This window comes from Staurois parvus, unplaced genomic scaffold (genome assembly GCF_062004578.1).
Source record: "Staurois parvus isolate SC_StPar_1 unplaced genomic scaffold, SC_StPar_1.0 ptg000087l, whole genome shotgun sequence".
NCBI classification, from domain to species: Eukaryota; Metazoa; Chordata; class Amphibia; order Anura; family Ranidae; genus Staurois; species Staurois parvus.
Window position 1 is genome coordinate 893252 of NW_028317883.1, and position 72089 is coordinate 965340.

The 72089-nt window shown below is 43.1% G+C and overlaps 1 protein-coding gene across 1 annotated transcript; it reads right to left on the minus strand.

Moving 5' to 3' along the window:
• Nucleotides 1–16608: 16608 nt before the first annotated feature.
• PAFAH1B2 (platelet activating factor acetylhydrolase 1b catalytic subunit 2) lies at nucleotides 16609–52324 on the minus strand. The gene is made up of 6 exons (XM_089670145.1): nucleotides 52170–52324; nucleotides 48680–48776; nucleotides 46256–46345; nucleotides 25857–25973; nucleotides 25636–25758; nucleotides 16609–18038 (listed from the first exon to the last, which is right to left on the minus strand). The coding sequence occupies exons 2-6, from the start codon at nucleotides 48758–48760 to the stop codon at nucleotides 17760–17762; spliced, it is 690 nt and encodes a 229-aa protein (XP_089526271.1). The 5' UTR covers nucleotides 48761–48776; nucleotides 52170–52324; the 3' UTR covers nucleotides 16609–17759.
• Between the last annotated feature and the right edge of the window lie 19765 nt (nucleotides 52325–72089).

A 72089-nucleotide genomic window follows, 5' to 3' on the forward strand; every position in this document is an offset into this window, starting at 1 on the left:
TATTAAACATATCTGATCCTGGAAGGAGGGATGGAACTTCTTCTGTGAAACTCTGGCAAGTAAATGGTAAAACCCTGAATGAAAGTTTAGAAGGGATACAAGATAATGTGGGGAAAACTATGTTTGGAAAACTTCTTTTTTATTTTACACTTGTTGTCACCCCTGAATTTCATTCTGCAATACAAAAATTGCCGATCTCCTTGGGAAACAATACCTATATCTGTTGTGGTAAGATCTGTTACCCTTGGATACCGAGTAATGTCCAGGGCTGGTGCTATGTAGTCCAATTAGTGCCAATTATGGCAGCTATAGACCAAAAGGAACACCAGGTAAAAGCCAGTACATACCCAAAATACCAACTAACTCTGAGACAGAGAAGGGAAACCAAACAAGAAAAGGTAGATCTATTCTCTACAGGGGATAAGGTTTGGTCATGGTTTCCTACTTACACTGGATGGGGAATAACACTTATGAACAAAATAAATAATTACACAAACATTATTGATGACATACTGGAGAGGAACTCTAAGGACATAGGGTTGCTAAATACTGAGACCAGAGCTATTAGAAAACAGCTGGAGATGCAAGAATTAGCTATTGAAAGTATGAGTGCTGCTCTAACAGGTTTGTGTGAGATGACAGAGGATTATGAATGTTGTACTTGGATATATAATACCACAATGACTGTTCCAGATTATTATGAAATAATAAAGCAACACAGGGAACAGGTAGATGGTTTGATGGAAGAAGCTAGAGCTATAGGAAAAGATGGATGGACTCCTTTTGATTGGTTAGGATCAGGATTTGGTTCCATCTTTTCATGGATAAAAGGTATCGCTGTAAGCATAGTCATGATATTGTTTTTTGTTTTATCTTTATATCTATGTTTTAAATGCTCATTTTATTGCATTGCTAGAGCTACCAAGCCGCAGAATACAAATGAAGGTTATCTAGCTATGTACAGAAAGATGAATGAAGTAAAGAATTGAGATCATGTTCATGATCTTAGAGGGGATTGAAAGGATCTAGATAACTTCCATTTTGTATTATGTACGCCATTTTAAGTATTAAGTATTAAGTTAGCTTTTTGTAGAGATATTAGAAGTTTAATGAAACTGTTTTCAGTTGTTCAAGGATGTATCAACAGAAGCTAACACGACCCTGACAATGTCTTTGTCTGGCTGTTTTCCCAGAAAGTTAGCCAAAATAATTTGTACCAAGAAATGTATATGTTATGAGCATGTAGTTAGCTCATGATGGAAAGTTACAAGTTACAGTTTTGAAACTCGCTCCCCCCCTCCCTTATGATTATCTGTAGTCTATATAATCTTATTAATGTCTAATAAACTTTGAACATCTCTGAACATTAGCTGTCGTGATTTCCGTGTTCAAGGGGTGTTCCCAGAATTCTGCTGATAAACCAGGAATCTCTCCACAGACCGGGGGTCTCTGAGGAGGAAAGAAAATCATTCCTTTCAGGGCCCACCTCCCACTCCTCGTTGCTGGCTCTGATTGATAGCAGTGGGAGCCAGTGGCTCCAGCTGTTGTATCTGAGCCAATGGAGAGCCGAGAGAGCCTTGGCTCTCATGCACATTGCTGCATTGGGATCGGGCTCAAGTATATAGTTACGGGTGCTGCAGGGGAAGCTTCTCACAAACCCTCCTCTCCTTTTCAGCCAAGAAAGCTGCCTTCTTAGCCTCTGAACTACAGCTGCCATGGTGCAGCATATGTGATCAGTTATGACTTCAGCCATTTGATGGTTTGACAGTTGAATTGACAGCACAAGCAAATGTGACACTCAGGTCCCTTTCATACAGGGTGGACACGTCAGGAGTCCACTTGTTCAACAAGAGATCTGTCCGCTGATCCCTGCTGAGCAAGCAGATGGCTGGTCCGTGTCCGCTCCCCTTATGCACAGCAGACATAGACACAGCTTGCTCTCCTCTATGAGCAGTTGGATGTAAACAGGCCACCTATTTATTAACACCTGACTGCCATCCGATCACTAGATGGAAGGGAAATGGATCCCCATCTGTCTGTTTTTAGCGGATTGGATTGGAAGTAGGTGGGTGTAAAGAGGCACATGTACGCTTACACCCGCCGCTCCATAGACGGCAATGGAGAGTCTAATCGGGTCTGCCTGAAAAATGGACAGGTGGACCTGATCAGTCTGCTCATGTAAAAGGGGCCTTACATTCCCGGATCATGTCAGGAATGTAACTGTTTTCTGAAAATGTTAAATGGATTTTGATCCACTTTAATGGTTTAAAAAAAACAGTCACATTCCCAGAATGCCAGGAAGCTAACTGTCACATTTCCTTGTGCTCTTAACCTGTCAAACCATCAAATGGCTGGAGTCATAACTGATCACATGTGCATCATCATGGCAGTTGCAGCTCAAAGGCTAAAATGGAAGCTTCCTTGGCTGAAAAGGATAGGAAGGTTTAGTTCTGCTTTAACCCCCCTCCCCCCCCCCCCACAAACAAAAAAAATACATATTTTCTGAAAGCAGACACCCTAGAGAATAAAATAGCAATAGTTCTAATTTTTAATGTCTCACAATATTAGCGCTACAGTTTATGAAACACTGAATTTCAGTAAAAAATACACTAAAGCTAATTTTAGGGCACACAAACGCAATATATTATCTATATTGGTAAAATATAAAAGATGAGGTTGCGCCAAGTAAACAGATTTCCAGCATGTCAAGATTTAAAATTGTGTGAATCTTTGAAACAGCGACAAACTTCATTACCCTCCATTGGGAAACACTTCTACTACAGGTCATCAGTTTAGAGTTAAACGGATTCTAAAGGCTTGTCTTCTATTTAAGTATTTAAGAAAAAAAAAACAATCATGTTATACTTACCTGCTGTGTGCTGTGGTTATGAACAGAACAGCCTGGATCCTCCTCTTCATGGGACCCCACTGATGCTCCTGGCCCCTCACTCCTGTCAGGTGCCCCCACAGCAAGCAGCTGGCTATGGGGACACCACCTGCTCCCTGTGTCCATTCAACACACTGAGCCGCGGCTCAGCCCCGCCCCCTCTACTCACTGGCTCACTGGCTGTGATTGACAGTAGTGGGAGCAAATGGCCCCTGCTTCTGTCTCAATCAATGAGGAGAGGGAGTCCTGGGATAGCTGAGACTCCAATGCACATTGCTGGATCGAAAGGAGGCTTACGTGAGTATTAGGGGGGCTGCTGCACACAGAAGGTTTTTTTACCTCCATGTATAGAATGCATGAAGGTAAAAAATCTTGAGCCTTTACAACCACTTTAACAGTAAATGATGGACCTAAAATTGTTTATCTCACTCTGTTGTGCATGATGACATGTAATGTGTAGCGCAATCATCGTTTTCACATGTAGGCACCCCTGACGTGTTTACATTTGTACATATTTGGGGGTGGGGATGGATTTTAAGTGCTTAGGCGTTTTACACTTTTTACTTTTTTTCTACTAAACTAAGCAAAAAGCCCCCTATGCCATGCATTTTATGGTGACAGGTTCTCTTTAGTCTAAAAGACCATTGATGTCTCCCCTGCCCTCCAATGAAGCTAATTAAGTGCAGATTGCATTCCACTAGCTTTTTCCTCAGTCTATATGTGACACCAGGACCCAGAAGTGACGTTTCACACGGTGCTTCAAGGTCAGTAACAGGAAGGTGAAAACAGCAAGTAGGTACTCGTTGATCTCCATTCTCTCCACCTGGTGGCACCTAACATGGTGATCTCAGGTCAGCCGATGGGCACACAGAGCCCATGAAAAATGATTGGGGAGTGCCCGCAGGGTGGATTATTGGTTACCGTGATGTGCGGAAGCAATCTAGCAGCTGCACAGCCACCAGATCACTTCCATCTGACACTCGACAGTCAGCTTTTCAGGTTTACACACAATCCCAGCAGAATGTATGTAAACCCCCCAAAATCACCACGGTAGTATTTACAGCAGTGGAAGTAAAAGGTTTAAACAATATTTTTTTTATTTTTACATGTTTAACTTTCTGCAACCCCCCCAGGTAAGGATGATGTATGCAGTCTGATCTTGTGCATGCGCAAACATGCCATAGAATTTATAAGACCTGACAGAGCCGCAAAGCATGTTTGTGGATGTGTGGAATCACATGGAGAGTCCAATCAAGGTCAGAAAGCGGAAGGTCTACCAATCTATAGGAACTGGCAGAGCGCAGTGGTGTGTTCATACAATCTCATGTATATGCAGACACACCATGAGGTTCTGCCAGTCCCATAGGCCTGACAGAGACCCTCTGCATGTCTGCAAATACATGAGATCTCAGGCTAAGATAATGGCAGAGGAGCACATAACAAAGAACTACATTGGGCTGGAAAGAGGACAGCGCTGGATTCCATGGTCTAGTAAGTATGTATTTGTATTTAACCTTGGTTCACACTGATGCGATTTCTGTTGCGTACGAGAACACATGGAATCACATGACAAGTGAAATAACTAGGCCATTCACATATATGCAGGGCAAATCCAATATGATTTTAAAAAGGGTCCTATGCAGTGCGATTTGTAGCTACATAGATTTGAATAGAAAACGCGTATTTGTCATAACACAATTCCAGTAGGTTTTCTGCAAGTCTTTGCTTTGTTTCTTATCTCCCATCCCTGGTTTATGTTAGGACAGAGGGGAGAGACTGATGGGCTGTGTCCAAATTGCATCAAAAACTTATTAGAATCACTTCTGAACCACATCAACTCGCAATGAAGCTGTTCCTTGAAATCACACTGCAAAACGAATTTAACTTGCATCGGTGTGAGCATAGGCTTACATATAGGAGCAATTACCGGGAATTAAAAACTAACTAGGCAGGGTGAAGATCCTCTTTGATACACTTCACCACCAGTCCTGCACCCACAAACCAGCCAAGCCTGAGTAGCAGAAACCAAGCCTCCATCTGAATATTGACAATCAAGCCTCCATCTGAATATTGACAATCAAGCCTCCATCTGAATATTGACAACCAAGCCTCCATCTGAATATTGACAATCAAGCCTCCATCTGAATATTGACAACCAAGCCTTCATCTGAATATTGACAATCAAGCCTCCATCTGAATAATGGTAACCAAGTTGTCATCTAAATAATACAAACTAAGCCTCTACCTGAATAATACAAACCAAGCCTCAATCTGAAGATCAGAACCCAGGCCTCCATCTGGAGAGCAGAAGCTAAGCCTCCATCCGAGCATCACTCACCAAGCTCTATACTGCACTTATATGGAAGCACATATGTCAACCTGGGAATAGTCCACCTTTTGCAATCATGTAATAAATGCACTCACATGAATATAGTAAAAATATTAATTTAGTACATTTTTGCATTGAAGCCTACAGAGCATTGTAACGGCAATTAGTGCGTCATGGGTGTGATGCACAGGTTTCTGCATTGTTTAGCCCCAGCCCCAGGACTGTATGGCAGTATGGACCTTCTGTATGGGGCTGGAAGAAGTAATGGACTACAATTGAGACAAAAAATATGTGTGTGTAACTTTTGAGCCACTAAAATATTCCTCTGGATCGCTAACATTTATCACATACTCAAACTGTGTAAAAAAGACCATATAACTGAAAAATGTTGCGCTCCCAATCTCTAACAAACTTATAAGTTAGTGACTTCAAATTATATATCCATGAAAAAAAAACAATATACCATACATAAATAAATGAATATCAAGTTAAATGTGATGTGAATCAAATAAAATAAAAAAGCAGTCCCATTACTCAAATAATAGTCCAAAAAAAGGGATTTGTGATGACGTGATCCAAACACACCAATTGTGACTTTTCGTGAATCCTTAAATCATTAAAGATGTGCGCTCACCTCCTTACAAGCCTAACAGATAGGCCTAATACACTTTTTGTTCACATACATGGAACCTGCTAGAATTTGCTGCAGCATGGAATGGATGTTGGATACCTCCTATGTTCTCCACAATGCTTCTCTCCGTATACACTCATTATCCCTGCAGGGATCTCTCCCTCCTTCAGCTGCTCAGGATGCCCTGCTCACTCCTCTTAGATGTTCCTCAGTGTCATGAAGCAAAAAAGAAATGTGGACATAGTGCTTTATCCTTATAAGACTTGCCTTTATTTAAATGCTCAATATATGCACTCACATTAATAAAATCAATAAAATTAAAAAGCGCTTTGGTATTAAAAAATCCTTTGCCTGTGTGTGCTCCGCACATCGTGTATACTCGCCGTATGCTCTCTGGTGCCGAGTGACGTTGTAGCTGCAACCCCCTGATGAAGCCACGTGACCTATAGCATAACATGTGGGGGTGGGGCTACAATGTCACTCGGCACCAGAGAGTATACGGCGAATATACGCGCTGTGGGGGGGCACACAGAGGCAAAGGATTTTTTATACTATTATTTGAGTAATGGAACAGTTTTTTTATTTGATTTGATTCACATCACATTTAACTTGATATTCATTTATTTATGTATGGTATATTGTTTGTTTTTCATGGATATACAATTTGAAGTCACTAATTTATAAGTTTATTAGTGATTGGGAGTGCAACATTTTTTAGTTATATGGACTACAATTGAGGTTATATGATCTGTGAGTCCCTCTGCTGAGGTGGCAGATGGTACTTGTAGTCTTTCCATTCACAGATTCCTGTGAATGGATAATGTCGCTGTGAGAGCAGAGCCACACACAGCCGTGCTAAATTCAAAAATCACCAGGATGCTCCAGGGAGAAGCACCATGCAATTCATGGAAGTGAGGAGTTGGGAAAAGTGACCTTGTTTCCTGCTACACCCTAAATAGAGATGTAACATGAACCATGGTTGGAAGGGTGAAATAAACATTTATAGAGTGTGGCTGAACACAAAACAAAAAGGGGGCTTATCAAAATGCACAATAAAAAGGATTTTGGGCAGAAGCCAGCAGGTGTGCAGAGCACTTACCAAACATGAATAGACCAAATTCAGTTCCAGGATGCAAGAGAAGTGGTAGAATGCATTGTGCATGCAAACCTAATAACATAAGGGAGAGGAAAGATAGAGTACCGATGCGGACTAACGTACCTGTATGTCAGCCGCATCGGAGGCTCCCACAAGGCTCACAGAGCACACACCCAGTGATCTGCTGTGTCCAGGTGATCACATGGTGCTCAGTCACATCAATCACAAAGTAAACAACGGAAAGTGAAAGCAAGCGTGGGTTCTTTCTGCTCTCACTGTGAGAGCGGAGAGAAGCAATGCTGAAGCCTGTCAGGCTGCATGTACATTCACAGATTGCTGTGACAACCAGCCCCAGTGTCCCTGATCACTGCCCCAGCGTAGTCATATTAAATAATGCAGCCAGCACCTGTCACCTTTCCTAGTGCTCACAATAACACCGGTGCCATACACCGTACCAATGTACTGATCACCACCATACCATCTTACTGATCACAGACATACCCCATACCAATGTACTGATCACCACCATACCATCTTACTGATCACTGACATACCCCATACCAATACCAATGTACTGATCACCACCATACCATCTTACTGATCACAGACATACCCCATACCAATACCAATGTACTGATCACCACCATACCATCTTACTGATCACAGACATACCCCATACCAATGTACTGATCACCACCATACCATCTTACTGATCACTGACATACCCCATACCAATACCAATGTACTGATCACCACCATACCATCTTACTGATCACAGACATACCCCATACCAATGTACTGATCACCACCATACCATCTTACTGATCACAGACATACCCCATACCAATACCAATGTACTGATCACCACCATACCATCTTACTGATCACAGCCATACCCCATACCAATGTACTGATCACCACCATACCATCTTACTGATCACAGCCATACCCCATACCAATGCCCTGATCACCGCCATACGTTATACCAGCGCCCTGATCACCGCCACATGCCATACCTGCGCCCTCATCTCTGTCATACACCATACCAGCGCTCCGATCACAGCCATACCCCATACCAGCATCCTGATCACAGCCATACCCCATACCAGCATCCTGATCACTGCCATACCCCACACCAACGTTCTGATCACACCATATGCCATACCAGCATCCTGATCACCACCATACCAGCATCCTGATCACCGCCATATACCATACCAGCATCCTGATCACTACCATACCCCACACCAATGTACTGATCACACCATATGCCATACCAGCATCCTGATCACTACCATACACCAGCCCAGCATCCTGATCACCACCATACCCCATACTAGCATCCTGATCACTGCCATACCAGCATTCGGTATTTAAGGGTCTCAACTGATCAATTTTTAAATATATATTCCAATTTTGGAGATTCTATAACTTTCACACAGACTAAATAATATACACTGCTTTGGGTTATTTTTACCTAAAAAACATGTAGCAGAATACATTTTGGCCTAAATTTATGAAGAATGATTATTTATTTGCAAAATGTTATAACAAAACCGAAACAAATATTAAAAAAAAAGTTTGGTACATTTTCATGTATATAGCTAAAAATAAAAACCCAGTGGCCATTAAATACCACCAAATTAAAACTTTACCTGTCTCAAGAAAATGATAAATATTTCATATGGGTATAGTGTTACATGACTAATTGTCACTCAAAGTGTTATAGTGCTGAAAGCTGAAAATTGGCCTGGACTGGAAAGGTGTGAAAGTGTCCAGACTTGAAGTAGTTAAGGATTGTTCCAATAAGCCCTTCCATTTCCTCTTCATAACCTCAAAACCTCAACCTCATTGTTATCTTGACACACTTCACTTCTGTTCCCTGCTTCCCCAATTTCTTTCTCAAGTCCCCTATGTTATATATAGATCCCTAATTAAAAATTACTCCCATCTTTTTTTAAATTGTATTCATTTGTTTACTATGATCCTCTTTTCTTCTTCATTCTTACTCCTATTTACTCTCATTGCCAAATCTCTAAGGACCTTTCTCGGTGGGATTTGCATTTGTATTGATGACATCAGTTTGACGTCAATTTTAGACGCTTCTGAGATCATTCAGAATTTATTTATTATAGCGCTGTCAATTTATGCAGCACTTTACATATACAGTGCCAAAAATAATTATTTGATCCCCTGCAAATTTTGTAAGTTTGCCCACTTACAAAGAGATGAAGGGTCTATGATTTTTATCATAGGTGTATTTTATATGATAGAGACAGAATATCAACCAAAACTCCAGAAAAAAGAAAATACATATGTTATAAATTGAATTGCAGTTCAGTGAGTAAAATAAGTATTTGATCCCCTACCAACCAACAATAATTCTTTCTCCCACAAACTGGCTACTGTATGTGTTCATGTTGGACACAGATTAGTCCTGTCAATTTAAAAAGGGGCTCCTAACAATTTGTTATGTGTATAAAAGACACCTGTCCACAGAATCTCTTTCTTCCATTCAAACCTCACCACCATGGGCAAGACGAAAGAGCTGTCAAAGGACGTCAGAGACAAGATTGTATACCTGCACAAGGCTGAAATGGGCTGCAAGACCATCAGCAAGAAGCTTGGTGAGAAAGAGACAACTGTTGGAGTGATTATCTAGAAATGGAAGAAATACAAAATAACCATCAATCACCTTTCGTCTGGAGCTCCATGCAAGATTTCACCTCATCAGGTAAGGATAATCATGAGAAAAGTGAGGGATCAGCCCAGAACTACACGGAAGGAGCTTGTGAATGATCTCAAGGCAGTTGGAACCACAGTCACCAAACAAACCATTGGTAACACAATATGCCGCCATGGATTGAAATCCTGCAGCGCCTGCAAGGTCCCCCTCCTCAAGGAGGCACATATACAGGCCCATCATTTGCCAATGAACATCTAAATGATTCAGAGGATTGTGAGAAAGTGCTGTGGTCAGATAAGACTAAATTTGAGCTCTTTGGCATTACCTCGACTTGTGTTTTAAAGAAGAAAAATGCTGGCTATAACCCTAAGAACACTATCTCTACAATCAAGCACAGAGGTGGAATCATAATGCTTTGGGGCTGTTTCTCTGCTAAAGGTACAGGCTGATTTTGCAGCATTGAGGGGCCAGGGACGGGGCCATGTATTTTAAAATCTTGGGCGAGAACCTTTTTCCCTCAGCCAGAACACTGAAGATGGGCCATGGATGGGTCTTCCAGGATAACAATGACCCAAAACATACCACCAAGGCAACAAAGGAGTGGCTCAAGAAGTACATTAAGGTCATAGAGTGAAATTTATGGAGGGAGCTGAAACTTTGAGTTGCCAAGCGACAGTCGAGAAACCTTAAGGATTTAGAGAAAATCTGTAAAGAGTGGACCAAAATCCTTCCTGAGATGTGTGCAAACCTGGTAACCAACTACAAGAAACGTCTTACTTCTGTGTTTGCCAACAAGGGTTTCTCCACCAAATACTAAGTCATGTTTTGCTTGGGGATCAAATACTTATTTTACTCACTGAACTGCAACTCAATTTATAACATTTGTATCATGTGTTTTTTTTTTCTGGCTATCTGATATTCTGTCTCTATCATTTAAAATACACCTATGATAAACTTATAGACCCTTCATTTCTTTGTAAGTGGGCAAACTTACAAAATCTGCAGGGGATCAAATAATTATTCTCCCCACTGTATATTGTACATTCACATTAGTCCCTGCCCTCAGAATTCCTTGACACATGTATTTCACCTGCAATTGACACCGTTCTGACTTCAAGCAGGTTTTGCAGGTGTTATGATCAGATGAGACCAACATTTAATGATTTGGCCTCGACACTAAATTATATGCCAAGCGGAAACCCAATACAGCTCACCATCCAAATAACACCGTTCCTATAGTAAAGCATGGAGGTGGTAATATTGTGTTATGGGGGTGTTTCTCAGCAGCAGGGACTGGAGCACTTGTCAAGATAGAAGGAAAAATGGATGGAGGAAAATACCGTCAAATTCTTGAGGAAAATCCGCTGCCCTCTGCCAGAAAGTTGTCAATGGGAAGAAGAAATTAGACTGGCTGTCAGTACTTCAGGATTGATAAATTTTCAGATATATCCCATAGTTGGTGAACTCTATAACTTTCCTACAGACTAAATAATAAATACTGATTTGGGTTATTTTCACCAAAGACATGTAGCAGAATACATCTTGGCCTAAATTTATGAAGAACAATTATTTATTTGCAAACTTTTATAACAGAAATAAAGAAAGCCTTTTTTTTTCAAAATGTTTTTTTTTTTTTTGTTAACTTAGCAAAAAATAAAAACCCTAGCGGTGATTAAATACCACCAAAAGCAAGCTCTAGTTGTGTGAACAAAATGATAAAAATTTTGTTTGGGTACAGTGTTGCATGACTGCGCAATTGTCATTCAAAGTGTGAGAGCGCTGAAACCTGAAAATTGGCCTGGACAGAAGGGGTAAAAGTGCCCAGTATTGAAGTGGTTAAGGAGGTCCCACATCCGACTTAATAGTGGTGGAAAGTTTAGCAAGCATGTCAGATTTAAGAGCTCCAGTCAAAATGTAAAAAACTAAGAGTCAGTAGCTCCAAAACCTGTAGCTGTTGACTTTTAAAAACAAGACACTCACCCGTCCCTCGATCCAGTGGTGTGCTTACCGCAGCCGGTTTCACCAGCAATCCTCTCTCTCCAGCTTCGGCATTTTAAGTGTGGGCACCCGGCTGTGACAATTTGCGGCTACACGGCCAGGTACCCACTACACATGCGTGAGTAACGCTACACCTTGTGAATGGCCCCAAAGTCTTCTGGGACCTGTCACATGGCCCAGAAGACTATGGGGAGGGGGTGAACTTCCGCTTCTGATTGCCTAGACGGTGGCAGAGGAAGTGGGAAAGTACCTGTCAAAATCGGCTACCCACTCCCCAAAAGTGCCAATCCTTAATGGGGAGTGGGGGACGAGGCCTTGAAGTGGAACTTCCCCTATTGGGTGGAGCTCCACTTTAACTACGAGGGTGGGGGTTAAAAGTACCCAAGTATTTAAGGGCCGTCATGGTCCAATTAGATCTAAAATTCTGTTGCAAATAGGATACCTGAGCTGTGGTCATAGCGATGTCTATTGCCTCAGGAAGATTAGGCAGCAAGATGGCTGGGTTAGTTAGGGAAAAAGCATATGGTCAACGTAAGCAGAGACTTTGTATTGATTGGAGCCCACTTGCAGGCCTGTGATGTCCGCCCGTGATTTCTCAGAGAAAAGGTTCCAGGTTCAGGATGGGGAGAGGGGGCAGCCCTGCCTTGTTCTGTTACAGATGGAAAAGGGCCCTGAGAAGGTCCCATAAACCTTGCCCAACACCACTGAGGTTGTGTAAACACTCAATCCACCCAAGCATATTGTCTCCCAGGCTGACAAGACATAGGACTGCAAACATAAACTGCCAATTTACCCGATCGAAGGTCTTCTCAACGTCTGTCCCAAGGAAAACGCAAGGGGTGGCTGAATCAGATGCAGAACTTTGATAGTGTTATCATGGACTTCGGGCGTGGGGATGAAACCTACCTGATCTAAATGGATCAACTGAGGTAGATGTTTTCGACAGCGAGTGGCCAAAATTGTAATAAATAGCTTTAAATCAATATTTAACATGGAAACAGATAACTGTCACACGCTGAGGGGTCCTTGCCTTCCTTGGGAATAACGAAGATGTGAGCCATCAAAGTGTCAGGAAGGAAAGTAGTTTGTCTCCGGACATTGAAGGTTTTAATCATATGAGGGCTCAAATGTGGGAGCAAGAGTTTATAATATTTCAATGTTAGGTCATCTGGGCCAGATGATTTGCCAGTCTTGGGGGTGCCTATAGCAGTTTGGAGTTCCTCCATTGTGATGGGGGACTCCAACTCCTTCCATACTGCTGGAGGTAGCTAAGGAGGATAGGTAGACTTCCATACAAGACTGAGAGATCAATGGAGCAGGGAGGTTATAACGTTACATGGGGAAATCCCGTAACATCAAGGCTATCTGCTTGGAACGTCACTTTTTTGTTGTTGTTTCCGACTAACTTTGGTATGCAAGATTGAGCATGTAGTTCTCCAAGGGCATGTGCCAAAAGGTGACCACATTTGTCTCCTGAAAGTATAACTTTTTGCAGAACCTCAGGGTCACTTTGACTTTATACTGAAGTCGAGATTTCACCTGTAAGCAAAGACTGAGGAGTTATTTTACTGCTGCAGGATTGAGGCATCCACTTATGTATCAACTCAAGCGTTTGCAGCTTCACGAACAGTGCTGGAAGGTTGCTTTATCAAGTATTTTTTTGGGCGCTCTCTAATGCAGTTTATGGATTTTCACCTTTTTGCCATCAGATGTCATTGTAGCCTAGTTTTACATTTTTTTTTAATGTGTTATTGGCTCTGGTATAAATGATTCTTTACAGCTACCTGATCATCTCTATATTCTATTTTCAGAAAGCTTAAGCATAGCGCAGGGTAATTTGGGGTTTAATAAACCCTGATGTCTCCCTCAAAGGGAACCTGTCAACTGTACTATGCTAAATGAAAATGTATTAAACACCCCAGAAGAATGTTGAACGCTCCCTGCTCTAAAATACACGCACATGTTCACACTTGTCGCGCATGCATACGAAAATAAAGATTGCACAAATACAGTTGTGTTAAAAATAATAGCAGTGTGTTTAAAATAGTGAGTAAAGTTCAAAATCCTTAGAATAGCTTTTATTTCCATATATGCAAATGCATTGGGAACACTACACAGTCTATTCCAAATCAAAACATTTACTGTATAAACTGAAAAATGCTTGATTTTGATGTATTCAAATTGATCCATGATCCCTGGTATGCGATAAATAGGCCCAACACCACAGTATGAGAAACACCCACGTATCATGATGCTTGCGCCACCATGCTTCACTGTCTTCACAGTGTACTGTGGCTTGAATTCAGTGTTTGGGGGTCATCTGACAAACTGTCTCCGGCCACTAGACCCAAAAAGAACAATCTTAATTTCATCAGTCCACAAAATGCTGCGCCATTTCTCTTTAGGCCAGTCAATGCATGCTTTGGCAAATTGTAACCTCTTCAGCACATATGTTGTTATTTCAACCTTGGGACTTTGCGGGGGCTTCTTGCCGATAGCTTGGCTTCACATAGGTGTCTTCTAATTATAACAAAAAGAGTAAACAGGAGCATGAATTATGCAGTCCATATAGTCTTTTAATTAATGGATATGTGTTCCAAGTCAGGCGGAGGGTAATTCAGTCTGAGACACTAGGGCAGGCTGTGGTAGTGTGAAGCAGAGCTCTAGAGTAGAAGGAACAGAAGGAGAGACACAGCGCCTCTAAGTGTAGACTGTATGACAATTTTAATCAATAAAAAGGTACGTTTTTAAACAGGCTCATAAGGGTTAGTATGCAGAGCACCTATCGCCAGATGAAAACCGCACTGGGAGTAATAACGGACAATCAGCAGGAAGCACAGGAGGCCTTTGTGACTACATCCCTAAGTTACTATTTGTGACATCCAGACAGACATCGCTCTGTTGTCTCTCTGTGTGTTGTTCTCCGTATTCCCTCCTCCTGCTTTCCCTGCCTCTGGTCATGTCCCTCACTCCTCTTCGTTTCATATAAGGCTCCTCCTTACAAGTGCTCTACCCATGCCTGATGAAAGAACATGCCGGTCCATATCGGTCCCCGCAGATGCTCAGAAACGCATCACATCCTGATGACGTCAGACGGCAATGCCACTGCTCCAGAAATACTAGGGAATCTGCCAGACTTTCCCACCAACGTCTCTCCTCCCTCCAGCACTTCCTGCTGATTGTCCGGTATTACTCCCAGTGCAGTTTTCATCATCTGGTGATAGGTGCTCTACATACTAACCCTTATGAGCCTGTTTTACATTACCAAGATGTGAGTTGGTAAACTTACCTTTTTAATAATGATTTATAATTGTCATGCAGTCTACACTAATTGGCGCTGTGTCTCTTCTTCTGTGTCTTCTAATTGTAACAGTACTCACAGGTAACTTTAGACCTTCTTTGATCACCCTGGAGCTGATCATTGGCTTTGCCATTTTGTCTATTCTTTGATCCATTGGAATGGTAGTTTTCTGTTTTCTTCCACAACTTTCTGGTTTAGGTTTCCATTTTAAAGCATTTGAGATAATTTTAGCGGAGCAATCCATCAGTTTCTGCACTTCTTTATATGTTTTCCCCTCGCCAATCAATGTATGCTGTTCTTCTGATCAATGTCTGGAACGACCCATTTTACTCAGATTTTCAGAGAAAAATGCACTATGCTCAGCATGAACAATTGCTGCCTCCACTCAAAAGGGGAAGGAAGTTCCCCTGGTCCCCTGCTCTTCATTAAGAAATGTTACCTTTGGAGAGCAGAGGGGGGACGGTCAAGTGGGTACCCGAAATTGACATGTACCCGCTCCCCATCCACTTCCGCTGCGATTGCCTAGGCGATCGGATGCAGACGTCCTCCCACCCCGTAATCTTCTGGGACACAAGACAGGTCCCAGAAGACTACGGGACCATCCACAAAGCTCAGTGCTACTCACGCATGCTCAGTGAGCACCCGGCTGAGAAGCCACAAGCTGTAATAGCCAGGTGCCCATACTGAAGATGCCGGCACTGGGAATACAGGCGGCCAGTGAAGCAGGCTGCGGGGGGGGTTTGCGGGACACGACACCACGGGATCGAGGGACAGGTAAGTGTCCGTTTTTTACAAGTCAGCATCTACAGTTGTTGTAGCTGCTGACTTTTATTTTCTTTCCATTTCAGTCACTGGAACAGTTCTTTCACAGACTGAATGACCTCACTAATTAAACTTCACACTGCTAATATTTTGAACACACGCCTTTCAATTAACGATTCGATTACGCAGAATGAGCAGCATGCATGTTGTGACTGTTGGTCTTCTATTACTCTACTACACCTACTAGCAAATTATTTGCCAGGTAGAAATATAATTTTAGACCAAAAACTGATTGATCTAGTTAGCTATATTGGACTGCTATTATTTGGAATACAACTGTATATTAGGTATCACTGCACACATCGGAGTATGAACTGTGAATGATTGGTCTAGAATTATTGCCAACTCTAAACTGCTGACCTGTTAAAGCCTCTTTAAAGGGTAGTACATAAACAATCTTGATATTTTTTAAATGTGCAACAGCTGCCCGCAATTTCAGGCTTTACAAACTTATCATCTACAATTTTAAGTATTACCAAAAAAATAGGGATCCTGTTTTTGTGTGCACTAAATTGAAGTGTATTTTTTCCTGAAAATATAGAATAGCATAGATCTTATGTTACATAAAATCTAGCAGCTACAACCATTTTATCTAAAAGGGTTTCTGCTTTCAAAAAAATTTTAAGTGATTTTAAGTGCAATGTTCTGTAAAATGTCCTTTTTTGTGTGTGTATGCAAATTGGGAAAAAAGGCATTGACAGCAGTAGGGTTAAAGTGTATCTAAATTCAAAACCAAAAATGTGATCTATTACCGCTTACCAGTCCTTAGATGTGGTGAATGCATTAAGGTTTTCGTACACAAGATTCGCCTATTTTCAGAGAAAAGATATTTTCATAACAAAAAGGCGGAGACAAGGGTACCACTGATATTTTTATAACTTCTCTCCATACACACATAACAATAAGGAGGAACAATCCAATTCATTATGCTATATGTAGAAGCAAAAGCTCTGAAGATGCAAAATCTACAACTGAGTCCTAAACCTGTACAGATCCGAGAGGCACAGACAGCGCTTAATACACTACAAGATAACCTATCTGCAGCTTTTATTGGCCCTTACTCTTCCATCAACCACACCCTATATTGTTGAGTCATGGCTACATATTGCTCTATGCTTCGGTACTAAGCCACTTTGTAACCCATAATGCCCAACTTCCCAGATAATGATCTGAATTTTCAGGACAGATTTTTTTTCAGTAACTTCTGCTTTGGTCCCTGACCACAACACACTTTATCAATAAAGGATTCATACAAGCAATACAATTATATTCACGTACATTTCCAAGACTGCTTATGCACTGCGCGAGAAGAGGACAGTTACAGAACAAAACTTACCAGATAATAAAATAAACTAGGGGTATTTTCAGTTTGGTACAGGCTGCACTGGCAATGACATGATTGAATTGCAGACATTCCCACTTTCACAATAGTGACACTATTAATGCTAGATTTTCTTTACTCAATCATTCCACTTCTAGTTTTGTATATTAAACCACTTTCACACCAGGGCTGTCTGCCATACAACCTTTACCTATGTAAACCTTTGCAGGCACCTGAAAGGTGTAATTGTCATAAAAGGAAAATGTGTTGAATTAAATAGGGAATTTGCTGATTTAGGAGGGTCAGTCCTGAACATCAGCTTATATGTAAACACTACACAAAGGCTTCACAATGGCTGCACAGCCAAATTTTGAAGGGAGGTTCTCTCTTCCCTAGATTAGCCATGGATATATACAGCCTACATCACTCTATGATTTTTGGTATCCCACCACTGCCAACGTCAAAAATCCATATCCCAATCCTGCAAATCTGACTCCATGGGGGAGGCTTCAATGATGTCAAGTGGTCAATAATACAGGAGACAATAAAAGGGGGTTTGCAGAGGTTGGATTTGAGCAGGTGTATATACATTGAGCATGTAGATGTACAGCTGAGGCAATTGTAGTTAGCGAGGGGGAGGGGGGCAGCCAATGATGTAACACTGACAACAGGATGAGTGACACGGTGATCAGGCCAGGGTGACTTGTTTTTCTTCAGGGGTTTCCTCCAGCAGTTGCATAATCAGTTCATGAAGTGGCCTGCAGACCTTAGCATAGCCAGTAGCCGTGAGGTGGAGGAAGTCGAACATGTCATTTCGAGAAGTAGTGCCATCTGAGTGAACAAAGCCAAAATCTAAGTCCAGCAGCTGCACTCCAGGAAGACGTGGGAGCCATGAGCGCAAGAGCTGGTTGACACGTGCATTCTTCTCTCGCAGTGGATTTGGCTTCTCTCCACGTGGCAGTAATCCCTATAACAGGAAACAAAAAAGTCAAGCGCAGAAAACATTTTGAAAATGTAAAACTTTTGCATGACATGATTTTATCTCTCAGATCAGTTTTATGTCCATTTGTAGACACTCAAAGCCCTTACATATTTACTCTTCTATGACAATATGTACCAAGGCTGAATATGGTATATGGATATTATTATTATACAGTATTTATAAAGCGCCAATAGTTCGCTCAGCACTGTACATTACAAAGGGGGACAGAACATGTGACAGAACAATACCAATACAATGCAAAACATGAGGGGATTGAGGGCCCTGCTCTTTCGAGCTTACAATCTAGTGGATATCAGAGAATTTAACTAAACCCTCAAAAAGTGTCAGATTGAGGGGCGTGGAGACGCATGGCAGCACACTGCTAGAGCTCCAGGGAGAGATCAGCTCTACAGCCACTTAAGCGGTACACAGCACGGCGATCATGGGCAGGATTGTTAAGCCCACTTCACACAATCGCCCACATCGTTCGCAATCCGGGTCCTCAGTACGCCCGATCCAGGATCTTTTCCACAATAGAGGTGCACAGAGGAACGGCCCTGATGGGGGTAAGAAGGTACCTTTACATCATGAGGAAGTTCACAGTGAGGAGTACCTTCCAGCTTCTGAGGATATGGTAAGAGGGGACATGTGCTCCGATCCGCCACTCACATACTATGAGATGACAGAGATCGTTTACATCTGCAATTACTGATTTAAAGGAAGATTTATCTCTCTCTGAGCAATTAACATTGCAGAATGCTGGTGCTTACAGGGACAGGGCGATCTGTAGGCTGGAAAAAGTTTCTGAAAGTTATGCTACACACTTGATTAATGTGAATCACCACCTTGAAGATTTAGATAACAGAGGGAGAAATAACATCAGAGTGAGAGGCGTCCCTGAATCTGTGTCTGCTGAACAACTTCTGTCGGCATTACAATCTATCTTTAACAATCTTTTAGAGAGACCTGCGGACACTGTCATTGATTTTGAGAGAGCACACAGAGCCCTTAGGCCAAGGGGGGCAGACTGTTCTCCCCCCCCCCCCCCCCCCCAGGGACATCATTTTGCTGTATTGCCAACTTAAGATTGAAAGAAGAAATCCTCAAAAAAGCCAGACAAAATGATCTCATTACTTTTAACGGTGGTGAACGTGCACTCTTTCAGGACCTTTCCTCTATTACTTTGAAAAATAGAAGAGCACTACGCCCTCTACTGGCCATCATGCAGGAGAAGGGGATTCCTTATAGATGGCGGTTTTCTTTTGCCTTGCAGGCTACCCAGAATGGTAAGCACTATCTGTTGAGAATGCCTGCAGATATCCGGGGTTTCTGTGATGACCTCTAACTTCCATACGTGGAACTACCGGAATGGTATGAGGAATTTCGAGTTTTATCAGCAGTTCCCACCATCGGATCAACTCCTCCGCAAACCCCTTCTAAATCACAATATCGAAAAACATGGCACCAGAAGCAGGCCAGTCCAGGTTCAATCTTATCCTCACTGAAATCTAAGGAGTTAAGAGTGAGAGAAGATTTTGATGATACCTGACTGTGATTACCGTGTTTCCCTGAAAATAAGACATACCCATAAAATAAGCTGTAGCAGGAATTCTAAGCATTTGCGCAATATAAGCCATACCCCAATATAAGACATAGTGATGGAGCAGCCCTTCTCATCTCCCCCATTGTGACAGCTGCTATCTCGGAGGTGAAGGGAGAGGTTACAGGCAGCCCCATCAACAAGGTCGGATCCCGATCATTCTGTGTGTGGTGCAAGCTGATTCATAGTGGGAGACAGTGAAGAGGTAGAAAGTGAAAGTAAAAAAGTCTCAGTGAAGTGAGGAGCAGGACGCTCTGCTTTAGGTACCGTATTGTGTGTCCTCAGGGGGAAGAAGTAAAGCTGTGCCTGCTGTTTTACTCAGCACTGTGGGTCTCTCTCCCCCAGCACCAACCAGCAACAGTCTGTGGATCTCTCTCACCCCCCATAAACACCAGTAAAGCTGCTGCTCCCCAGCATTGACCAGCAACAGTCTGTGGATCTCTCTCACCCCCCAAAAACACCAGTAAAGCTGCTGCTCCCCAGCACCAACCAGCAACAGTCTGTGGGTCTATCTCATCCCCCACAAACACCAGTAAAGCTGCTGCTCCCCAGCAACAGTCTGTGGGTCTCTCTCACCCCCCACAAACACCAGTAAAGCTGCTGCTCCCCAGCACTGACCAGCAACAGTCTGTGGGTCTCTCTCATCCCCCACAAACACCAGTAAAGCTGCTTCTCCCCAGCACTGACCAGCAACAGTCTGTGGGTCTCCGTCATCCCCCCAAAAACACCAGTAAAGCTGCTTCTCCCCATACATACCATACATAATAAAAATAAGACATCCCCTAAAATAAGCCATAGTGTGTCTGCTTGAGGAAAAATAAATATAGGACAGTGTCTTATTTTCGGTGAAACACGGTAGTTGGTTTTAGCCTTTTTTTTTCCTCTCTTACAGTCCCTGTTGCTCTTTTCAGTCCATGCTTTTTCCGGATAGAGAGGACATCAGGAGTTCACGTTGAGGGAGGTCTTGACTGTGGCTAACCACCGTGGGCTCACTTCCCTTGCTGTGTGTTTGCTCTAGCTCTTCTATTTATGTTTGATATACTTTGCCTAATTGATGATTATGTGCTTAATTAACCAGGTGATACAATTTTATTCTGCTTACGGCCTGACCGCCGGAATGTTCCTTATTATTGGCTCTCAGGGCTCACATGGCCTAATAGTTATGTATCCATTGGCACATTGTTTGAAATTGTTGCACCTGTGTTAGATATATTTTCTATAATTGCAAATGATCTCTGGATTCTATCTAATGTTTATGATACTGTCCCTGCAGTTATCTGAATCCTGCATTTAATACAGGTGTTGTTGGCTTTGAGTTCAGATCTCCCTAGATGTAATTGCCATTTGTTTATTATTACTTCTGCCGTTCCTATGGTAAGCTTTGCCATAGGCATTATTTTTCACTACTGAAAGACGGCTTTGCATGGCCTTCTATAGTGTTTCTGCAAGAACACATTTTAAAACCAGACAGATTCCAACGTTGTCGAACAATTACTTTACGAAAGCATACCATTTCTCCTTCTGTCAGCACATCACGGATGAGCTGAAAGGGTTTGCAGCTGGCTGTCTGCTCCTAGGAGGAGATTAAAATATCCCACTTAACCCTGCTTTGGACATGTATAATGGGACAACCTGTATCGCATATAAAAACCTTAAAAGGGTTAAGCTACGTCTGAGATCTTTACTACTGATTGATGCTTGGAGATCGCTTAACCCCACTGGCCGTGACTACACGTGCTATTCCCCACCACACAACCGATATGCCAGGATTGATTACCTTTTTATTTCTCAAACAGACCTCCCTCTGCTGACTGTCGCTAAGATCGGGATACAATCTCTTTCAGATCATGCCCCACTATCGCTGAGTAAGACATCTAAGACGTATAACTGGAGACTTAATCCGGCTCTAGGGATGGATGTTGAAATTCTGACCGATATCACCAATACGATTAAACAATATTTTCGTATCAATAAGGGTACAGGAACTTCTCCTATTAGCATGTGGGAGGCACACAAATGTGTTGTACGCAGAGTGTTTAAGTTGGGTGCCAGACGGAAAAGGGAGCAGTCTAGAATTACCAATATTTCAACAAATATAGCAAAACTTAAATCTCACCATAAACTTTCCCTTGCCAATTCCAAGGCGGTTGAACTTCAGAAGGCGCGGTTGGAACTACAGGCCATCCTAGACACCAACTATAAGCAATCCCCGTTTTTCAAAAAATTAGTCAACTATGAGGGAGCAAGCAAAAGTAGGTGTTTCTTGGCCAGGGCCTTACAAGAGGCTAAACTAAATGAAAACATTCATGGAGTTAAAAACTCGAAAGGTACCTTGGAACATGACAGTAAAGTGATTGCCTCCTTATTTCATCAATATTACACCACCTTGTATAACTTGCCCCCCACTCACACCCATAAGGTGCTTAAGGGAGAGAAATTTGATCTAATCAAGGATTAGAAAAGTAAAATTGCCTTCCCTGAAAACGCTCAATGTCAAACTGCTAGAATGCCCTATTGGGGAGACAGAGTTGGCCAATGCTATTAAAAGTTTAAAATCGGGGAAAAGCCCTGGTCCAGATGGGCTAATGTGACAATATTAAAAGACCTTTAGCTCCCTGCTCTCTATGCCTCTACTGCAGACACTCAACTCTTTGAGCACGCCTCAGCCTATCCTCCTTCTTTTTCTCTTTCATATATCACTGTCATCCCCAAAAAGGATAAAGACCCTGCCGACCGTACAAGCTACAGACCAATTTCCCTACTTAACATTGATATAAAGTTGCTTGCGAAAATACTGGCCAACCGGCTTAGACCCTACCTATCTGATATCATTGGAACAGAACAAGTCGGTTTTATGTCAGGCAGAGAAACACGTGACAATATTGTCAAGGTCCTTAACCTAATCCATACGGTGAGGGTCGAGGGCTTTCTCCTCTCTATCGATGCAGAGAAGGCCTTCAATCACGTATCGTGGGACTTTATGTTCACTACGTGTGCCCATATAGGGCTGGAACCTCATATGTTGAATTGGATCTCTGCTTTATATCAGAATCAAACGGCTAAGATCAAGGTTAATGGTACGCTTCCTGAAACCATAACTATTAAAAATGGCATGAGACAGGGTTGTTCCCTATCTCCCCTTCTGTTCATTCTCACTCTTGAACCTTTCATACGGCTGGTTCAGCAAAATGAGAAGATTCATGGATACCAGATCAATAATGAGACTTTCAAAACGGCGGCATATGCAGATGACCTGTTATTTTTCATATCTCAACCTCATATTTCTGTTCCTAACCTTCCGAGCTTATTCAACCACTATCATTTTCTCTCAAATTTGAAAATAAACTACACTAAATCAGAGGCATTAAATTTAACAGTAAGCCCCTCCTCCTTAGCCCTCATTAAGCGAAACTGCTCTTTCGGGTGGGTTTCCACAGCTCTTAAATATTTGGGCATTTGGCTCACTCCCAATCACGATGACTTTAAACACACAAAACTTTGTCCCCTTACTACCCAATATTCAGAAAGATCTCAAAAATTGGCACACAAAACTTTCTCCTGGTTTGGTAGGGCAGCCATCTTAAATAAAATTAATATTCTTCCTCAGATATTTTACTGCATGAACGCTCTCCCGATTAGGCTCCCATCAACCTTTTTATAAAAAATTACAACTGGCTCAAAGAGCCTTTGTGTGGGGTTAAATAAAAAAAAATGTATTCGATTCCAACTTGTCACGCGTGCCAAGAGTTCTAGAGGTATGGGGTTACAAGACTTTAAAAAGTATTACTACGCTACTCACATTACCAGAATCATAGACTGGAATTGTCATGCCACGCATAAACACTGGGTTTCCCTGGAAAGCACTGACGTTTCAGCTCCTTTAAGATTTTCACCATGGCTGTCAAAGTCTGCTTATCCCAAAGCATTTGTTAGCACATCCCTTAATTGGCGCAACATTAGATACCTTTGATGACCTTGCAAGAAGGGTTGTGGGTTTTGCTAGTTCTCCGGGTCCTCTCACTCCTATTGCTGGTAATCCAGAGTTTCCTCCCGGGTTGGAGTCTGGAGTGATTCCAGTACATGAGCCAACCTTATCTCTGTTGGTGACTCATAGCTTCAAACGTAGGGGAGTTAAGTCCAAAAAGAGCACTCCATGAGCTATGCGGAAAGGTTTAGACCCCGTACTGGACTTATTTTCAAATACATATTTATTTGACTAACCACAGATGAAAAGAGGCTTTTTCCAGGCCCCTCACAACCCTAGAAATGCAATGTTTAAAGGGGAAACCCATCGACAAAACCACCTCTTTGGCCTATTCATGGCTTCAAAACACTCACTCTGAACCCCTGACAATTTTCGGACGGGTTGGGAATCAGCCCTTCAGGTACAGTTCTCTGATGAGCAATGGAGAAAAGACTGCATTTTTTGCTCACAAATGCTCCATCAGCATTAGAACCCAAAAAACCTCCTACAAATTGTTAACAAGATGGTATGCTACCCCGGAGAGGCTAAAGAGGTGGTTCCCCCAGACATCAGGCTTATGTTGGCGCTGTGATTCAGCCGAGGGCTCTGTTACGTGTCTGGTGGCAAGGTCCACGGCTTATGCCATTTTGAGACAAAGTTTGCGAGTTCACATACTCTATTACTGAGATTGCATTACCCTTAACCCATGAATGCTATCTCCTCCATATCTCGGAGTGCTCATTGAAATCGTACAAGCAATCCTTGGTTCGGCACCTTTTAAAATGCAGCCAAGTCCCTAACTACTAGGCATTGGAAGACCCCTCGATTCAAGCTTGGATAAGAGAGGTTAACGTTATTCAGGAATTGGAAAGGACATTGACTATGACTGATGACATAGTTGCCAGATTCCACAAATTATGGTCCAGTTGGTATGCTTTCCCTTTCTCAGAAACGTATAGAGGGCTGATGGACGAATAACACTTTTCTACTTGTCAATGTGTGTATCATGCTGGTGGATACTTGACACCACCTGTGGAATTGGATCTGTTCTTACGATTGCTGTTCTCTTTCTTTGCTAAATTTTATTCTTCCTTTCATGCACTTATGTTAGATTTGAGGTTTGTACATGCAATTTATAAATATTTCAGTTTGTGAATGCCTCATGTAGACCACTGATCTGATTGTACTATCAAGTTTTTCCAGAAGCCAACATTTGTTAGCGTGTACTACATGACTTCATAACATGCAAAGCCTTTTGGTAGTTCATGGATGGTTATATGTTCTGCTTTTTATGAATAAAGGTCAATTGTTTAAAATAAAAAAAAGTGTCAGTTTGAAAAACAAATAACTGTGGATGTAATTAACACTCCAATTTACAGCAATGAGGCAAAAACAAATAAAAATGTACACTTTTAATCCGATCCTTACAGTTCAATTAAATGCCCATGCAGTTTAAAAATGAAAAATATCTATTCTGCAAGATCTATGACTTTGATTTGCTGAAACTGGAGAGTGCAAATTCTAGTGCAGCTCTGCAAAGAAACCAATCAGCTTCCAGGTTTTATTGTTAAAGCTTAAAATCCACAAAAAGACGTGGTCGGAAACACCTCCTTTCTTTCTGTGCAGTGTAAGTGTGCATGAGGACACCAGTAAAGACTGTGCCTGTTATTCATCCATACCTGCAGAAAGCACTACAGTGGAAGAAAGCACATTTCTACTAAGAGAATTAGGTATTTTATGGCACTTCCATTTAAAAATCAGTTAAAAATAATAACATGCAGGGGATAGGACTATTAAAACAAGAAAAGGTGTGAGACTTCAGTTGGGGTTTAGAACCAGTGTTAACAGGCTTTGGGCCTGTGTCAATAGCACCGTTTTACAGGATTCTAAGTTTCTTTAGAATTCCCAAAGGCTTGTATGGAAATGCAAAATACATTTTGAGTGAGCATAGCCTGTTGAAATAGGGCCTTGGTGTGGAGGGACTGGCAATCGCCACAGAGTATTGTTTTTGCACTTACCATGACAATTATTTTGGCTTGTGGCTGCAACGTATTGATGAGTTTTATGATGGCTTCCACTCCTCCGGCCACTTCGTCTGCAGAATTTTCATGGTTATTGGTGCCAATCCATAAAACAATAACCTAGAGAATAAGGACAAATATTTTAAGATGCTAATTGCATATTTTAGCATTTTTTTTTATTCCAGACTGGAACATGAATATATAACAAATTTTCTTACTTTAGGTTTGATATTCTCTAGTTCTCCATTTTGAAGTCTCCAAAGGACGTGGCGTGTGGTGTCTCCACCAATGCCAAAGTTCAGTGCATGCAGTGGAGAGAACAGTTCCCTCCATATCTGTGGAAGATATAGCGAGATTAAATATTAATATACATTAAACCTGAGACTTAACAGCCTGCTTTATCCAAAGCCTGGGTTTCCTTGAATGTTGACTTTAAGGCCTCGTGTACACAGGATGTTTTCTTTCCTTCTGTGGATACCTTTGTTCCATGGGAGGGAAAAACAGCGTTAAATATTGGCACAACAAACGTCTGGGCGTTCATTCATCTGTTAGCCAGAATAATAATTTATTCTGGCCACTGAATTGAATGAATGTTAAAGTGCACCCAGCATTTAGGCATGCTTAGATGAGTTTAAATGTGTTTAGCTGTGTCGGGCGGTTGTTTTTGCAGCAAAATTCTACTCTCCTAAATGGCTGGCACTGGGTTTTTTTTTTCTTCCTGTAAACACCTATGTGTGCAAGGACAGATAGGCTAACAGAGGGGTGTTTAGAAATTGAAAAAAATGTCTGTGGAAGCTGACTGCAGAATACAGTCATTACCAATATCTTATTTGGAAGATAAGTAGAATCAGGAAAGAATGATTACAGGCTAGGTTCACCTTTTAAAAAAATAACAAATACACAAGTTTTGCAGGAAACAAAATGTGCATTTATTATTTTTTTCTACAGACGCCTGCAAAGCATTAAACCCGTAATCAGTGGATCCCAGGTACAATGTCAGGCACCTGCAGGCTCTTTACCCGCACCTCTTTACGGGATTTCAGCTAGAGAGCTGGAGGGAGTGTCAGTGGAGGACTACTACTGATTACTGTACATCCACTGTGAAGGACAGTATATATATATATCTTTTCATGTGACAACACTGAAGAAATGGCACTTTACTACAATGTGACATAGTGAGTGTACAGCTTGGATAACATGTAAATTTGCTGTCCACTCAAAATAACAACACACAGCCATTAAGGTCTAAACCGTCTGGTAACAAAAGTGAGTACACCACTAAGTGAAAATGTCCAAATTGGGCCCAATTAGCCATTTTCCCTCCCAGGTGTCATGTGACTCCTTAGTGTTACAAGGTCTCAGGTGTGAATGGGGAGCAGGTGTGTTAAATTTGGTGTTATCGCTTTCACTCTCTCATACTGGTCACTGGAAGTTCAACATGGCACCTCATGGCAAAGAACTCTCTGAGGATCTGAAAAAAAAAAATTGTTGCTCTACATAAAGATGACCTAGGCTATAAGAAGACTGCCGAGAGAGAGAGAGAGAGAGAGAGAGAGAGAGAGAGAGAGAGAGAGAGAGATCACTTTACCCCTGTACAAATCATTAGTAATACCTCATCTGGAATATGCAGTTCAGTTTTAGGCACCAATTCACAAAAAGAACATTGGGGAACTGGAGAAAGTACAGAGAAGGGCAACCAAACTGATAAGAGGCATGTAGGAGCTCAGCTATGAGGAAAGATTAGAGGAACTGAATTTATTCTCTCTTGAGGGGATATAATAAAATATTTACAAAAATGTGAGGGGAGTACTCAATTCTGGGAGATATTGTGTGTGTGTAATAAATACATATCTCACGCACACCTCAAAAAAAGGGACACTTTTTAATCAGAGTATAGCATCAAGTCAACTCCTGGGATATTGATCTGGTCAGTTAAGTAGCAGAGGGGGTTGTTAATCAGTTTCAACTGATTTGGTGTTAATGAAATTAACAACAGGTGCACTAGATAGGCAACAATGAGACAACCCTCAAAACAGGAATGGTTTTACAGGGGGAGGCCACTGACATTTTTTTCCCTACTCATCTTTTCTGACTGGTTTTCACTAGTTTTGCATTTGTCTAGGGTCAGTGTCACTACTGGTAGCATGAGGCAATACCTGGACCCTACAGAGTTTGCTTAGGCAGTCCAACTCCTCCAGGATGGCACATCAATACATGTCATTGCCAGAAGGTTTGCTGTGTCTCCCAGCACAGTCTCAAGAGCATGGGGGTGATTCCAGGAGACAAGCAGTTATTCTAGGAGCGCTGGACAGGGCCATAGAAAGTCCTTAACCCATCAGCAGGACCAGTATCTACTCCTTTGTGCAAGGAGGAACAGGATGAGCACAGCCAGAGCCCTACAAAATGACCTCCAGCAGGCCACTGGTGTGAATGTCTCTGACCAAACATTCAGAAAGACTTTATGAAGGTGGCCTGAGGGCCCGACGTCCTCAAGTGTGCCCTGTGCTCACTGCCCAGCAACATAGAGCTTGATTGGAATTTGCCATTGAACACCAGAATTGGCAGGTCTGCCACTGTACTTTTCACAGATGAGAGCAGGTTCACCCAGAGAACATGTGACAGATGTGAAAGGGTCTGGAGAAGCCATGGAGAACGTTATGCTGCCTGTAACATTGTTTAGCATGACCGTTTTAATGGTGGGTCAGTGATGGTCTGGGGAGGCATATCCATGGAGGGACACACAGACCTCTACAGGCTAGACAATGGCACCCTGACTGCCATTTGGTATCGGGATGAAATCCTCGGACCCATTGTCAGACCTTAAGTTGGTGCAGTGGGTCCTGGGTTCCTCCTGGTGCACAACAATGCCTGGCCTCATGTGGCGAGAGTATGCAGGCAGTAACTCGAGGATGAAGGAATTGATACCATTAAATGGCTCCCACGCTCTCTTGACCTACATCCAATAGAACACCTCTGGGATATCAGGTTTTGGTTCATGTGCTGCTGCCAGGTTGCACCTCAGACTGTCCAGGAGCTCAAAGATGCCTTGGCACAGATCTGGGAGGAAATACCCCAGGACACCATTCGTCGTCTCACTAGGAGCATGCCCCAACATTGACAGGCATGCATACAAGCACATGGGGGCTTAATTTATTTTTTTTGAGCAGTGTGTGTGTGTGTGTAATATATATATAAAAAACATGCTAGTATTAAGGTAGTCATGGAGCTAGGTAATGGTGTACAGGATACAGGGATTCATTATTGTACAGTTCATACACAAGGGGAGGAGGAGGTGAAGGGGTTAATGTATGGGTGGATGGAGATGTGGAGTTATTCTGCAGGATAAGGGATGTAAAGGGGTTAATATACAGACACAAAAGAGACAGGATGCACATGGGATGCACAGGAAAGAGGGATGGTGGCGATGATGATGGAAGTAAAAAACACATTGACATTTATTAGCCCCCTTCTTTAAATCAGCTGTTGCCTGAATGAATTAACAAATAACCTCCACTGTGACAGGAAGAGAAAGGCTCTCAAGTGTGAACAGTAGTACCATTTATAATTGCGTTTGCTGTGATTGGCCATCTTAGTGATCAGAAGGGACAGAGTAACTCTGGTTTTATGCATATTGCCTGTGATCTATTGCCTATTGATCTGTGCTGTCCAATGATAGTGCAGTTATAGGCACTGTGTGCGCACACACTAGTTTTGGGCATGATGTTCAAGTCGAACATCAGTACGACTTTAACATCTGCCGTTTGTGTGTTCGGGGAACACACGAACCATAAGGACATTCGGTGGGCTATCCGCCCACCCTGCCCCACAATGCACAATGCATTGTGATAGGCCAAAGCAATGCACCTGATTAGGGCTGCTGTTGGAAACCATAGGGCCCCATACATCCAACCTGAACACCCCGCCTCCCACCAAAAAAAGAACAAAACAAAAAAAAAAAAACACACTATGCTACAGTTATGAATGAACACAGTGAGTTACAAATCACTCATTGTGTTCATTCAGGAAAGGAAGGGGCCGGTAAATATGACATATTTACTGAACCCTTCCCCCACTCTCCATCCTGAAGGATCCTATTGTGTGCCTGCAGCTGCCGGTGGGAAGGAGAGGAGGCAAGCCAGCAGTACTGAGGGAGTGGGAACATACAGGGGGGTCTGGGCAGCATGGGGAAATGTGTGGAGTACAGGGAGGGTTATGGGTGTGTGCGGGAAAAGAGGGGGGGGGGGGGGGCGACGCAAATACTGGAACCAATCCCCTGTATGGGCTCTCTTTACAGCAGCTGAAAGCCAGCAGGAGGGAGAGTGGAATAAGCCAGCTTTCAGCTGCTGTAGAGAGAGCTATAAAAGGGGATTGGTTCCAGTAATTGCCCCACATGCTGTGCTGATCACTCTCCCTGCCATCACATCCGTTCAACCTAGTTGCATGGGCCCCGTACAGGAGGTCTGGTAGTACCCCCTTATCCACAGCCGTGAACCTGACCAAAGGTCAGGTACAATGCTTTGGCCAATCACAGCGTATGATGATGTCACAAGGGGGCAGAGGTGAGCCTGCCCCCTTGTGACATCATCTCAGTATATAAGAACTGTCATACCGATGCAGCTGTCAGATGGCGGGAGCCAGTGTCGAGAACGGAGCATTTTTTGATTTTCAGGTCAGCGGTGGTGGTGGGCATTGTGATCTACTTCAGGGGACTTTTTTAAAAATTTGTTTCTAAAAAAATTTTTGTTTACTGTGATTTTTTCCACTACATCTTTTTTTTTTTTGTTTACTGAGTAGCGGTACCATGTATCCCATACCGATTCACATGGGGGGCAGGATCTGGTGGCCCCCTTGTTAAAGGGGACTTCCTGATTCCGGTAAGCCCCCTGCCTACAAACCCCCACAACCTCCAGCCACGGTTGTGGGGAAGAGGCCCTTGTCCCCATCAACATAGAGACAAGGTGCTTTGGTGGGGACCCCAAAGCACCCCCATCATGTTGAGGGCCTGATATGGTTCAGGGGCGGGGGGTGCTCGCTCGTCTTTCTACTTTCCTGCCCTGCATGCTCGGAAAAGGGTATGGTATGGATTTTATGGATTTTGGGGTGGACCCCCACACCATTTCTTTTTTTTTTTTTTTTTTTTTTTTTAATTCTGGCATCTGGGCTCACCTCAAAATCCATACAAACCAGACCCAAAAGGTATGGACGTGTTTTTTTTATAAGAAAAAATAAATTTCCAGGCAATGCCTGCAATTCTTTTTACATTCAGCTGTCAGCGGGGAACCCTGCCGACAGGTGAAACATGAAAGAATGTTTTCACTACTAAAATACCACGACTTAAAATGTTGCCGACCGGCCTATAGCGGATTGACGGCCGGGCGGTCCTCATCTCCCTGTGACTGGGCGTCATATGACATCCTGTGCATCGCGGCACGCAGTGCAGCCATTCCTGTTAGGCTGTGTCCCTCTGGACACAGAGCTTCCCTGCTGGAAGTAAAGAGCCAGTGAAATTGGATTTTTACCATCTGATCGGCTGTGACCTGTTACTATCTTCTCCTCCTCACACACAGATCTTGTGTGAGGAGGAGAACCTAGGAACAGTGAGTTTTTCAAACTCTTTCACTACTGTGCACCACACTGCCCCTAATAGAGAGTCCCTGTCAGTGCCACCAGTGGATCTGTCAGTGGAGCCATTAGTGGACCCATCAGTGGACCTGTCAGTGCAGCCCATCAGTGCACCCTAATCAGTCGACACAACTGCTGCCCATCACCAGTGTACCCATCACAGCCATCCATCAGCAGTTTACCACTCATACAGCTACAATCACCAAAGCCGCAATGTCCAAATAATATTTTACTAGTGAGGTGGCGCTAAAAATCCTCAGCATATCGGATGAGAGCAGCGGGGAGCCTCACCATCCGATTCCGATTTGGAATACGAGCCAGTAGAAAGTAGTGGGTCGGTGACCGAATCGGAGAAGGAATCAGTCTCTCCTAAAAGGATACATTGTTCTGAAGAGCAGGCAACAACGAGCAGTGCCATACACCCCAATGGTCAATCAGCAGACACCAATCATGCTAGACCCCAGGATGAAAGGCCCAGTACCAGCACTTGAGCACCTCACCAGACCCCAAGAATTAGGGCCCAAACATATCTTCCTGACGCCCTGGCAAACCCTTTATAGCTGCTTTCCAGCTCAGGATCAGTTTCAATCCCACCTTAAACAGCACAGCCAGGTGTGCAGACCAATACTGAAAATTTTTCTGAAATATTTTTTCAATTTGTTTTTCCCTGCCGATTTACTGCAACACATTGTGGACCAGACAAACCTTTTTGCTCAGTAGTATATTGATAATAATCCCAGTACAGCCTACGTCCGTCCTTTTCTTTTGGAGACGTCTCACAGTGGAGGAGTTAAAATTGTTTTGGGCCTTACATTTAACACGGGTCTTACAAAAAAAAACAAAAACTAATTGCATGCCTACTGGTCCACCAACCCCATCCATCAAATGCCCATCAACTCTGCTATAATGTCCTAGTCATGCTATGATCTGATTATGCGATTCCTACATTTCAATGAGAACTCACAGTGCCGTCCCTGAGATCATCCCAACTATGACAAGCTATACAAAATCAGCCCCCTAATAAAAATTCTTTTGCTAAGAGATTTGCTGAACTTTATGTCCCTGAGCAACAACTTTCTGTGGATGAATCCCTTGTCCACTTCACTGGCCAGCTGGCATTCAAGCAATACATCCCCAGCAAAAGGGCCAGGTATGGATTGAAGCTGAACAAGCTCTGCGAAAGAGCTACAGGATATGCGCATGCATTCCGCATGTATGAAGGCAAAGACTCCCAGCTTCAGCCCCCCGAGTGCCCAACCTATATCGGCACAAGTGACAAAATTGTTTGGGACCTGGCATTCCCACTGTTCCAAAAAGGTTATCATATCTACCTTGATAACAATTATACCAGTCTCCCCCTATGCCGGCATCTGTACCGTGAGAAAACTTTACCCTCGGTACCACCTGAAAAAATAAAAAAGGGCTTCCCGCAAAGTTTAGTAACCAGAAGGCTACAAAGGGGGGAATCTGCAAAACTGAGAAAAGAGGAAGTGTTGGCCATGAAGTGGAGGGATAAGAGAGATGTGTATGTCCTGTCCACTATCCACAATGACACCTCGATGGAAATTCATGGAAGACGCGGTCCCATCCAAAAACCTGAAGGTATCCATGATTAGAAATCGGTTCATGTTGGGGGTGGATTTAAATGACCAGATACTACAGCCCAATTTGTCAACAAGAAAGTCCCTCTTCTAGTACAAAAAAGTTGCAATTTATTTTTTCCATTTGGCCATTTACAATGCATTTGTCATCTATCAAAAGTCAACAGAAAGACCACCACCTTCCTCAAATATATAGAAGACATTATCACTGCCCTGATCTACCAGCAAGGATCCCCCAGAAAACATTTGCTCTAATTGTGTGAGCAGACTTCACAAGTGTCATTTTCCAAAAAACATTCCAGGCATGGAATCAGGAAGAAGATTCCAAACAAAAAAAAAAAAATGTTGGGTATGCGGCAGAAGAGGAGTTAGATCTCTAGATCTAAAAAGCAATCTCAACAACAATTTATAGCAAGCCATATTTCCAGTCCTTGCTATAAATACTGTTTGCATTAAAAGGGAATTCATATGCTTTTAAACATTTGTTAAACTGATGTTTTACAGTTTTAATAAATACCAAAAGTCATCAAGTTCCAGAATGGGAAAGGCTGCAGATATAACAATGCTTTGGAATGGTCTTAGCAGGCAAAACATGCAGAAGAGTAGTGTGAAGAGTATGACAACAGGCGGCATATGCAGGGGAGGAATGCAAAGGGTATGTCAGAAGGCAGCATGGGCAGGAGAGGAATGTGGAAAGACAGCACACACAATATGCAGAAGAGACGTAATGAGAGTATGAGAGCATACAGTACCAACAAAATTGGAGTGTGGAGGTTAACTTGCATGCCTAGGAAATGAGCATTAAGGAAAATGCAGATTTGCTGAGGAATGGGTGTTGAGGATTTTGCACATACGGTATGCACAGAAGAATGGGTGCCGAGCAGGTAATGCACCTGAGGGGAGGATGAGAGCTATGAGGTTAATGTTGGCTAATACAGACTGGGGACAGGTGAAGGAGAGGTAATGTACACACATGGAATATTTATTACTGACAGATTAATGCACATGCTTTTGAAGCAAACTGCATACGCTGCAGGCAGGTCACTGAGAGGTTAATGCTTATAAGCTGGGGAACTGATGGGTTATGGCATCTGATCACTGACAGGTTAATGCACATACACTGCAGGCAGGTCACTGAAGGGTTAAATGCACATACCCTGCTGCTATCAAACTGGTTAGAATTTTCTGTGTATTGGATGGGCATCTCACTGCTGGTATAGATACTGGGAGGTGATGGGCGTTTGTGCTGTAGGCAGGATACATGGGAAAGGCCAATGTGTATCTTAACACACAGAATTTGTAGAGTGAGAAGTAAAGAGAAAATGTATATGTGCAAAAGGTGGAAAATGGCAGAGTGCTGCTCAACCAATCTTCATTCTGAGTGCTGAACCTGCAGATTGTGTGTCTGGGTTTAGTGTGCAATGTTTATAGGGAGGACAAGGGCAGTTTTCAATATGAAATGTGTGTGGTGGGAGTGTGTGAATGCAGACTGGGGAGTCTGAAGGAGAAAATAGACAGTGTGTGCTGGAGGTGGGATCTCACTGGAGAAAAGAACCGATCTTGGTGCTGAAGGTGGGATTTCACTATGGAAAGACTAATCTATGTGCTGGAGGTATGACATTTGTTGAGAGTTGATGTTAATATATTATTCACTCAAGAAAGGTACGTAGAAAAAAAATATATATATATCAATAAACGACAATATTAGTATCTAATAAATATGAAAAGTGTGAACTAAAAATTGTGCAATAAAAAAAACAAATTAATATAAAAAGCATAAACAAAAAATGCATGCAATAAAAAGTCCATGATAATGTTTGAAATAATTCCAAACTGAAGAACACAATTTCCTGCGTGCTTGTGCAAAGATTCCACCATACGCACATGGATGGGCTCTCACCTTTATTTAATACAGAGCTTTAAATTATAAAAGGAGGTCACACAGAACCTTTTCTCTGGCAGATCAAATGATGGTTGGAATCTTTACACAAGCACACACAAAATTTAGTGACCTTCAGTTTGGAATTATTTCACAGACTTTATTATGGACTTTTTATTGCATGAATGTTTTATTTATGATTTTTATACTGTATAATTGTTTTTCATCACTGATGTTTTATTGCACAATTTTTAATTCATGCTTTTATATTAACTGGATACTAATATTGGGGTCAGTTCACTAAAGGTTACCGCATGCAATATGAAGGTCACGTGACTCATTTTTCAGAAATATCACATGAGATAATATAAGAGTCAATTCATCAAAGTAAAATATCAAATGTGAGGTAAATACCTCACATTCGTTACAATAGTGAGATAAACACTGCAAAAAAACATGAGATAAATGATTAAAGTAAATTCATTAACCACTTGCCCTCCAGAGAGTTTACCCCTCTTCCTGACCAGGCCATTGTTTGCATTACGGCGCTGCATTACTTTAACTGACAATTGCGCAGTCATGCAACACTGCACCCAAATGAGCTTTCTTTCGGTGGTATTTGATCGCCTCTACGTTTTTATTTTTTGCACTATAAACAAAAAAAGACCGACAAAATTGAGGAAAAAAAACAATATTTTTGACTTTGCTATTAAACATGTCCAAAATTTTTTTTAACCTCCCTAACGGTATTCCCGAGTGTAGCTTGGGGTAAAATGTCTATACCAAAAGCGGTAACCCTGAGCTACACTCGGGCTTACCATGCAGGGCTGTATAGGGAGTCCCTGCAGGACTTACCTTGTCCTTCGCTCCCGCGATGTGTCCCCTGCAGCGTCCCCGGCCATCTCCTCCGGCTGATGCCGGCATCCGGCTCTTGTGTTCCGGTCCCTGTGATGTCGGGACGTACGGGCGGCGGCGGCGGCGGGAAATTTGAAAATTTAAAAAAAATGTCATTTTTTTCAAAACGATTTTACATGGTAAAACATTGCTGTTTCAACCCATTTCACATACATATTGTCCCTAGTGCTTTGTCCTGTTCCCTGTCTGCATTTTGATTGTTCTTTCTACCTGGAAACTTAGAAAAGTCCATGGCGTCCAAAAAGTGTCCCTTTAGGTCAAAAGCGGTTTTAGACCAGCTAGAGAACAGCGATAGTAAATCAGAACCACTTGCAGAATTGAGTGATAATGATTCGTGGGGAAATTCGTCATCAGACACTGAAAACGATTCTGCGATTTTGCTCAGTAATGTGCGAACTTGGCGCTCTATTTCAAATTTTAGTGTTTTTGGTTTGATTATATTATTGAATTAAATGTATGATTTAGAATCTTGTTCAGACAGATTTCAGTGAGTTATTCCTAAAAATTATAGCCTACAATAAAAAAACTACATATTTCCATGCAAAATAATTGTACCGCTTTCAGCACCAAAAATATGAAATAATCATACCGCTAGGGAGGTTAAAGAATCAAATTTCATCGTAAATGTAGGGCAAAATGTATTCTGCTACATGTCTTTGTTAAAAAAAAAATCCCAATACGTGTAAATTAATTGGGGTAGGTGAAAGTTATAGCGTCTACAAATAGCGGTATATATACTGGAATTATTTATTAATAGTGGCGATCAGTGACCTATAGCGGCAGGCATTCTGACACTGGGGGGGGGAACTGACCTGGTGTCACGGACATCCCCAGTGACACCAATACAGTGATCAGTGCTAATAAAAAGCACTGACACTGTACTAATTGCTCTGAGCAGGAAGGGGTTAACATCTGGGGTGATCAAAGGGTTAACTGTGTGCTTTACTATGAGGCTGTGCGCGTGCTTTCTACTGTAAGAACACTGCTTTGTATGGCTCTGCTACACAGAGCCATACAAAGCAGTGTCCAGGAGCTGACAGGGAAGAGAACTGTATTGCTTACATACAGTTCTCCCCCGTGTCGGTATTACTCTGCGATCACTGGGTGCCGGCGAGTAATCACAGGCTGGGACCCGGTGATTGACAGGCGAGGCCACGAATGACGGCGTGGGTAGGGCACGTGCACTCCCTACCCAGGAATGCAAAATTACGTGTATATACACATGATTTTGCACACCACTGCCGCCCTGTAGCAGTATTTTTGCTATAGAGCTGTGGGAAAGTGGTTAAAAAAACACATTTGTTATTTATCACCTGGTATTTGCTGCTGTTTATTTTAGAAATGTACAAAATAACAATTAGAGGAACTGGCCAGAAAGTGAAAAGCATACAATGTATCAATGTAAAAATGTTCTCCTCTGGGCTCAGGTATGAAAATAAATTGTAACATTTAATCAGAGAGAGATCATTTTGTGAATAAAAGCACAGTACAATGTTTTCATAGTTTCACATAATTGCGGTGTGCCTTCTGGTGCAGTGTTAGCCTGCAAAAAACAAAATTGTGCAAATAAAAGAAAAACACCAAAAATAACGCTAAACATTGCAAAACAAACAAATTTAATGCATTCGGTAAATAATGCATTTTTTAGTGAATTGACAACTTTTGCAATAAATACCGCATGAGGCTTGTCCTCCAGAAGCTTTACCCCCCTTTCTCTCTAGGCCATTTTTAGCTATATGACGCTGCGTTACTTTAAACAATTGCAACGCTGTACATAAATTACATTTATGTCATTTCTTTCCTGACAAATACAGCTTTCTTTTGGTGGCATTTGATCACCTCTGCGCTGTTTTTTGGGCTATAAACAAAGAAAAAAAAAAAGACAATTTGAAAAAAAAAAAATATATATATTTTTGACTTTTTGCTATAAAACATATCCAATAAAAAAAAATTTTAAAAACTAATTTCTTCATAAATTTAGGCCAAAATGTATTCTGCTAAAAAAAAAAAAATCTCAATATGTGTAAATAATTAGTACAAATGGCAGTATATATACTGGAAATTTTATTTTTATATACTAGTAATGGCGGCAATCAGCGACTTATAGCGAGACTGCAGCGGGCATTCCTACACTGGGTGGGAACTGATTAACTGCCACTGACATCCCCTAATATAAAGCACTAACACTGTACTAATGACACTGGGCAAGAAGGGGTTAACATCTGGAGCGATCAAAGTGTTAACTGTGTGCTGTGTTTTACATCTCTCCGCTGTGCAAAGAGATACAAAACAGCAAGTCCATGCTGACAGGAGTGAGATCCGTGTTTACACACAGGTCTCTCCCCTGTCAGCTATACCTGACGATCGCCAAGTGCCGGCCAGGACCCGATGATGGACATCCCTAGCCACCAATAGTGGTGTGGGTAGGGCAGCACGTGCCCCCTACCTGGAAATGCAAATCACACACATATACATACATATATATATATATATATATATACATACACGTGATTTTGCGCAGCCCTGCTGCTCTGTAGCAGTACTTTTGCTACAAGGCGGCGGGAAAGTGGTTAACTCAAAAATTCATGCAGTTTTTATCCGTTAGCGAATTGACCCCATTGTACTCTATGGATTTATTTTATATAACTGAGTGAATAATACATTAATAAACACATGTTTTGTAGCTTAGCACAGCACATTTGGTGAATATATTTGATACACAAGGTTGAATAACTGAGTGCTGCAGCTTAATATAGTTTCCATTGTTTGTTGATTTGAAGTGAGAGTAAGGATTTAGGGTATTTAGTAAATAACTAGAGAGGGATCAGCAAAGTAAAAGTAGAATTAAGAAATTATATAAAATATGATCTACATTTTAAAATAAACCACTTCCTGAGGATTTACCCCCTTCCTGACCAGGCCTCTTTTTGCTACTCGGCGCTGCACTAATTCAACTGATAATTGCGCGGTCATGCAATGCTGCACCCAAACAAAATTTATGTCCTTTTTTTCACACAAATAGAGCTTTCTTTCGGTGGTATTTGATCACCTGTGCGCTTTTTATTTTTCACGATATAAAGAAAAACAAAGACCAAAAATTTGGAAGAAAAACTATATTTTTTACTTTCAGCTATAAAAAAAATATATAGTAAACTCAAAGTTAGCTATAAATTTAGACCAAAGTGTATTCTGCTCCATGTTTTTGGTTAAAAAAATCCCAGTAAGTGTATATTTATTGCTTTGTGTGAAAGTTATAACGTCTACAAACTATGGTATAGATAATGGAATTTACACAGCTTTTACTTTCTGACTACCCATCACATTTCTTGAGGTGCTAAAATACCAGGATAGTACAAACACCCTTAAATGACCCCTTTTCAAAAAGTAGACACCCTAAGCTATCTGCTGAGAGGCATATTGAGTCCATGGAAGATTTATTTTTTTCCACAAGTTTCTGGAAAAAGCCAAAAACTCATGGAAAATGCCAAAAACTTTTTTTTTTTTTTTTTTACACAAAGTTGTCATTTAAATTATTTATTTCTCACACAAGCCATGGGTATGTGTGGAATTACACCCCAAAATACATTCTGCTACTTCTACAGAGTATGGGGATACCACATATGTGAGACTTTTTGGGAGCCTAGCCACATACAGGAGCCTGAAATCCAATGACCACTTTGAAAGGCTGAAGGTGCGTACCTTCCTCATTACACTTCCTCACTACCTATCACAGTTTCGAAGGCCCTGACATGCCAGGATAGCACCAAACCCCCCCAAATAACCCCTTTCTGGAAAATAGACACCCCAAGGAATTTAAAAAGAGGTATGGTGAGTATTTTGCAGATCTCATTTTTTCTCACAAGGTTTTGAAATACAAAAAAAAGAATAGAAAAAAATATGTTTTTGTTTCTTCATTTTCCAAAAACTTGTGGCAACAAATGAGATCTGCAAAATACTTACCATGCTTCTTATCAAATTCCTTGGGGTGTCTTCTTTCCAAAAAAGGGATCATTTTGGGGGGTTAAGTGCTATCCTGGCATTTAAGGGCCTCCAAAACTGTGATAGGTAGTCAGGAATTGTAATGAGGAAATAAAGCCCTTTAAAAGCCTGAAGGTGCTTATTGGATTTTGGGGTCCTGTACTTGGCTAGACTGCCAAAACGTCTCTCACATGTGATACCCCCATACTCGGGAGAAGTAGCAGAATGTATTTTGGGGAGTAATTCCACATATACCCATGGCATGTGTGAGCAGTAAATCATTTAAGTGACTATTTAGTGTAAAAAAAAAATTTTTGTTGTCATTTTCCAAAAACTTGTGGTAAAAAAATAAATTCTTCTATTGATTCAACATGCCTCTTGGCAAATAGTTTGGGGTGTCTACTTTCCAAAAAGGGGTAGTTTTGGGGGGGGGGGGAGTTTTATGCCCAGCATTAGAAGTTTATGCCTTACATCATTCACTCTTCTAACCACCTGAAGATCAAGCCTTTTCTGACACTTTTTGTTCACATGAAAAAAAAAATCTGTATTTTTTGCTAGGTAATTAATTTAAGCACCCAAACATTATATATTTTTTTAAAGCAAACACCCTGGTGAATAAAATTGTGGGTACAATTTTTTATGGCACATCGTACTTGCGCATCGATTTTTCAAAAGCAAATTTTTTAAAAAAAAATACACTTTTTTTACTTTTAATGCACAAAAACACAATATATTGGCCAATTATTTGGTAAATTAAAAAAGATAATAGTGTGCCGAGTAAATAGATACCAAACAAGACATGCTTTAAAACTGCGCATGCCCCGTGCAATGGCGACAAACTGCATACATTTTTAATATCCATAGGCAACGCTTTAAAAGCCTTTAAAAGCCACCATTTTAGATTTACAAAGGAGGTCTAGTGTTAGAATTACTGCCCTTGATCTGATGTTCATGGCAATACCTCACATGCATGGTGCAACCGCTGTTTACATACCAGCACAGGGACAACGCTTGTGCACACAGGTGTGCGCGCATAGGAGGGGCGAGTTTTTTTTTTTTTAAGCTTTTTTTTTTTTTAATATTTTTAAACTGTACCTTTCATTTTTTTTTATCACTTTTAATGCTATCACAGGGAATGCAAATATTCCCTATAACTTCAATGGGCATTGTCATATATTCTTTTTTGAGATATCTGTGGTCTATCAGACTCTGGATATCTCCTCTGCCCTTACATTATCTAATCAAACCAAAATTGGTGTGATCAGATGCTTCCCCAATTTACAAATGGCGCTGTTTATATCCTGCGAAACTGAAGTGATGATATGCTCGTAGCTTCCAAATTCTTAGGCTATAGAGATGATTGGCACCACTCTGGTCTCCAATCAGCTCTATGGTCAGCTGGCAGAAACACCGGCTGCATTCTCAGGTTCCCCCGATGGCACGGGACTGCCCGAGAAGGCCATGGAAGGCAGCGGGGGGAGGTATTGTAAAAGCAATGCTGCAGCTAATTAGCCACTAGGATTGCTTTTACATGAAAGCTGATCGCCGGCTGAAAAAAATGATACCAGGATGATGCCTGCAGCTGTAGGCATCATCCTGGTATAACCATTCAAATTCCAGTGATGTACCAGTACGTCGCTGGTCCTTGTTGGGTATATATACTATGTTCTTTTTTTTGTATGCAGCCTGTGGACTGAATGAAAAAAATGAGAAGAAATCTATGCCAGAAAAAGTGTGTGGTATGCCCACCATTAGAATATACCGCCCTGCATCCACCCACTTCTAAAGGTGGGCACACATTAGGTCACACTTTGCCAGAAGCGCCAGTTCCAAGATTGAATAAATGTCTACATAGTGGCACGCTTGAATAAAAATTGCCCACGTATAAGTGGTACCCCATATGGAAAAAGGATTACACCAAGTCCCAAACTATCTTGTCACTACTCCCCATGTAGTCTGGGCATCCAGGGAGCTCCACGTGACTATCTTTTCCCTCATAAATCCAAAACTTATAAGTATAGCCTGTTGCCCTCTCAAAGGTCTTCTACATCTTGACCCCATATCTGGCACGCTTGCAGGGGAGAAATTGTTTGAATGCAAGGCGACCAGAAAAATTAATAAGGGACTCATCAACGTAGATGTTTTGCTGGGGAGTATAGACATCTGCAAATTTTTGGTTAAGGTGATTTGTGTGGGGCTGAATTTTGTGGAGCCGGTCAAATTCAGGGTTACCCCGAGGATGACAGAGTGTATTGTCGCTGAAATGCATAAAACACATTATACTCTCATATCTATGCCTAGCCATGGCAGAACACGGCATATGATGAATCGGGTCTGCAGACCAATACAACTGCAATTAATTTCTTTTAGTAATGCCCATGTTGAGGGTTAGGCCCAAAAAAAAAAAAAAAATTAAATTCGGAAACCATAATACGTTTCCATGCAACTGGTCTGGCAAGATTTAAATTTGGGTTGGCGGCGATAAATTGTTGTGCATATAAATTGCTTTGATCCACAATCAACACATACAGATATTCCGTGAAAAACAGCTAAAAAAAACCAAGGGGAGGAGTTAAATTTGCTATTTCCACCTGAATTCCGGGTTGGGCAGTGAATGGGGGGGAAGTACAGGTGCTGCAGAATTTGTGGGCTGTCAATCGGGATTTGCAAGCACATCCGGAAGGATACTAGGGGCTCTACAGGCCTGTGTGTGAATTCTTGGTGGTTGCGGGACAATACTTGTGCTCGCCACCGCACCAGCTTGTACTGCACTTATGGGACTCGCCACGTCGCCAAGTCATACTGCAGTGCTGGTATTATTATTATACAGGATTTATATAGCGCCAACAGTTTGCTCAGCGCTACAATATAACGGGAGACAATAAAGAACAATACAGTTCAATACAAGAGGGTTAGGGGGGTCTGATCCTCGGAGTTTACAATCTAAGAGATATGTGAAAGACAAGGAAGTACTAGGCCACTAGTACTCGCCTGTTCACCAAAAGGTAGCGTGGCACTAGTACTGGCACTCTGCTGCATATGAAAGTCATCAAAATTTACTGACAAGTGCTAACAGAGATCAGGCCTGATTCTGCCAACACTGCGGTTTTGTGTGCAATGTATCAAGTGACAGTGACCTACTGACACTGCACTTGCTGGGGGAGAATGGGGGGTAAGCGTAGGGGCTAAACGCAGGTGCCGGGGCTGATCCCGCTAACGCTGCATTTTTGGGGACGCTATACTAATGTGAACGCTGGTATAGTGCTGACCTGATCAAAGATATTGACCCGTTCAGACACTATACTATTGGTTTATTGTGCATGAGTGTGCTCCTGGCAATAAAGGGGTTAAATGTGACGACTGGTGTACTGACGGGCAATCTGACACTATCTGGGAGGGGCGTGAACACAGCGGGAATGAGAATCACGTATATATATATATATATATATATATATATATATATATATATATATATATGTGTGATTTTGCGCACCCATGCCGCCCTGTAGCAGTATTTCTGCTATAGGGCGGTCAGGAAGCGGTTACAAAGGCAGTTACAGAGGCGGTTTGTGTTATGTCGCTGTGTAACTTTAACTGACAGTTGCGCGGTCATGCAACACTGCACCCACATTAAATTTACGTCCTTTTTTTCCCACAAATTGAGCTTTCTTTCGGTTGTATTTGATCACCTGTGTGATTTTTATTTTTTGCGCTATAAAAAAAAAAAAGGCTGACAATTTTGAGAAAAAAAAAACAATATTTTGGACTTTTTGCTATAAAACATATCCAGTAAAAAAATGTAAAAATCAAATTTAGTCATAAATTTCAGCCAAAATGTATTCTGCGACATGTCTTTCCTAAAAAAAAATCCCTATATGTGTAAATGAATTGGTTTACGTGAAAGTTATAGCGTCTACAAATGGTGGTATAGATACTGGATTTTTATTTTTTTTTATACTAATAATGGTGGTGATCAGCAACTTATGGTGGGACTGCGGCGGACATTCTGACACTTGGGGGGAACTGACTTGGGGTCACTGACATCCCCAGTGACACCAATACAGTGATCAGTGCAAAAAAAAAAAAAAAAACACTGACACTGTACTAATGGCACTGGGGAGGAAGGGGTTAACTTTTTTAGACAATCAAAGGGTTAACTGTGTGAAGGGAGTGTTTTACTAGTGGGCGGGGGTGTGTACTTCACAGGAACACACTGATCCCGAGAGCTAAACTCTGCTCTCAGGAACAGTGTGCTGGAAACGGACCGAGAGCGGAGCTGCATTGAAAACAATGCAGCTGTGCTCTGTGTCAATGTTTGCCGGCAATTGCTGGGACCCGGCGGGTAATGACCGGCCGTGATCCGATGATTGACACCCGCGATCGGTGGCACGGGTAGGGCGCGCGCCCCCTACCTGTTTTGCTGAATGACGTTTTAAAACGAGATTTAGCACAACGGTGCCACCCTGCCGCAGTATATACACTGTGGCTGGTAGGCAACCAGTTAAACAATTAATACAGGGACCACACATCACTGATTCTTCTGATAAGAAAGCATAACTGTAGCTTAAATAAATAACAAGCTATATAGTGAGCGCTCAGAATGTGTAGCAGCTATTGCACTAAAGGTGACCATAATAACATCAAAATTCAAAGAAGTGCAGCGCTTAAGATAAGTTCCATCAATAAATATATAACCAACGAATAGCAATAGACCCTTATAAGGCAGGTATCTCATTACTTTAAATGCTGGTATAAACAGCCGACCAAAATAGCAGAAATGCGCACTCAGAGGAAGCGCATATTAACAGCTCATGTAGTAATAAATGATAGGTGGTGGGCTGCCTCTCTGATCATCAAGCCTTGGAGAGTAGTGAGATTCTGCCTGGTCCAGAGATCCCTCTGATGATGTGCTTTTAGCACGAAAGGCCTTAGGAAGGAGGAGCTGTACAGAGCGTGACGTTTTATGCCGCTGAAGCCACGAGGAGGCTCGGCGGCCATCTTTAAAGGGGTCAGTATTTTATCCTTCAATAAATTTTTCCTGAAATACTACACTATTGGGCACCTGTTATTTGAGCTCCTATGCGAGCTATTACACCTGCAGGAAATCCCTGTGATATCCAGTATCCAGAGAAGGGAGCCCTTTCCAAAGCAGAATACCTGTTCATCCTAAGGGGGATCTCTGGACCAGGCAGAATCTCACTACTCTCCAAGGCTTGAGAGGCAGCCCACCACCTATCATTTATTACTACATGCGCTGTTAATATGCGCTTCCGGTGAGTGCGCATTTCTGCTATTTTGGTCGGCTGTTTATACCAGCATTTGAAGTACTGAGATACCTGCCTTATAAGGGTCAATTGCTATTCTTTGAACTTTTATATATTTAATGATGGAACTTATCTTAAGCACTGCACTTCTTTGAATTTTGATAACTGTAGCTTGTTTTCATACTCTGTTACTGAAAGTTTAAATTAAGCTGTACTAAAGCAAAGAGAGAGAGAAACGAGGAAGAATCACTCCTCAGACTTATTCAACTTGCTTTTTTTTTTAGTCTTTAACCACTTGCTCTCCAGAGGATTCAATCCCCCTTCCTGACCAGGCCATTTTTTTTGCATTACGGCGCTGCGTTAATTTAACTGACAATTGCGTGGTCATGCAACACTGCACTCAAATTAAATTTATGTCCTTTTTTCCCCCACGAATTGAGCTTTCTTTTGGTGGTATTTTAGCGCCTGTGCAGTTTTTATTTTTTGCACTTTAAAAAAAAAAAAAGACCGACAATTTTGAGAAACAAAACAATATTTTTGACTTTTTGCTATTAAACATGTCCAGTAAAAAAAATTTAAAAAATCAAATTTGTCATAAATTTAGGGCAAAATGTATTCTGCTACATGTCTTTGTTGAAAAAAAAAAAAATCCCAATATGTGTACATTAATTGGTTTACGTGAAAGTTATAGCATTTACAACTGGTGGCATATATACTGGGATTTTTTTAAATTTAATTTTTACTAGTAATGGCGGCGATCAGCAATATATAGCGGGACTGCGGCAGGCATTCTGACACTGGGGGGGGGACTGGCTTGATGTCAATGACATCCCCAGTGATACCAATACAGTGACCAGTGCTAATAAAAAGCACTGACACTGTACTAATGGCACTGGGCAGGAAGGGGTTAACATGTGGGGTGATCAAAGAGTTAACTGTGTGCTGTTTTACTAGGGGCTGTGTGTTTGTACTTCACTGTAAGCACACTGCTGTGCATGGCTGTGCTGTGCACAGCCATGCAAAGCAGTGTGCATGAGCTGACAGGGACTCGGGGTGCACGGCCGGGACCCGGGGACTGACAGCCGTGGCCACGAATGGTGGTGCGGGTAGGGGGCACACCCCTACCCGGAAATTAAAAATCACATATATAGACGTGATTTTGCGCACCCGTGCCGCCCTGTAGCAGTATATCTGCTATAGGGCGGACGGGAAGCGGTTAACAAAGTATACGAAAATATTAAAAAAAAACACTACATATTCCTCTAAAATGCAGTAAATTATAATATTACCTATAAATCCTAAAAATAAGAAGCTTAGCATGTTTTAGAGGCAGAATTACTTAAAAAGGAGCTTATTACCTCATACTGCTGCATTAACTGCACCATGGAGTCACCTACAAACAAGACATCTGGTTCTTTGTCCTTACAGTCCAAAACAAACCTATTGTGCTGAAAAAGTGAAAAGAACTTGTTTCAATTAAACATTTTAGGATGAATTACATTGCACTGTTATTCTCAAACAATAAATGAAAATCTTAATACTACAACTTTGTCATGTATGTTGTGAACATGCACCTGTCATGAGACATGTATGCAAGTTGCCATAGCTGACCTGTTCCTTTAAAAATGTTAGCTTCCTGCATGTCATATTGAGGCTTTTCCTTCAATGCATACTGAAACACTGACAAGTTAAAAGGGATTCTAAAGATTCTTTTTTTTCTTTTTTTTGTAAAATAACAAATACAGGTATACCAATTTTACGAATATAATGCGTTCTCTGGGACGTTTCGTATTGCAAAAAATTGGTAAACCGAAACAGGGTTTCCTATAGGAATGCAGTGAAAACCAATTAATCCGTTCCGTAGGTCAGAAAAAAGTAAAAAAAAAGTCGCTGTCACTATAGGTCAGTGCCGGTTTTTAAACATAATTACTATTTTTTTTTTCTTCACAATAGCTCAGAGAATCAGCTGTCACTTTCCTCCCAGCTAAAAGAAAGAAAGTTTCATTTCAGTTTATTTCCCCCTGTAAAAAGAAACAATGTTTCCTTTTAGTTTGTTTCCCGAGATAAAAGAAACAAAGTATCCTTTAACTCCTGGGAAACTGACAGTTAATTCTGTGAGCTACAGTGAAGAAAAAAAAAAAAAAACGGCAATTGCACTTAAAAATTGGCATGGACATACACTAAGTATTGCGAAAAAAATTTGAAAAAAATGTGTAAACCGAGGCATTATTTTCAATGGATTTTCATTCGTAAACCAAAAGTTAAGTTAACTGAGGCATTCGTAAACCAAGTAACACCTGTATGTCCATACTTACCTGCTGTGTGCAGTGGTTTTGCACAAAGCAATCCGGATCCTCCTCTTCTCGGGTCCCCCACAGGCTCTCCTGCTCCTCTTTGCTGTCTCAGCCAATGAGGAGACGGACCCGCGACAGCTGATGGGGCTCAAGTAGGTATTGAGGGGGCTGGGGGGGGGGGATGCTTCATACAGAAGTACCTTCATGCATAGAATGCATCAAGGTAAAAAACCTTGAGTCTTTACAACCGCTTTAAAGCTCCGGCAACTATAGTCACCCATTTTTTTATGCTGTCCCCAGCAGTCTTATTGATTCACAACCCCTCCTCTTCAAGGTGAAATTATACTCAGCATCATTAAAAAACCACTCCCTGTGACCCCGGAAAGCTCTGACCCTACTCTGTGACTCACAGGTGAGTGCTAGATAGTGGCGGAAGGATAAAAATAAATTAAAAAAAAAAAAGGAAGAGGTTTAAAGAGGGCCTGTGACATAACCAGACCAAAGACAGCGGTGCAGTTGTTATCCAATAGGGGTGGGGAGGACAGCTGAACCCAGTTTTGAGCTTTAAAGCTGAACTCCAAATGGACCTGGAGTTTTGCACGGACATCCAGCATCCTCTCTAAGGCCTTTGCTCCCCAGCTTGACTGTCCCTGGCCAACACCTGTCATTCATGAGAATTTAAACTATTTTCAGGAAGCTATGTACAGCAACCTTCCAGCCCATACCATCCCATCAGCCATGATCTGCCAGCATTGTACATAGAAATTATAGGCAAAATATAAGCAGAATAAACTTCAGCTTAATCAAGAGCCCCAGGAGGAAACTACATAACTATGTAAGAAAAGCCAAAGGAATATGCAATAAAAAGAGAGAAGAAACATGATGATTCATGTGTTTCTTTGTGTACCTGACATTTCATTTCCTGACTATATGCTGCAGCAGTACTTTAGTAACAACAAATCAAATTCCTGCAGCTGAGGATTGAATTGCTTAGTATATTAGAGCAGGTTTGTAACCTGGAAACCTCAGGTACAGACCAGAAGACTGTCTGTCTTGCCCACGCAAGCCTGCTGTAAGCCACTGGAAGGGTCATCAACACAGCTGCCCACCTTCCTGTCCACATTGATGGTCATTGAGAACTACAAAGTTTGGTTCAGCGGCTACAGAAGTGACACTGCCGCCTGCTTAATCCTTCCTTATGGTGCCCGGGCATAGCTCAATTTCCCGTATTCAGTGATGATGTTGCACACGTTTAAAAGGTAAATGTAGCACAAACTATGCAACTGTAGACTGAATAAAATGCTAGTTTTTAATAGACACGAATTTAGGAGATTTTTATAATTTAGAAGTACATGAGAAGCCTGTTCCTTGTCACAAGATTTCAATACTCTGGAACCAAAGTATTACAAATGAAGCATCTGCAAACAATAAAAGGGCAAGAGTTTCATTTATAGGAAAAAAAACACCCCAAAAAATCCGCTGTATTACCTGAGAGAGCCACCGATCATCCCCCTGCACATCCTCAGCAGCATGAGGGACAGCAGCAGAGTTTGTGTCCCCCTGACTCATTATGCAGACAATCTGCCTGTAAAAACAAAGGTGTACATAAGTGACATGCGCTCATTAAAACAAAATACATTACAAAGGGGTGTACTTAGAATAAAAATTGCATAGCAATCACCCAGTGTAATAGCATTTACGTTCCTTTTATGCAAAATAACAGACAATTTTATGTGCGAATTGAATGTTTTTTATGGTTTTTAACAGTAAAATACTGCATTTGGCCACCCAATGATGCCAAGTAGAATAGGAAATGCCCTCACCATAGTCATCTACAATGAAGGACCATTGGTCCTGCATGTTACTTAATACAACCACTGACTGGAGCGCCTTAGTGAAGAAGCTTCAGGGAAACAATTGTACAGCATAGTAGAAGCCTACTGAATCAAGAAATGAGGTCAGTATTACAGATTCTTTCTCTACCCCTAGACTGGGGCTAGGTTCACACTAGCCTGCTTGGCGTGTTATCGTACAGGATAGTGAAAATGTCAGCCCAAGCAGAGAGCATTGTTTCAGTGTATGTTTCAATGCATCACACTATAGTTTCTTTTTTCTAAAAATGTTTTCAAGTGTCCAATAGTGAAACCTCATTCATTGTGCTGGTCAGTAGGGACATGCGGTTAAGAAAAATGAAGACCTGTTGCATTTTTTCTGCACTGCAGCACATACCATATCATCATTGTGGTGTGAAAGGGCCCCACAGAAAACATACATTTTTCTGTCTTTATCCAGTGCAGAAATACACATGCCATAGCACACAGCATGAATGAGCCTTTAATAAGCACTTAGCCATTGCAGTACAGGAGTGGGAGCCCACTGCTTGGGTGTAATTTAGCTTTCAAGGGGAACTAAAAGTTACATGGTCTCGGCATGTCAAGAATAGATCAGGACTGTACACTGAACTGAACCACGTACACAGAAAACAAAAAGTCTCCAGGAGATTTTTTGGCAAGGTTTACTGACTCATTAGTGATGAATTCAATCATATTCAGATTCTAGTTTGCCCCCTCCTGAGTGAGCCCGCAAGGAAACTGTCACTATATCGGGGACAGACTAAAATCTAAACGTACCTAAGCTGATCCCTGCTCAGCATGACCAGCAAGCTGCTGAAGGCAAAGTAAGGCCTCGTTCACTTAATCATACACTCGTGCAAAGGGCTGTGTTTGCCCACACAGGATACACAGGTGTTCTATGCCTCCACGTGCAGGCAGTCCCCTTCATGTCAACTGGGATGCAGCAGCTGCACAGACACAGCTGCTGCTCCCAATTTGGCATCTGATCAAAAGTATGTGTGTGTCCCAAAATTCAGTGTGAGTTGGAGGACATGCATCCGCATGGATGTCAATTGGGAGCAGTCAGTTTGGAAGGTGCTCCATCCCAGATGACATGAAGGGGACAGCCTGCAGGTAGATGCATAGAACACCTGTGCATCCTGTTTGGGTAAACAAAGCTGTTTTCATGGGTGTATGCTTAAGTACGCTCATGTGAATAAGTCCTAACACCTAAGGACATGCACAGGAGATATATCACCCATGGCCGCACCATGGCCAAAGAGGAACACGGTAGCAGGATCCTGGACCCTTTATGGTTGGAGGAAGTAGGCGTGTGCTGGACATAACTACAGAATATGGCAAAGGCTCACCCCCTCCAAGTCTTTATCTGCTTGAAAGTGATACGAAGAGTTTTTTTCCCTTTAAATTAAAGAGATGTTATATTCACCTCCTCTGTGCAACAATATTACACAGAGCAGTCCCTTACCTTCTCTTCTGGAGTCCCCTGCCAGCGCCCACCACTCCACCTTTCCTCTGGGTGCCTCCTCAACAAGTCAGGGGCCAAGAGGGCACCATCCAGATCTGGGCTGTGTGCTTTCATAAACATACACAGCACTGGTAAGCCCCGCCCCTGTAGAGCATTTGAAGGACAGCAGCAGGAGCTTTTGGATCCCACTCCTCTGTGTATCCTGCGAGACCAGGAAGAGACAGCAGCAGGGCCAGGGCATTGCTGGATCAGTGACAGGAGTCAGGTACGTGTTTGGGGGCAAAGAGAGAACAAGTAGCTGGGATTTGTTTATCTTCATGAAGAACCTATGAGGTATACAGCACAGGGTGGGAGGAGGGTACAGATGTATACAGCACAGGGTGGGGTTGGGAGGAGGGGTACAGGTGAATACAGTCCCTATGGAGTATACAGCACAGGGTGGGAGAGGTGCAGGTGTATACAGCCCTTATGGGGTATACAGCACAGGGTGGGGTTGGGAGGAGGGGGTACAGGTGAATACAGTCCCTATGGGGTATACAGCACAGGGTGGGGTTGGGAGGAGGGGGTACAGGTGTATACAGTCCTTACTGGGTATACAGCACAGGGTGGGGTTGGGAGGAGGGGGTACAGGTGTATACAGTCCCTATGGTGTATATAGCACAGGGTGGGGGTGGGAGAAGTGCATATCCATACAGCTAGGGTTGCCACCTCATCCCTTTAAAGCCAAGCACATGCTGATTACACAGGTTCAGAGGCTAATTTAATGCAGATAGGACACTGAATGAGTTTAATGACCACCTTAATTAGCCACAGGACCTGTGTAATCAGTATGTGTTCAGTTTTACAGGGATGAGGTGGCAACACTACATATAGCATGGGGCTGGGCTTACAGCCCTTATGGGGTATACAGCACAGGAAGGAGAGGTCCAGGAGTATATAGGCTCCTATGGTGCATACAGAACAGTGTGTTGGGTACAGGTGTACATAGGCTGTATGGCGTATACAGCACAGGGTGGGAGGAGTACAGGTGTATACAGGCTGTATGGGTGTATGCAGCACAGGGTGGGAGGAGTACAGGTGTATACAGGCTGTATGGGGGTATACAGCACAGGGTGGGAGGAGTACAGGTGTATACAGGCTGTATGGGGGTATACAGCACAGGGTGGGAGGAGTACAGGTGTATACAGGCTGTATGGGGGTATGCAGCACAGGGTGGGAGGAGTACAGGTGTATACAGGCTGTATGGGGGTATGCAGCACAGGGTGGGAGGAGTACAGGTGTATACAGGCTGTATGGGGGTATACAGCACAGGGTGGGAGGAGTACAGGTGGATACAGGCTGTATGGGGGTATGCAGCACAGGGTGGGAGGAGTACAGGTGGATACAGGCTGTATGGGGGTATGCAGCACAGGGTGGGAGGAGTACAGGTGTAGATCAGGCAGCCATTTTTTTTTTTAATGACAGGTTTACTTGAGCCCGGACTATGCCCGGTTCTCTATCATCTCAGCCTCCTCCCCCTAGATCAGACCTCTCCATTCCAGCCATCACACCCCTAGTGATGAGGCCTCTGCCCGGCTGGACCAGCACACAGAGCTACCACCACACCAACCCGGTCCTCCCACCGGCACCTCACTATCACCAATCCCCTGACTTCACTCACTCGGTGCTCCGGTAACTCCACCCCTTCCGGTCTAAGAGCCCCCGGTGCTGCTCTTGCTGGCGCGACAGTCGCCTTACGCAACTTCCGTTTGTGTCAGTCACGAAGCGCCAGACCAATGACAGCCGGCGGAAGTGACGTATCGACAGCGCCGGAGGGGAGCGGAAGTCCTGTAGGGGACATAGAGACTATGGCGGGGGGTGTAAGGCTGGCTGAGCCCCAGCAAAGACGAGGAGCTGGTTATTCCTGCTTGGAGGAGACGCATGTGATCCCCGGCCTGTGTTTTTCTGCGTGGCCTTCCCAGACAGGTCATGTTTTCCGGAGTCCTCATCACGAGGCAATTCGTTTGAACAGAAATCCTCCTATGTGCTTTGTATGGCTCATGACAGGCAGGAAACCATGACTCTCGCAGCGACGTCCACCTCTTCCTTGCATTGTACTCCTCCCTCTTTCCAGGAAGTTATGTGTATAATATATAGGTATATATACAGGGCTTTTCCTTCTCAGGGGATGGGTGCAGGAGTTCCCCTTTTCTGAGTCCCCCTCGTCTCCTCCCCAATCTGCCTCCAAGTAATGTTCCTTGGTTCCACCACCTTCCAGTCCCACCCCTTTTAGACATACAGAACCAAGTATCATTTTATGGTGCTAAATAATTTGTATCAAATTTGTTGATAAGAAAAGCAGTAAAATCCCCTACAGCCAGTAACAATAGATCCTCCACACAATAGACTTCCCCAGCACAATGGGTCCCACTCCACCAACAATAGATCCCTACACAGTAAACATGTACTTCCCCAGCAGCAACAATAGATCTCCCAGGAACCTCTCCCTCAACAGATCCCTATAGCAACATAAGACCCCCAGCAACAGACCCTCACCAGTGACAATAGTTCCCCCAGCATCAATAAAGCTTCAACCACACACCCTGCCATTAAATGCAATTGGTGCTGGAACTGTGTTTCCGCTGAAAAAAGGCCCTTTATATTTACACACGCTCACTGGACCCTTTATTAGAAACACCTGTTCAATTGCTTGGTAACACAAATTGCAAATCAGCCAATCACATGGCAGCAACTCAATGCATTTAGGCATCTAGACGTGAGATCGACTGGCTGAAGTTCAACTGAGCATCAGAACGGGGAAGAAAGGGAATTTAAGGGACTTTGAACCTGGCATGTTTGTTAGTGCCATATGGGCTGGTCTTGAGTATTTCAAAAGTTGCTGGTCTACTGGGATTTTCATGGACAACTATCTCCAGGGTTTACAGAGAATGGTTCGAAAAAGAGAAAATATCCTGTGAGCAGCGGTTGTGTGGACGAAAATGCCTTGTTGATGTCAGAGGAGAATGGTGAAATAAAGTCAAAAGCTGCTGCACATGGGTGTGGGAGACTGGAAAAAGGTATACAGTGGAACCCAGATATAAATGAAAATTCCAACGGGTAGGCCGTGCTCTCGTGTAGGACTGGGGAAGTCCAGAGGCAATTGCAGAGAAAATAAAACTAGCGCACCGGCCTAGCGCATTATCCCAGATACAAGTTCCTAAAATAATTGATAAGATTATACTCACAGATGAGTGAAGACAAAATCGCACAGCAAGTGACAGTCAATGAATGTATATTCCACTGAGAGCCAAAGGCCCCGACATCAAAGTGCCATCTGATGGCCAAATAGATGCGTTTCAAAGGAAACCCTCTTTCTGCTTGCGTCTTCCAGGACAGCCCCCCTTGAGACGTAGAGCTCCTCCTCTGGGTCAGGAAACATGCCATCCCCTACGCCTTTAAAAGGTGGACCTCCAGTCCTCCATCCCAGTTTTTAGTGTTTCCTGGTCCGGAGGGAACATGTTTAGAAACCTTTAGATCCTCGCACTCTCGGGAGGTCTGTTGTAGAAGAGTGTGACGGAAGGCCCAGTTACCTCTTCTCCCTGCACCTTCCACAGTGAGTGGGGCTGGTGGCGGTGGTAAAGCCTTCATACCCAGGCGGGGACTGGCGATGGCGGAGTCACAGTAGGGGAGTTGGAGTGTCCGGTGCTGAAGTTGGGGCATCCACTCCCTCTGGGCCTGCATGTTTTCCTTTCCCCCAGGCGCTCGGTGCAGGCGTGCGGAGCGCTGGGCGGAAGGAGGCAGGCGGGACTTCCGGTGGGGGAAGGGCTCTGCGTTCCAGGGGCCAGAGGTCTGGTGCATCTTCCGGCGGACAGGGCCTTGCATTCTACGGACCGGAAGTCAGGCTACTTCCGGGGGTGGGTCCTGTGCTTCAGAGACCGGAAGTCCATTGCAGTGACGTCCTCGTCGGGCGCCGGAGACGCTGGTTCCGGTCTCCTCAGCAGAAAAAGGCGCAGGCTTCCACCTGGGATGGTCGGTGAGGTGTGAAGGCAGCGGCGCTGTGAACACGCCAGTCAGAACAAGATGGAAGCCGGACCTTTGCAGGCAGATCCTGGTTCCAGCACCGGCCCCTCTCAGGTAGGCTTGGAGAGGCTCCCCTTTAGCTGATCCCTGGGAGGTTGGTTATTGGTTCCCTTAGTCCCTGTGTGCAGGTGATGGTGGGCACGCTGCAGGTTCCCCCTTACACTGGGTGTAGATGGAGCTGAGGGTCCATGTTGTTCTTGTCTTCTTTTTCCTTAGGTTTAAGGACAGGACCCCTGTACAGGCCCCAAAGAGGAAATGTGCAGTATGTGCGGCTAAGTTAGGGTCTGGGTATGAGAAACCCCTGTGCTGCAACTGCATTGACAGTTTAATCAAGGATGAGTCCTTCACGGCACGTCATAAGGTGTTATCCTCCATTAAAGAGGACATGACAGCAACTTTCCAATCCTTTAGGTCACTGTTTGATAGGCTTCAGACGCCACTAGGGCTTGGGGTACATACTGCCATAGCGGTAGGGGCTGCTAGGCAGGAGGCCCCAGAGGAGGAGGAGGATCCCCAATCCTTGGCTTCTTTTCAGGCGGGTTCCGGGTCCGAGAATGAGGAAAGCCCTCCTTCTACAAGTTCTAAATACAAGTTGACCTTACAGGATGTGGACGATCTCTTAGGGGCCATTTATGAAACTTCGGAGATTGAGGAGGAGGAAGCGGCCTTGTCTAAGCATGACCTCATGTACCAGGGGCTTCATGCTAAAAAGTCCAGGGTTTTTCCAGTGCATAGTTCCTTGATTGATACTATCAAGCAGGAAAAGGAAAATCCGGAAAAGAAGCCATTCTTTTCTGGGGCTCTGAAAAGATTTCCTTTTGATGAGGATCCGTCACAGCCTTGGAACAAAGTTCCAAGATTGGACGCTCCCTTATCTAGGATTTCCAAACGAATGGATCTGGCCTTTGAGGACATGGGGGCCTTAAAGGACCCGATGGATAAAAGAGGGGAGGTTTTGCTACGAAGAGCTTGGGAGTCTTCTGTTGGCCTTAAAACAGCCCTTTCTGCCACCTGTGTGGCCAGGAATTTAGAATGCTGGCTGATAGTTACAAAACCATTTGTCAGCAGGAACGTCAAGGCAGCAGCTTTTAAAGGCCCTTCCCTTACTGTTTAAAGTGGCGGGGTTTTTGGCGGATGCTTCGGTGGAATCCGTCAAACTAGCTGCTAGGTCTTCAGCCTTAGTGAATTCAGCCCGACGGGCTTTATGGTTAAAGACCTGGGCGGGGGACTCAGCGTCCAAATTGTGCCTCTGCGCTTTGCTCTTTTTAGGGGATAATCTTTTTGGCCCTGGGTTAGAGGAGGCTCTCGAACGCACCGCCGATAGAAAGAAAGGCTTTCCGGAAAGCAAAAAAAGTTTTCCCTAGGAAAAGTTTTCGCCCTAAAGCCCAGATGCTGCAAAGTAGGGAAAACCAACCCAAAAAGCACTGGACGGGACATAAGAATAGGGGAAAAGGGGGGATCTTATTTAATCCTCCTAAAGGAACCTCTAAGTCACAATGACTTAAGTATCCCGGGGGGGGGGGGGGGGAAGGTTGGGGTCCTTTCTCCCTCAGTGGGCATCTATCTCCCCAAACCCTTACATTTTAAGTCTGATTCGGGAGGGGTACAGACTGGAGTTTGATTCCTGTCCTCCAAGCAGCCTTGTAGTCACCAACCTTCCCAAAGACAGGGGGAAGGCTCAGGCTTTATGCGGCCTTATTGGGGTGTGGTGGACCAGCGGGTTCTAGTTCAGGTGCCTCGGAACGAACTGGGTTCAGGGTGTTATTCCCACATTTTTGTCGTGAGAAAACCCTCGGGCAAGTTCCGGTTGATTTGGAATCTGCGGCCTCTGCATCAGGCCCTCAGATACAAGCATTTCAGGATGGAGTCAATCTATTCTGTAAAGAGTATTCTTTTCCAGGGGTGCTTTATGGCCACTCTAGAGGGATGCTTATTTTCATGTGCCATACATCAAGCGAGCAAGAGATACTTAAGGATAGGTTTGCAGATTTTCCACTGGCAGTGTCAGGCCTTGCCCTTCGGGCTAGCAGCAGCACCAAGAATATTTATCAAGGTGTTGGCAGAAGCCTTGGTTCCTCTAAGAATGAGGTCAATCACGATAGTTCCTTATTTGGACGATCTTCTTTTTGTGGCCAGATCTTATCAACAGCTGGCCGAAGATCTACAGGTGGCTCAGAACCTCCTTCAGGGTCTAGGATGGCTCATCAACAGAGAGAAGTCAGCTTTGACACCCTCCCAGAGAGTAGTTTACCTGGGGTACGAAATTGCGTCTCTAGAGGAAAATTTTCCTTCCTCAGGAGAAGGTCATAAAGATGGACCAGATGCTGGCCAGGTTGCAATCCAACCTGTTGGTTTCGGTAAGAGAAATCGCAAGAGCAGTAGGTCTGATGACATCTTGTTTTCCGGCAGTTCTATGGGCAAGGCTCCACCAAAGGCCACTTCAGGCTTTCCTGTTGACAACATGGGACTGGGGACAGCTCGGCTTTGGAGCGGGCAATCCAGCTCCCGTCCAAAGTCAAGAGGTCTCTTTGGTGGTGGCGAAGAGAAGCAAATTTGACAAAGGGGCTAGAGTGGGGTCAGTTAGCTCTTCTCATTGTGACAACAGAGGCCAGCAGTTTTGGTTGGGGAGCCCATCTAGGGGAGATGACGGCTCAGGGAGAATGGTCCCAAGCGGACTCGTTAAGATCCTCAAATCAAAGAGCGCTGATTGGAGGCCTTTGGGGCAAAATTGGAGAACCAGCACTTGCAGATTCGATCAGACAACATAGCGACAGTGGCCTACATAAACAAACGGAGGTACGCGGAGTCCTTCACTTCAGAAAATTGCAGGCGGTATTCTAGCCTGGGTAGAGCAGAACCTGCTGTCAGTTATGGCTGTTCATTTAAAGGGTTCACAGAACTCCCTGGCAGATTTCCTCAGTTGAAGACCGATCAGTCACGACGATTGGTCTCTCAATCGGGAGGTCTTTCAGGAGATAGCTCTCAGGTGGGGGACTCCAGAGATGGATCTTTTTGCATCCCAGGAGAACAGAAAAGTCAGTTTTTTTTTTTTTGTTTTTTTTTCCCCTCAATCCGCGAGAGCAGGCCTTGGGGATAGACGCCCTGTCGGCCCCTTGGGACTTCAACTTGGCCTATGCATTTCCCCCGGTCAGACTAGTCCCGGCGGTCCTGCAAACATTTTTGAGGGAAAAGACGGATCTAGTCCTAGTAGCTCCGTTTTGGGCAAAGAGGCCCTGGTTCTCCCTACTGAACAGGCTAGCTTCAGCTTGCCCATTTCCTCTCCCGGAGAGGGAGGATCTGATCTCGCAGGGCCCTCTAATGCACCTGCGGATCAGAACCTTGAAATTGACGGCTTGGTTCTCGAAGAACAGCTCCTCAGGGCAAGGGGGTTCTCAGACGCAGTGGTGAGGACTTTGGTGAACTGCCGTAAGCCAGTAGCCAGAGCCATTTATTCTAAAGTCTGGAAGAAGTTTACCTTATGGTTATCAGACCAACGGGCCCCTGGGCATCCTGGCAATCTTGGATTTTTTTCCAGGAAGTAGCTGATCGAGGTCTCTCGATTAGTACCTTGAAGGTACAGGCTTCGGCCTTAAGTATTTTTCTGCAGGTCCTCCTGCAGCAGAATCCGTTTGTAGTGGATTTCTTCAGATCTCTTGCCAGGCCTAAACCTACTAAGGTCAAGTCCTGTCCGGCTTGGGATCTATCCTTGGTGCTAAAGGCCTTGATTCGCAAGCCTTTTTAACCTTTGGAAGAGGCAGCGATAAAATTTTTAACTTTAAAGATTGTTTTTTTGGTAGCTATCATGTCAGCCCGTAGGGTGAGTGAATTACAAGCTCTTTCTATTAGGGAGCCTTACCTGACCGTGCTGGAGGACAGGGTTGTGCTCAAGACTGATCCAGGTTTTCTCCCTAAAGTGTCATCCTCCTTTCACAGGTCGCAGGATATAGTTCTGCCAACCCTTTGTTCTTCCTCTGAAGGTAAACCGGAAGAAAAGCTAAGTTTGCTAGATATAAGGAGGAGTCTTATGATTTATCTGGACAGATCCTGGGAATTTAGAAAGTCAGATTCCCTTTTTATTTTGTTTTCAGGGCAAAAGAGGTTTTGCAGCATCCAAAGCCACTATAGGTAGATGGATAAGACTGGCTATAGGGGAATCGTATAAGGTTTTAGGTATTCCGCCTCCCGTTGTTAGAGCTCATTCGACTAGATCAGCAATGGGCAAACTACGGCCCGCAGGCCGTATATGGCCCGGCGGACCTTTTAATCCGGCCCTCGGAGCTAGGCTCCTCTCACAGTCTGCCCTGAAGACCGGTGTAGCATGAAAATCTGTCTCCTATGAGGATCTGTCCCCCTCGACGTATCTGCGCATGTGCCGGAGATCGCCGATCGGCTGCTAATGCCTGAAACTGGCACATGCGGAGATACGTCGAGGGGGACAGATCCTCATAGGAGACAGATTTTCATGCTACACCGGAACCGCGCGGGAACACGGCGAGAGGAACGCGCGGAGCAAAGGTAAGTGAATTGACACAGGGGGGACTTGGGGACTTAATATGGGGGATGAATTACTATAGGGGGGATGAATTACTATAGGGGGGATGAATTACTATATGGGGGATGAATTACTATATGGGGGATTAATTACTATGGGGGAATATTACTATACTTACTATGGATGACACATACACATCATTCATCTACTCTTGGTCCGGCCCCCGCGTCCAATATATGAACCCATTGCGGCCCTCAAGTCAAAAAGTTTGCCCACCCCTGGACTAGATCATTAGCAGCTTCTTGGGCAGAGAGGGCCGGGGCTTCGCCGGAGGAGATCTGTAAGGCAGCCACTTGGTAGAAGTTCTCTACCTTCGTTAGGCATTACCGTCTAGACCTCCTGTCAGACAGGGAGCAGGCTCTCGGAGGCAAGGTCCTCCAGGCGGTGGGCCCGCCCTAAGGGGGTAAGTTCTTGATCATCGTCTCAAGGGGGGCTGTCCTGGAAGACGCAAGGAGAAAACCAGAGTTAGACTTACCGGTAACTCCTTTTCTACGAGACTTCCAGGACAGCCGTGATTTCCCACCCTACAGAAGTATAACTGATGTGTATAATGATAGATAGATATATAGATAGATATATATATATATTTGTATGTCTTTCAGTGTCTTCCGTTCTCAAATAAAAACTGGGATGGAGACCTGGAGGTCCGCTTGTAAAGGCATAGGGGATGGCGTGTTTCCTGACCCGGAGGGAGGAGCTCTACGTCTCAAGGGGGGTTGTCCTGGAAGACTTGTAGAAAAGGAGTTACCGGTAAGTCTAACTCTGAAGTTTTCAGCCTCTATTTAGCCGTCAGATGGCACTTTGGTGTCGGGGCCTTTGGGTCTCTGTGGAATATACATTCAGTGACCTGTAACTTGCTATGTGATTTTTGTCTTCACTCGTTTGTGAGTATAATCTTATCAATTTTTTTTAATAAACTTGTATCTGTGACAATGTGCTAGGTCGGTGCTTTCTTGTTTTCTCTGCAGTCAGGAGAATGGACAGACTGGTTTGAGATAATAGGCAACAGTAACTCAAATAACAACACGTTACAACCAAGGTATGCAGAATACCAATCTGTCATCGATCAAAATGCACACCCACAGTGACTAACTGAGGTGGGGTTTGTCCGTGACTTGGGGTAAAGAGGGAATGAGGGGGACTTTGAGCATATAAGACTGGCCGTGATACACTTTCACAGCCTGCACTGCCTCTGGCTACTACTAGAGGGAGACTCCAGCTGGCTGACCAGACAGGCAGATACGAATCTTACATACAATCTGGTGCACTCTAAGGATTGGGAGCAGTCTAGCAATTGGCACACCCTTCTAGGATTCATCCAGCTGTCCCACAAGCTAGAACCCCAGTGTTCCACTGTCCACTCTCCACCCCCCCCCCACCCCCAAACCGTAGCTTGCCACCACCCAACAATTTGACCGCTAACTGCTTTGCTGGGCAACCACACACACAGAGATCTCCGTCTGGCAGATCTGCTATTTTGCAATCTGCCAACGCGCAGTGCAATTGCATACAGATTGGCAATAAACTTAGACCGAGCACATAGACACTACAATACAACAATCTCTCCGGAGATATGAGCCCAAGCTTAGTACACAGAAGTCACTTATTAATTTTATGATTTAATATCCCAAAAGTGGGCAGTGCATAAAATATATACAAAGAAAAAAAAAAAAGTTACAGAAAATACAAAATGACAATTGGCTATTCACTATAAAACAAAAAGGGAATAAAAACAGAAAATGTACCAAGATTTATCCTGCGACTGGAGCAAGTTAAAAGTCCATGATTCACCAGTCATATAGAACCGGCTCCGTACGAATCACCCCGTCCATATCTCAGGGTCCTCAATTTATTGACATATGGATGTGGGCTGGACTTTAGCCCTTGGCCAATCAACACTGGGGCATGTTCAGAACACAGAACGTCCCATGGACTGGTACAGGAAGTGCCCAATCTCGAATGGGCTAGAAATGGTTTGGATCCCTAGGTCAGGAATAGGATTCCCAACACCAGTGTGTCAGTCTGATCGCGACAGTACCAATAACTGTTCAGCTGTCGCAATCAGGTGCCGTATAACCGTTTTGTGTGTTTCTCTGGGATTCTACAGAGGCTACAAATACACTTTTAAATGTAGATGTAGCCTAAAATGTGTCCAATCGGAAGGAAGTATTTTCATCTCTCCGCAACTAATATTTTAGTTTTTATGAAAAATTAAATAGATTCCTCTGATCTGTGGATATAAATCAGAGCTGGGAGACATTTCAGAGCCACTCCTGGTCCTCTGTGGTTTCTTGAAGCCAAAATAGCTAGAGCTCTTTTATATTTCAAGAAGGTGGCTAATTCTGGCTACATAGGTGATAACGTTTATTGCCATCTAGGTGTCACCTCTAGCCTAGAAGCTGTTCTGTCCTTTCAGATGCTAATTGGTGAACATATGTCTCTGACTGAATACTGAACACTTATCTGTAATAACATGGAATGAAACTACATCTACAATTACATATTTCTACCGATTACATCACATATCAGCTACTGCTACCATGATTCTACTCTTATATTTTTGTTACACCTCTGTCCATGACCTTTTTTGTTTCCCACTCCCTTAACCTACTAGCAATTACAGAAACCTGGCAGCAGAATCTGCTTCTCCTGCAGAATTTTCCTATGGAGGCCTTCTCTGGACTCACCCAGACCCAGTAGTCTGAAAGGAGGTGGAGTTGGTTTGCTTCTATCTACACTGAGCACCTTTCAAGTTCTCATAACCCCCCCTCTCTATTCTCTTCTTTCAAGACTCACTTCTTTCAGCTGTTTTCTCCTATTTCTGTGAGGATTGCAGTGATCTACCGGCCTCCTGGACTGATGATCCGCTTTCTTGGTGACTTCTTTGCCTGTCTAACCTGCTTTCTCTCTTCGGAAATACCGACTATCATTCTTGGAGATTTTAACATCACCATTAATGTGAACAACCCGGCTACATCCCAACTCTTCAACCTAACCTCATCTTGCCTTAACACAATAGACACAGTCCTCCACTCACTCTGATGGGAATACAGTAGACCTTGTTTTCTCCCTTCTTTGTACTCCCTACAACCTCACAAACACCCCCTTTCCTCTCTCTGATCACAATCTCATCACCTTCACAGTGTCCTCGTCTTCAAACACCTATCCCTCCAAGCAGCAAACGATTACCCGCTCAAACTTTCACAACTTAGACCCTTCTCTTTTCCACTCTGCAACTGGCTGTCTCTATGACAGAATCTCTCCCCTGTCCTGACCTGGCCACAGCTGTCTACAACAGTTCTCTTGCATCCGCACTAGACTCACTTTCTCCTCTAACTACACAAGGTATCAGGGCCTGACCATTACAGCCGTGGCAGACTGACAGCACCAGAAATCTTAAGAGACATAGCCGTGCATTGGAGCAATTGTGGCGTAAAACCAAATCTCAGCAAGTATTCACCCTATATAAATCTGCTTTCTTAACATACAATTCCTCCCTCCATGGTGCCAAACAAGCCTACTTTGTCACTCTTATTAATACCTTGTCATCCAGTCCTCGTCTCTTTTCTTCTTTTAACTCTACTTTCTCCACCCAGTAACTCACTGCTTACGAGATTGCAAATCATTTCAAAAACAAGATTGATGTAATTTGTAGGGGCGTTTCCACTGCACAGACATCTATCCCACTTAGCATACATTATACTAAACCTCCCTCAACACTTTCCTCTTTTGACCTTGCTACTACTGAAGAGGCCACTAAAGATTTCTCAGAAGTCTCTCACCACCTGCCCCCTGGATCCTGTCCCCTCACAACTACTATGGTCACCCTCTTCTGTCCTATGCTCCCTCCCTCACATCTTCAATCTCCCTCTCTAATGGTGCCTTCCCCACCCCTCTAAAGCATGTACACATCACTCCCATACTTAAAAAGCCCTCGCTGGACCCCACCAACCTGAACAACTTAAGACCCATCTCCCTGCTCCCGTTTACCTCTAAACTCTTAGAAATCTTAGTCTACAATCACCTCAGCTCCTACCTTACTGACAACAACCTTCTTGACCCTTTACAGTCTGGCTTTCGCTCACTCCACTCCACTGAAACTGCCCTACTAAAACTCACTAATGATTTACTAACTGCGAAAACCAATGGCCACTACTCCGTACTCTTACTACTTAACCTCTCTGTGGCTTTTGATACTGTTGACCATCCTCTCATCCTCAAAAAACTCCACTGTCTTGGCCTCCGAGACTCTGCTCTCCTGGTTCTCCTACTTATCGCAAGACTCCTTCAGCGTTACCTATAACTCTGTCTCCTCTGCACTTCCTCTTTCTGTAGGGGTCCCTCAAGGTTCTGTCCTTGGACCCTTCTCTTTTCCATCTATACCTCCTCCCTTGGAGACTTGATAAACTCCCATGGCTTTAAGTACCACCTCTATGCTGATGACACACAAATCTATATTTCTACTCCTCACCCCTTCGGTCTCCTCTCGCATTACTAACCTACTAAGTGACATATCAGTATGGATGTCACTCCACTTCCTGAAACTCAATCTTTCTAAAACTGAGCTCATACTATTCCCTCCAGCCCGTGCCCCCCCCCCCCCCCTGACTTCTCCATCAAGATCACTAATACAACCATCAGTCCCTCCCCTCATGCCTGGGTACTAGGTGTAATCCTAGACTCCCATCTGTCCTTTCAGCCCCAAATCCAATCACTGTCCAAATCTTGTAGACTTCACCTCCGCAACATCTCCAAGATACGACCGTTCTTAACCACTAAGCAACTTATTCACTCCCTGCTTATTTCTCGCCTTGACTATTGTAACTCCCTCCTCATCGCAGGCTATTCCCTCTTCAGTCTATCATGAATGCTGCTGCCAGACTCATCCACCTTACTAACCGTTTCATAGCTGCCACCCCTCTCTGCCAATCCCTCCACTGACTTCCCATTGCCCAATAAATTTAATTCAAAACATTAACAACATATAAAGCGATTTGTAACTCTGCCCCAAATTACATCACCAATCTTGTCTCCAAATATCACCCAAACCGTCTTCTCCGCTTCTCCCACAACCTCCTGCTCTCTTATCTCCTCCCCCCATGCTCATCTCCAGGACTTCTCCAAAGCCCCCCCATCCTCTGGAACTCTACCCCAATCTATCAGACTATTGCCTACTCTGCCCACTTTTAGGTGAACTCTGAAATCCTATCTCTTCAGGGAAGCCTATCCTGCCTTCAGCTAATAATGAAATCTTCTATTCCTCCTATCAGTTTTTCTCCTACAGTTACTGCCTTTTGTACCACCAGCCCCTCCTTCTTAGATTGTAAGCTCCAAGGAGCATGGCCCTCCTAAACCTCTTGTATTGAACTGTATTGTTACTGTATTGTCTCCCTTTATATTGTAAATCGCTGAGCAAACTGCTGGCGCTATATAAATCCTGTATAATAATACCATCTCTGAGCACACAACATGTTGAACCTTGAAGCAGATGGGGTACATCAGTAGAAGACCTTACCAGGTGCCACTCCTGTCGGCTAAAACAGGAATTGGAGGCTGCAATTTGCACAGGCTCACCAAAAAATTACAATAGAAGATTGAAAAAATGCCTGGTCTGATGTCTCAATTTTAGATGTTAGGGTCAGGATTTGGCATAAAGAACTGAAAGCATGGATCTTATCCTGCCTTGTATCAATGGTTCAGGCTGGTGCTGTAATGATGTGGAGGATATTTGCTTGGCACTAGCAAGGTGTACCTAATAAAGTGACCACTGAGTATGTATGTGTGTGTGTATTTTTTTTCTTTTGGGGGGGTTCTCTTGTGCCATCCACCCCCCGCCCCACCTGAAGCCTCCTGAGCTACAGACTCGTATATCCGAGCACGGATATGCAGAGTTCACTGTATATGAACTATGAAGTGTCATCAGGGGGGCAAGTGCTAGAGCTCAGGGGAGAGTCATGATTATGTACACCAAGGAGATGTGGGATCTGGAGTGCAGAGGTGTTCGGCGGATCACAGCACGATGAGGCAGGAATCACTAGGTAGGGGAGTATGGTATTCAGCTGATGGTAGACAAGATAATGGAGTTAGGCAGAACTACAGGTGAAACTTGAAAAATTTGAATATTGTGCAAAAGTTAATTTATTTCAGTAATGCAACTTAAAAGGTGAAACTAATATATGAGATAGACTCATTACATGCAATGCAAGATAGTTCAAGCCATGATTTGTCATAATTATGATGATTATGGCTTACAGCTCATGAAAACCCCAAATCCACAGTCTCAGAAAATTAGAATATTACATGCAATCAGTAAAACAAGGATTGTACATAGAACAATATCGGACCTCTGAAAAGTATAAGCATGCATATGTACTCAGTACTTGGTTTGGGCCTCTTTTGCAACAATTACTGCCTCAATGCGTTGTGGCATATAAGCTATCAGCCTGTGGCACTGCTGAGGTGTTATGGAAGACCAGGATGCTTCAATAGCAGCCTTCAGCTCTTCTGCATTGTTCGGTCTCATGTCTCTCATCTTTCTCTTGGCAATGCCCCATAAATTCTCTATGGGGTTCAGGTCAGGCGAGTTTGCTGGCCAATCAAGCACAGTAATCCTACAGTCATTGAACCAGGTTTTGGTGCTTTTGGCAGTGTGGGCAGGTGCCAAGTCCTGCTGGAAAATAAAGTCAGCATCCCCATAAAGCTTGTCTGCGGAAGGAAGCATGACGTGCTCCAAAATCTCCTGGTAGACGGCTGCGTTGACCCTGGACTTAATGAAGCACAGTGGACCAACTCCAGCAGATGACATGGCTCCCCAAATCAACCCAGACTGTGGAAACTTCACACTGGACTTCAAGCATCTTGCAGTGTGTGCCTCTCCATTCTTGCTCCATACTCTGAGTCCTTGGTTTCCAAATGAGATGCAAAAGTTGCTCTCATCAGAAAAGAGGACTTTGGACCACTGTGGTGGCTCTTGATGCACTGACTCCAGCCTCAGTCCACTCCGTGTGAAAGTCCCCAACACTTTTGAATGGCCTTTTCCTGACAATCTTCTCCAGGCTGCGGTCATCCCTGCTGCTTGTGCACCTTTTTCTTCCACACTTTTCCCTTCCACATAAGTTTCTATTAATGTGCTTTGATACAGCACTTTGGGAACATCCAACGTCTTTTGCAATTACCTTTTGAGGCTTTCCCTCCTTATGGAGGGTGTCGATGGTTTACTGCACAACTGTCAGGTCAGCAGTCTTTCCCATGAATGTGATTCCTACTGAACCAGACTGAGAGACCATTTAAAGGCTCAGGAACCCTTTGCAGGTGTTATGGCTTAATTAGCTGATTAGAGTGGGACACTTTGAGCCGAGAATATTGCACCTTTTCACAATATTCTAATTTTCTGAGATTGTGGATTTGGGGTTTTCATGAGCTGTAAGCCATAATCATCACAATTATGACAAATCACGGCTTGAACTATCTTGCTTTGCATGTAATGAGTCTATCTCATATGTTTGTTTCACCTTTTAAATTGCATTACTGACCGAAATGAACTTTTGCACGATATTCTATTTTTTTGAGTTTCACCTGTATACTCACCTCCACTCCTGAGGCGTGATTGTCTTGGAGCGCCATGCTGGCTGCTGATATCTTCAGCTGATCTTCCAGATTCTGATATTAGGCCGTTTCGCATGTGTAGGAATTTAATTATCTCAACAGAGGCTAAAATGAAATGCTGAGATGCACATGTTCAGCTCAATGTACAGTGCAAACAGGTAATGCTGAAGAGACATGATAGATTTCCTGTTTACATTTTTTTTTTTTTTTAATTAAAGTTACACTTTAAAGCAGAATTAAAGTCCTGAATGCTTGCATCCACTCCCTGGCTTTTTATAGGAGCCAATTTTCAGCGGTCTTAAATGGCTAGCACGGGATGACTTAAAATGATTGTAAACCTATTGTGACGGGTGCGGCGTCAGACCCCAGCGCTTCTCACCGTAGGACTAGCCAATCTAAAACCGCGCTGCCACTTGCGTAACAATGCCACTCTCAGCTGCACCCTGCCCAAAGATTTTACAGCTCACTAGACCCCAGTCTAGGTACCAGCAGCCTGAGAGCGATTGTTACTGGGTCAGGTTAATTACGCAATTAACCCTTCACACTGCCACCACCTTTTTACAGAGAAGGAGGAAACTCACAAATCTTAGCAGTAACACTATGATGTTTGAATAAGCGTCTGTATACACACTGTCACCGCAGACAGATCTATCCAGAGGTTTAAACACACAGTAGCACTCTTCAGAGACAGGGATTCTTAGTTTGCATTAAAGAGCTTTAGAAACAGTTCAACACTTTTCAGAAAATAGGATTTATTACTAAAAAGGTCAAAATGGTGCAATAAAAATATTTACAGAAAAGATGTAACTCATATATATATATATATATATATATATATATATATATATATATATATATATATAGAGAGAGAGAAATAACACAACACAGAGATAAAAGAAAGAAGGTAGGATACCTTCAGAAGTCCTTGGTTTAAGCAGAGTTCAAGTGTCCTGAACAAAAGAGTATTTTTTCTCCCGAAGTTGGTTCCTAATGTTAAAAGGGAGAATCTCTTCATCTTTCTCCCTAGGCATGACAGCCTTTTTTCTAGGAACCCAGCAGGGTGTCTCCTTAAAGCAGAGGACCAATCGCCTCATTTGGGGAGGGGTGTTTAGGCGGGGACTTAGGCTATGACCAAATCCCTCACTCGTTTATACCATGGCCAATAACCTTCACTAGGTACATGTAGTAGCCTAGCCACTGGTAGATTAATATGCAGAATGATATTCTGAACGTCCAGACTTCAAATATGACATATCTTACCGTTCCAGATAAAGACATATTGCTTTCTACTCTTGTGTAGGTGCCACATAGGGGTGTAAGGTGTCAGGTGACTCGTATTAACCACTTGCCTACCGGGCACTTATACCCCCTTCCTTACCAGGCCAATTTTCAGCTTTCAGCGCTCTCACACTTTGACAATTAGTCATGCAACACTGTACCCATATAAAATTTTCGTCCTTTTTTTCACACAAATAGAGCATTATTTTGGTGGTATTTACTCACCACTGGGTTTTTTATTTTTTGCACTATAAATGAAAAAAGACCGAAAATTTTGAAAAAAAATGTGTTTTTCTTAGTTTTTGTTATAAAATTTTTCAAATAAGTAATTTTTCTTCATATATCTTCACCAAAATTTATACTACTACATTTGTTTGGTAAAAATAACACAAATCAGTGCATATTATTTGGTCTGTGTGAAAGCTAGAAAGTCTACAAGCTATGGTACCAATCATTGAAAATTGATCACACCTGATGTACCGATGCCCTATCTCATTTCTTGAGGCCCTAACAAGCCAGAACAGTACAAATACCCCCTAAATGACCCCTTTTTGGAAAGTAGACATTCCAAAGTATTCAGTAAGAGGCATGGTGAGTTCTTTGAAGCTGTAGTTTTTTCCAAAAATTCTTTGGAAAATTAAATTTATTTTTTTTTTCCCACAAAATTGGCATATTAACAAGTTATTTCTCACACACAGCGCAGGCATACTTGCAACTACACCCCAAAATATTTTCTGCTGCTTCTCCTGAATATAATGATACCAAATGTGTTAGACTTTTGAACATCCTGACCACATAGAGAGGCCCAACATGCAAGGAGCATCAACAAGTGTTCTAGGGACATAAATTACACATCTAACATCTTGACTACGTATTACAATTTTGAAGGCCTTAAAGCACCAGAACAATGGAATTACCCACAAAATGACTCCATTTTGAGAAGCAAACACCCCAACCTATAATCCATGAGGCATAATGAGTCTTTTGAACATGTCGTTTATTTCCAAAAGTTTTCGGAATATGCGGGAAGAAAATGAAAATATATTTTTTTTTACACAAAGTTGTACATTTATAAGATATTTCTAAAGCATAGCATGTAAATACCACAAAATACACTCAAATACATTTTGCTACTCCTCCTGAATATAACGATACCAAATGTGTGAGACTTTTCCGCAGCCTCACCACATAGAGAGGCCCAACATCCAAGGAGCACCATCAGGTGTTCTAGGGACATAAATTGCACATTTAACATCTTGACTACCTATTACACTTTTGAAGACCTTAAAGCACCAGGACAATTGAATTACCCGCAAAATGACTCCATTTTGAGAAGCAAACGCCCCAATTTAAATTCCGTGAGGCATAATGAGTCTTTTGAACATGTTGTTTATTTCCAAACGTTTTTGGAATATGCGGGAAGAAAATGAAAACTTTTTTTTTTTCCACAAAGTTATCCATTTATAAGATATTTCTAACACATAACATGTAAATACCACAAAATACACCCCAAAATACATTCTACTACTCCTCCTGAATATAACGATACCAAATATGTGAGACTTTTCCGCAGCCTGACCTCATAGAGAGTCCCAACATGCAAGGAGCACCATCAGGTGTTCTAGGGGCATAATTTACACATCTAGTATCTTGACTACCTCTTACACTTTTGAAGGCCTTGAAGCACCAGGACAACTGAATTACCCACAAAATGACCACATTTTGAGAAGCAAACACCCCAACATATATTCCGTGAGGCATAATGAGTCGTTTGAACATGTCGATTATTTCCCAAAGTTTTCAGAATATGCGGGAAGAAAATGAAAACATATTTTTTTTTACAGAAAGTTGTCCATTTATAAAATATTTCTAACACACAGCACGTAAATACCAAAAAAAAAAAACCAAAATACATTCTGCTACCTCTCCTGAGTATGGCAATAGCAAATGTATGAGACTTTTCTACAGCCTGGCCATATACAGAGGCCCAACATCCAAGTAGCACCTTTAGGCGTTCTAAGGGCAAAAATTACACATCTAATTTCTTGACAACCTAAAACACTTGATGGTTTTGGTGGACCAGGACAAAGGAAGCACCCACAAAATGACCCAGTTTTGGAAAGCAAACACTCCAACGTATTTTTTAGGAGGCATAATGAGTCTTTTGAACATGTCGTTTTTTTCCACAAGTTTTCAGAAAATGTGGAAAAAAAATTAAAACTTTATTTTTTTACACAAAGTTGTCGGTTTATAAGATATTTCTAACACATAACATGTAAATACCACAAAATACACCCCAAAATGCATTCTGCTACTCCTCCTGAGTATGGTAATACCACATGTGTGAGACTTTTCTACAGCCTGACCACATAGAGAGGCCCAACATGCAAGGAGCACCATCAGGTGTTCTAGGGACATAAATTACACATCTAATATCTTGACTACCTATTACAATTTTGAAGGCCCTGAAGCACCAGGACAATGGAATTACCCACAAAATGACCCCTTTTTGAGAAGTAAACACCCCAACGTATATTCTATGAGGCATAATGAGTCTTTTGAACGTGTCATTTTTTTCCACAAGTTTTCGGAATATGTAAAAAGAAAATGAATTTTTTTTTTTTTACACAACGTTGTTCATTTATAAGATATTTCTAACACATAGCATGTAAATACCACAAAATATACCCCAAAATACATTCTGCTATTCCTCCTGAGTATGGCAATACCACATGTGTGACACTTCATAACAGCCTGGCCACATACAGAGGCCCAACATCAAGATAGGTGTTCTAGGGACATAAATTACACATCTAATTTCCAGACAACCTATCATTTTTGAAGGCCCTTCATATTTCTAACACATAGCATGTACATACCAAGAATTACACCCCAAAATACATTTGAGAAAATGGTAAGCAAAAGATTACCTGTGGTTTTAGTAGTGCAGTTGTCCACAGAGGAGAGCATTGATCCAGGCAGCAGGCAGGGATGTGGTCAGCTACATCAAAAGCAATTGTCCAGGCAGCAGACAGGATTATTGTCCATTGTCAGTACAGGAAGCAGGCAGATATATCATCAGCGCAGCCAAACCATTGGTCCAGGCAGCAGGCAGAGATGTGGTCAGCAGCCAAAGGATTGTCAAGGCAGAGACACAGCATAGCCAAAATATCAGTCCCAGTAGTAGGCAGGAACATGGTACAGGTAGCAGGCAGAGGCGTGGTCAGTTCATGTGTCAGGCAGCGGCATGTTGGCAATAGGTTGGCAGCAGGCAGAAATATCAGGTTTAGGGCCTAGAGCTAAGACAGGGGTAGAGGCTTCGTCCCACCCATCTCTTCGAAGCCTGCGGACTAACAGACCCTTTTTCGGGAATTACAGTATAAAACCCAGAGAAAACCAAAAACCTAGTTTTCTCCACTCCGAAAAACTATTCTGAAGCCCCTCACATATGTGAGACCCCTGTATTATTTTGAATCATAATACTTCAAAAGCAGGGCAGAAGATCAGTCCAAGCGGCGGGCAAAAAACGTGGTCAATTAACAAGCCGAGGTCAGTTCTGATGGAAAGCAGAGGCATCGTCAATAAACAGGCCAGGGTCATTTCCAGAGCAGGCAGAGATATGGTCAGTTTAGGCGGCAGGCAGAGGCGTGGTCGAATAACAGGCCAGGGTCCGTTCCAGAACAGGCAGAGGTATGGTCAGTTTAGGCAGCAGGCAGTGGCGTTGTCAAATAACAAGCTAGGGTCATTTCAGGAGCAGGCAGAGGCATGAGAAGTGAATGGCAGGAAATTCATAATTACGTTTACCATACTTCACTAATATTTTACAGAAGTATGGTAACGGCGGAAACAGTAACCTATGCAGAGGCCTGGTTGGGAAGGACACTGAGGACAATAAAAGCTGGTGTCTCGTCTATCTCCTCTTCTGGAGCACACCCGACATTTTTTTTGACGTCTTTGACCTCCTTCTCTGCGAGGGACTTTTTCAGGAAAATGCTGTTCCTGAAGTCTACTCACTGCATCTGAGTGAACACTTTCTGGTGGGCCTCCAGGGTACAAAAGGGCAGTGACAATTTCTTCCTGATACCA

What these genes read in the sequence shown, in the direction of transcription:
- PAFAH1B2 (XM_089670145.1), bottom strand. Translation starts at nt 48,760, where the DNA reads ATGAGTCAGGGGGACACAAACTCTGCTGCTGTCCCTCATGCTGCTGAG. An exon ending in ATGATCGGTGGCTCTCTCAG is followed by an intron (nt 46,346 to 48,679) that starts GTAATACAGCGG and finishes TCACTTTTTCAG; the next exon opens with CACAATAGGTTTGTTTTGGA. An exon ending in AAGCCAAAATAATTGTCATG is followed by an intron (nt 18,039 to 25,635) that starts GTAAGTGCAAAA and finishes TTCCTGTTATAG; the next exon opens with GGATTACTGCCACGTGGAGA.